At 36.7% G+C, this 72,089-nt stretch overlaps 13 non-coding genes across 13 annotated transcripts; 9 read left to right on the forward strand and 4 right to left on the reverse strand.

The window, feature by feature from the left end:
* The first annotated feature begins 7,139 nt into the window (after positions 1–7,139).
* trnar-ucu (transfer RNA arginine (anticodon UCU)) lies at positions 7,140–7,233 on the forward strand. Its single transcript has 2 exons — positions 7,140–7,176; positions 7,198–7,233. It is a non-coding gene; the product is annotated as a tRNA-Arg (tRNA).
* Positions 7,234–8,009: 776 nt separating this feature from the next.
* Positions 8,010–8,101, forward strand: trnar-ucu (transfer RNA arginine (anticodon UCU)). Its single transcript is given in 2 exon segments — positions 8,010–8,046; positions 8,066–8,101. It is a non-coding gene; the product is annotated as a tRNA-Arg (tRNA).
* Positions 8,102–10,271: 2,170 nt separating this feature from the next.
* On the forward strand, positions 10,272–10,363 carry trnar-ucu (transfer RNA arginine (anticodon UCU)). Its single transcript is given in 2 exon segments — positions 10,272–10,308; positions 10,328–10,363. It is a non-coding gene; the product is annotated as a tRNA-Arg (tRNA).
* Positions 10,364–10,629: 266 nt separating this feature from the next.
* Positions 10,630–10,720, forward strand: trnar-ucu (transfer RNA arginine (anticodon UCU)). Its single transcript is given in 2 exon segments — positions 10,630–10,666; positions 10,685–10,720. It is a non-coding gene; the product is annotated as a tRNA-Arg (tRNA).
* A 2,229-nt stretch (positions 10,721–12,949) lies between these two features.
* trnaw-cca (transfer RNA tryptophan (anticodon CCA)) lies at positions 12,950–13,021 on the reverse strand. Its single transcript has one exon. It is a non-coding gene; the product is annotated as a tRNA-Trp (tRNA).
* Positions 13,022–13,472: 451 nt separating this feature from the next.
* On the forward strand, positions 13,473–13,564 carry trnar-ucu (transfer RNA arginine (anticodon UCU)). The gene is given in 2 exon segments: positions 13,473–13,509; positions 13,529–13,564. It is a non-coding gene; the product is annotated as a tRNA-Arg (tRNA).
* A 263-nt stretch (positions 13,565–13,827) lies between these two features.
* On the forward strand, positions 13,828–13,919 carry trnar-ucu (transfer RNA arginine (anticodon UCU)). The gene is given in 2 exon segments: positions 13,828–13,864; positions 13,884–13,919. It is a non-coding gene; the product is annotated as a tRNA-Arg (tRNA).
* A 609-nt stretch (positions 13,920–14,528) lies between these two features.
* On the reverse strand, positions 14,529–14,600 carry trnaw-cca (transfer RNA tryptophan (anticodon CCA)). Its single transcript has one exon. It is a non-coding gene; the product is annotated as a tRNA-Trp (tRNA).
* A 1,056-nt stretch (positions 14,601–15,656) lies between these two features.
* trnaw-cca (transfer RNA tryptophan (anticodon CCA)) lies at positions 15,657–15,728 on the reverse strand. The gene has a single exon. It is a non-coding gene; the product is annotated as a tRNA-Trp (tRNA).
* A 451-nt stretch (positions 15,729–16,179) lies between these two features.
* Positions 16,180–16,271, forward strand: trnar-ucu (transfer RNA arginine (anticodon UCU)). The gene is given in 2 exon segments: positions 16,180–16,216; positions 16,236–16,271. It is a non-coding gene; the product is annotated as a tRNA-Arg (tRNA).
* Positions 16,272–16,879: 608 nt separating this feature from the next.
* Positions 16,880–16,951, reverse strand: trnaw-cca (transfer RNA tryptophan (anticodon CCA)). The gene has a single exon. It is a non-coding gene; the product is annotated as a tRNA-Trp (tRNA).
* A 38,787-nt stretch (positions 16,952–55,738) lies between these two features.
* On the forward strand, positions 55,739–55,810 carry trnae-uuc (transfer RNA glutamic acid (anticodon UUC)). Its single transcript has one exon. It is a non-coding gene; the product is annotated as a tRNA-Glu (tRNA).
* Positions 55,811–56,095: 285 nt separating this feature from the next.
* On the forward strand, positions 56,096–56,167 carry trnae-uuc (transfer RNA glutamic acid (anticodon UUC)). Its single transcript has one exon. It is a non-coding gene; the product is annotated as a tRNA-Glu (tRNA).
* Positions 56,168–72,089: the final 15,922 nt, after the last annotated feature.

The following is a 72,089-nucleotide window of genomic DNA, read 5'->3' on the forward strand; positions in this document are numbered from 1 at the left end:
TCCTCATTGGCATAAATGAGTGTTGACGGTTCCATTATGCCATTTAATTTGGAAGAAATTTGAGTCAGATTTGGGCTATGTGATAGACTGGTGAACTGTCCAGAGTGTACTCTGCCTCTCGCCCAATGCATGCTGGGAAAAGCTCCAGCTCACCGCCAACCTGAACAGAATAATGAGTACAGGCGCAGGCTGGATGCATGGACACACTCATAGTTTTCTTTCTTTCTTGTGTAACCTGGCCTCATATTATAGAATAGAATGCCTTTATTGTCACTATACACATATACAATGAGATTTGAGAGCTGACTCCAAAAAGCAGTGCGACAATAAATATAAATATATATAAAATTTGGGCCAGGACTCGATTAAAAAAAGTTTATCTAATTAATTAGAGGCTTAATTGAAATTAATCACATTTTAATTTAATATTTGACCTGAGAACAGTGAGACGTATTTTTTTCCACATGGATTTTTGGTATACCATTGAATGATGATGAATACATAAGCTTAAGCAACAAAAATATTGTTTATTTTTGTTCAAGTCCAACAGACCAGTGCAAGTTTTGCCATTAAGTGTAGCAAGAGCATATTTAGAAATATAGCACATTTCATAAATTCAGGTAGCCTATAGGTAGGTAGACCTTCTGTAAACTAGAATACTTTGGTTTTTTTAAGTAAAACACAATCCACGCTAGCTACCACACTAGCCGCTAGCTGCTATATGTTTAGCATTGAGGTGATACTTGAGGCTGGATGTCCTGCGGTGATTTGTGAATTCCTTGTTGCATAGCAACACAACCATGCTCTTATCGACGCTTCCATCCGTTGGTTTTTAGTAACTAAATGTCCCATCATCCACGGGGCCAACCAAAGGTCTCATCAGCTTCTTCCTTCATGTTCACTGTGGTTTGTTGTTGTCTGAACTCATGAACGCTAGTTGGTGCTCCAGTATAATCGGTCCGCCTGAAACTCATCCAGTGAGAAACGTTCCGTGGTGCAAAAATAAGTGTGATTAAAATGCGTCAATTTTTTAACGCGTTAATTTTTGTGTAATTAATTAATCTTAATTAACGTATTAAAGTCCCGGCCCTAATATATTGTTTTTAATAAAATCCACTGCAAGCTTACTAGCTCTCTTAGTTTTATGTCATGCATTGATATGGAGGAAACTGTATAGGGTGGTAAGTGACAGGGCTGGGAAAGAGCACAAGGGTGAAAAAGTAGGGCAAGTTGCCATTCACCATATCTAGAAGGAAGTGTAGGAGCTGGAGGGAGGAAGGTAGACTGGCTAAATGTGGCTGCACCTTGCTGCTTTTGCTCTAAATTGCTTATTTCATTCCGGGCTGTTTCACTGACCCGGCCACTGAGGTCAACCAGCAGGACAGGCCATCAAGAACCCTCCCAGGACCTCTGACGGCCATTTGGAACCTGCCTGTAAACAACCCACAGCTGTGTCTGAAATCACTCCCTCACATTCCCTCATCCACTATTCACTGCATAATAAATATGCTATACTCTCTGTGAACCGTGTGAGATTTCAGACATTTCTGAATTAGCATTCTGCATCATTACTGACAGTGCTCTGCAAATAACATGCACATCTATTGAAGGTTAAGTAAGTAGCTTTTTGTTGTATTTGTCATTACACTGACAGTTGTACCAGGTCTCACTCAGTCATCAGCAGGCTTTCCATTGACTGTAATGTAAAATCAGCCATGACAATTTGAGATGACTAGAGTAGTTGACATAATATAAAGAGCACAAAGGTGCACTCAAGCTAGTTTGTTGCAGAAGTAGTCATTTTAAATTCCAACCTTGTTCTTTTACACTTACCTTAGACAACTTATTTTTATTGCCTAATGGCATTTGCAAGAATTTACCAACCCTGAAAGAAAACAAAGTTATTATTGGTATGTTTGCAGGGTAACATGAATGACTGGACTATGCAAAATTTGCCTAATAATACTTGAAAATTTTCATCTTGTGCAAGAAATCTGCTTGACGCTGAGCTAAATTCCATTCAGAAAACAAACATTTTAAAAGCTGTTTGCTTGTCTCTTGCAAACAGACCTGACAAAGCACAAATTCAGATTTTTTTCCTGCATCATGATGTAGTTATTTCAGCTTTCGTGGCAGTACGGCTATTGCTATTAAATCAGAGCAAAATCTGCATGTTTTGTGTTCATACTATTGTAGTAGCAGCAGTCATCCAGATGCTGTTAGTGGAAAGGGTGAGAAATTCACAGTATGCACATCTGAACGATGGATGATGAACACAGTCATGACTTAGTTTTTTGGGACTTCCACAACAGCTACAAAGCAGCTATAGGGGCTATTTCAGCCATGATGGGAAGAAACGTTTTAGTATCTACACTGGAAGGTGTTGAGCAAATAACACATATACAGACAAATAAACACAAATAACACAGAATAACTCAATTAGAAAATGCTTCAGAGATAGCGAGGCAGAGAAAAGGCAGAAGATAAGTGGAGTAGAGACGAGGTGAGAACCAGCGAGCACAGTGAAGCAGAAAGAGTAAGAGGTGAGAAACAGAGAGAGCCCTTGCTACGAGGCGTTCACCTCTGCTCCAAGAAACCTCATTTTCCTCCTGTGATGTCCGCCTCCATCCATCACTCTCCTCCTCCTCCTCTTCGTCTCTTCCTCTGCTCCTGGTGTCTGTTCTCCCACTGATTAATGAGCAGCGCCCTGGCTGAACCTATTAACAATGTGTAATACCGCTCAGTCTGCAAATAGCCTGCACTGTCCGGACCTACTTTACACTTCTCAAGGTAGCGCTGGCCTATTAGTCCGCTCTCTGACTGGGCCCTGTTGTCTCTTGCTGGGAAGCTGTTTCTGTAACTCCCCGTCTCCTTTTCTTTCCCTGTGTCTATTTCTGCCCTTCTGCGCCCCATCATGTCTTTCACAGCTTCCTCCTCCCCAGTTGTATTCCTCATCTCTCTTTGTGTCACTTATTACTCTCTCTCTTCTCCAGCTATCCTTGGCCCTATTAGGGTGGTCAAGTTGGGAGATTAATCGACCTGAAAACCACATCCATCAAAAAAAACTTCAACGTACACGTGGCCCTCTCAACCTAGTTTTTCCAGCAAAGACCTTTTCTCCACTCGCATGTGCACACACATATATATTTGATCTCTTTATTTCTTTACAACCTGATATTCACTCTCAGTTTTAAAGTATCGGGGAATTCCCGACACCAACATAGGTAGTGCCTGCAAGAAACCTTCAATTAAAGGTTAGTTTTTATTTACAAATATCTTTCATGGAATAAGTTATTAATAATACTAATTTACCACTGTTGAATATGCAGTCTAAAATGCAGTTTTTCATAGACTGAGTTAGAGTGTGGATACCCAACCTGAGGTTGATGGGACCCAACAGGTTATGCCCGAATCGGATAAATATTTATAAATTGGGTTTGGGTCAGATTTAACATATTTGATATAGTGCTTCAAGTTCGTTTTATGAAAATATAGTGTAAAATTAAATAAAAATGATCAGCCTTATGTCTTGTTCTGTGCTGGGGTTTGTGCATAAATGCAACACATTGGACATTCTGAATGAATCCTGAATGAAATGATGTCCTGAATGAAATGATGTCCTGAATGAAATGATGTCAAACAAAATTTCATACATCGGAGTAGTTTAAAACTACTGAAAACCATGTGGGGAAGTCAACAGTATAGAGGCATTTTGATTTAATCATCAGTGAATTGCAACAATATCATCTTTTTTACTTTAATTGGGATTTTATGACTTGAAACTAGTGATTGTGACAATAATCTCATTTGGAAACTGTTTAGTAAGGCAATAAATCATGTAAGAAGTAGGGTCATTCTCTCACAGATTTCTATAAATAAAGACTTCTTTTTGCAACCAGTGGAGTCGCCCCCTGCTGGCCATTAGAAAGAATGCAGGTTTAAGGCACTTCTGCATTGGTTTTACTTTTCAGGCCCACAAGGAGGTAGTGATGTGCCAACAAAGCCTCATGAACCATCTTCTTTATTTTTTGACCCCACTAGATGGCGCTCTTGGCTTAAAAAAGGCTCTAGCAATGGTTATTGACTGTGTTTTCAGCCCTTTGTTGAACAGAGAGCGCCATCTAGTGGGCTCAGAAAATAAAGAAAATGGTTTATGAGGCTTCATTGGCACATCACTAGAAGGAGGGTCATTTGCTCATAGACTTCTATACATTTGGATCTCCATCAAGACTTTTGCAGTGTTGTTGTGAGCATCTGTACAACACAGAGTGAACATCAAACACAAATACAATATATGTTCTTTCATACTGTATGTGTGATGTTATTCACACAAAGAAGTGCAACATGTCCTGCAGGCCTCTCACTGCAGACAGTGTGCGGCTGCTCTTTTGCTCACATAATGCCATGTAGGAACATTATGTTGAAACTGGAGCCAGGCTTTACCCCAGCCTTCTCCATGCAGCCAAGATAAGCTGCAAGAATGTCGGGCTCGGCGCTGTTTAATGTTTCATTCACCATCAGTCGACACTTTTGCCCTCTGGACGTGTGTGGAACGACTGCAGAAAACTGCACAGGAGTGGAGGGAAAGAGAGAAACTGGTGAGATTTAGCAGAAGAAGAAAAAAAGCAGCTATGCAATGCGGAGGGGGAGGAGAAGAAGTCAGCGAAGAAGTGGAGGAAACAAAAGACAAAAAGACAGTAGAAAACAATGCTTATAAAAGAGTGATTCTTGTGAAAGGGAGAGACAGAGATTCAGACAGACAGATAAAAAAGAGTGAGAAAAATGAACAGTGGGATGCCACAGTTATGCTGGTAATCTCACTATGGAGATGGTTTGATTTGTGAAAATGGAGCCTTAGAAAATGTGACAATTTGACAGTAGCCTGGGGTAAGCAGTTGGGGATAGCCACACTTTTTATAAACTGCCTCCTCTTTTCCTCTGCGGATCAAAAAGGGAAGTCCTGCTAACCTGTTATATAAGCTAGGAGCACCAAGTGAAAGGCTGCCACAGATTCACTGGATGTCCATATAAAGGCAAACATGAAGAGCTGAAATTGAGGAAAATGGGCTACAAAAACTGTCAAGTACAATTCTGCTGTTTTTTTCGATTTCTTGCTGTCTAACTTGAAAGTTGCTAGACTGAGTGTATTAAATATAATAGAGGTTCCATTGGAAATGGGTTGCAGCCAACTTTTACACCAGGTCTTTGTACATCCACAACATATAATCATCTAATTGGACTGCACTCTGGTGTATTTCTAACCTCTTACTTTTTCAATCTAACTGCCGACCTAAAAACACACTTTACACTTGACATGAGAAACTTTTAGAATATTCCACACAAAGAAAACTGTCAGGTTAATAGTCATGCTAGCCCTTTGCACCCAAGTGTCATCAAAAATCACACAGCTTCTTTCTCCTCTTCCTCTGAGCTGTAACTCAGTTTATTCACAACACACTGCTGGAGTCACTGGAATGTGACTAAAGGCTCAGACATGCCATACCGGTCATGCAGACGCGGTTCCTTTCATACTACCATTGAGGGTCCGTGTCGGTCTGGCGTTCCACACATAAACGCACCATACTCCCTTCCAGTTGGTGGCAGTAACGCACCATGACTTTGTCTGCCAAACGCCATAAAAAAACTAGTGAATGCAATTTCTAAAGAAGTTAAGATGGGAATGCTGAATAGCTGAAGCTATGCTGCCATGCTGGCGGGAATGTGTTAGAATAACTTGAGGTAGGAATAGTGGTATTGAGTTGAATTGATATGAATGTAATGAAAAGTTGAATAACACCAAAAATGTGGTATATTTTAAAGTTAATTGAAGAGCTCACGCAACACTGCAATGGTGGCTTAAAGGGAAAGTAAAGTTATAGTAGTGCTGAATCATTGTTAGGTAGAACTGATGATAAAACACAATAGTAGTATGTTGAGACAGAGGTCCCAAAAACATCTTAAGAGCAACACACCAACCCAGCCTGATTTGATAAAAAAATAAACGTTTGACATTTCTATTTTTTAAAGCATTCTTATTTTACAGCATTTTTTTCACACCTGCGTAAAAGTTTTGTTCAATTCTGTATGTTCTGGTAGCACTTAATGTACAGTCTGAAATCTGTGGCTCTGTGGCGCAATGGATAGCGCATTGGACTTCTAGACAAGCACAAATGAGAAGTGATTCAAAGTCCGAGTCCCACCAGAGTCGAACTTTATAAGTTACTTGTTCAGATTTGAAAGAAGGTGTCAGACATGTGCATAGAATTGGAACAAAAACACCAACTCAGTCCTAAAGTCTGTAAATTAAAGTAAAACATAAATGCTTATCCCTTGCCAATGTGGCACACAAAACATTAGGGATAATTTCTAAGTCGCCTCAACTCCTGTGGTGATATTATTCCAGTGCAAGTAATAAGCCAGTAAGCACTTGAAACAGCCTAGGTCACTAATTTGTAAGAAGATTGGGACTACTGACCGTCTCTATTCTTCCATATGGCAGGCATCATCCTTTCATCCAGCTTTCATCCTTTCAAGATGGATGAGATCATCCATTCTCACAAAATGATCCCATTAATGCTGTAACCTCACAAATGCTGGCGGGAATGTGTTAGAAGAACTTGAAGTAGGAATAGTTTGAAAAGTGGGATTGAGTTGAATTAATATGAATGCAATCAAAAGTTGAACAATACCAACCAGTAAAGTTATAGTAGTGCTGAATAATTGTTAGGTTGAACTGACGATAAAACACAATAGTAGTATGTTGAGACAGAGGTCCCAAAACATCTTAAGAGCAACACACCAGCCAAGCCTGATCTCACAAAATTACATGAAATGACCACGACGTCTTAAAACCGAATTACAGTACTGTGCAAAAGTGTACGGCATGTGAAGGAATGCCAGGAAGAATTGATGCTGGTTTGAAGGCAAAGGGTGGTCACACCAAATATTGATTTGATTGAGATGTTTCTTCTGTTCCCTCACTTTGCATTTTGTTAGTTGATAAAAGATAAACAATTAACATTTCTATTTTTGAAAGCATTCTTATTTTACAGCGGTTTTTCACACCTGCAAAGAAGTTTTGCTTAATTCTGTACCTTCTGGTGGCACGTAATGTTCAGTGGACTGTCAAAAAAGAAAGTGGCTCTGTGGCGCAATGGATAGCGCATTGGACTTCTAGATAAGCACATAGATGAAGTGATTCAAAGGTTGTGGGTTCGAGTCCCACCAGAGTCAAGCTTTATAAGCTCATTGCTCATATTTGGACATGTTTCTGTACCATTCACTTTGCTGTCCTGGCCCCACAATGGTAGAATGAGCTCAGGACAGGAGAAATGTGACACATCTTCCCTCGCAGATTGTATATTGGCCCATAAATAACAAAAATAAGTTGATGAAATTAATTAACTGGTGGTACTTTTTTGAATGTGGTAATTTCAAAGCATTGGACTTCGAGAGTAGCACAAGAGATCCAAGTAGCTTAGTCGGTATACTGCTAAAGCTGGAGAGTTTTGAATCCATGGCTCTGTGGCGCAATGGATAGCGCATTGGACTTCTAGATAAGCATGTTGAAGACCCTGGTGAGGGTCGACCTTTATAAGCTACTTGTTCAGGTGTCAAGAGGAAGGTGTCAGACGTATGCATAGAACTGGAACGAAAACACAAACTCAGTCTGTAAATTCCCTTGCCAATGTGGCACACAAACCCACAAGCATCCCCAACGTTTTGAGTCCCACCAGAGTTTTACAAAGCTTTATAAGTTCATTGCTAATGTTTCTGCTCTGTTCAGTTTGCTGTTCTGGCTCCAAAATGGTAGAATGAACTCAGGACAGGACAAATGTGATGCATCTTCCCTCGCAGACTGTATATTGTCCCATAAATAACAAAAAGAAGTTGATATAGTTTATTAACTGGTGGTCATTTTTTGAATGTGGTCAGTTTAAAACTGTGGCGCACAAGAGGTCCAAGTAGCTTAGTCGCTATTCTGCTATTGCTAGACACCATGAGGCCGTGGCTCTGTGGCGCAATGGATAGCGCATTGGACTTCTAGATAAGCACAAAGTAAGTGATTCAAAGGTTGTGGGTTCGAGTCCCACCAGAGTCGTCCTTTATGAGTTACTTGTTCAGATTGAAAGCAGGTGTCAGATGTGTGCTTAGAACTGGAAAAGAAACACCAACTCAGGCCTAAAGTCTGTAATAATATACAATAAAATATACACTATGTGTAAAATATACTCCCATGTGAATGCACCAAAGAAAACATTTGGGCTAATTTCTAAATCGCCTGAGCTGCTGTGGTGATACTATTCCACTGCAAATAGGGCTCAAGTAATAAGCCATTTTGTAAGGACTTAAAACAGCCGAGGTGGGTGAAAACACAATATTTCACTATTTTGTAAGCAAATTTGGACTACTGACTGTTTCTCTTCTTCCATATGGTAGGCATCATTCTTTCATCCAGCTTGCAGTTGTTGGATGAGATCATCCATTCACACAAAATGATCCCATTAATGCTGTAACTTCAACACAGCTGAGGGCTGATTGAGTCAAGCTGTTCCATCTGGAGAAGTGCTAAACCAGTCCTATTAATGGATTACCAGCCTGTGTGTGAACTTAGTCATCGATGATTTTTTCACTGTTTCACATACAGTCCATACTGTGTCTCCAACATTGTCAGTGTAGTAAACACTGAACCGAGAGAGATAAACCTTGTCGTTTGAACTCGGCATAAACACTAATGTCACAGTGATAGCATTGCAAAGGGGTTCAATTAACATGCAAATACACGATATGCATCTCTTCATTTGAATTAAGTATCAACAATTATGCCCTTCTAACTAGAGGACATTTTTGACCCTTTAAACTCATATAGTTACAATTAATTAAGGGAGATTTGACATAGCTGAGGCCGCATGTGTCTCAGTTATTAATGTCAAATGGTTTTTGCCTTTCAAGTTTTAATTGAAAACGTGGAATTGCCCGACTTTCTAATTGTGGCTCTTGCGCTCCCATTACAAGCCTGTGTGTGTGCGTGTGAGTGCTGAGGGCTTCTCAATAACGTCATCTGAGCAGCATATTAATGCCGGTGATAAGTCAAACGGTTAATGTTGCCTCTTGAATAAAAAGGAAGAAATTCAGCTGAAATGTGAATTCAGAGTAAAATGCAGTCTATATTTAGGGCATGTTCTAAGACTCTTTTACTCAATCCCACATTCCCGCCTATCAGCAGTGAATGGCTGATTATAGATTACAGCAGAAATACCATACGAGATGATTCAAAAGAGACACTGATGCTTTATACATTTGAAGCACTTTAAATAAAGCAATTAAGGAGACGATATCAAAAAACCCTTCAGCTAATGAGTCGATAAAGTCAAACTCCATGTGGCTGTCAATGCAGCAACTCCAGGTTTCATCTGGTGATTACATCACGCTGAGAAATCAAAGGAGACACTCATTAAGCTTTCTCAACTCAAAAGTTTCTGACTTAAAGTTTCCCCCACTGCCTTAAACTTGGAGTCAAATGAAAGAGTGCTGAATAGTTTGTTCATTAGCCTGATGGAAGCTTCACTCGGTTAAATCAACTTGATGAGTTGGACCAACTTGGAGCAATAATTCAATTAGCGACCACATTAACAATAGTCATAATTAGGCCCATTAAATAATCAAATACTTAAAGGCTTCATTATCCCCTTCTATGTTTTCCTTATGGTTGTTATTTGCATAATTTCAATCAGAGTAGAGACTTGTGACTCGGAAAAATACAGGTTTCTAGACAGCTAACTCAAATGCAATGCATTCTGTAAAACAAAGCATTGGACTTCTAGACAAACACAAAGAAGTGATTCAAAGGTTGTGAGTTCGAGTCCCACCAGAGACGAGCTTTATAAGTTCATCTCTCTTTAAAATCTTTGGTAAGATATGAATATGTTTCTTCCCCAATCATCCTGAGGCCTTTTCCAGAAAGCCTTTTTTCTGAAAACCCTGAGTATGTTATCCCGAAAATGAGGGAAACTCTGGGTTTCTCGTTCCAGAAAGGGAGGTAACTTTAGGTCTGGCTGAGTTGCCGCGGTAACTGACTCTGATAACTTAGAACCTAAACTGCTCACGAGCAGGTTCTCTTCAACAAACTCTTGGCTTCTCTCAGTCCCCTCCCTCTTACAGAGACAGACACACTCACTGATTCAAAGCACGCATTGAAAATATATTAATCAGCAGGTTACTGTATGTCAGAATCAGAAGCTTAGAATAAAAGCTGAACATTTGCTGATGTAGGCTCTGTGGCGCAATGGACAGCGCATTGGACTTCTAGGATTCTACATGAGAAGTCATTCAAAGGTTGTGGGTTCGAGTCCCACCAGAGTCGATATCTTCAAAAGTTAATTGGTGGGATTTGGACATGTTTCTGCACTGTTCTGGCTCCACAATGGTAGAATGAGCTCAGGCGAAATGTGACACACCTTCCCTCGCAGACTTTATACTGGCCCGTAAATAGGAAAAATAAGTTGATGGAATTAATTAACTGCTGGTCATTTTTTGAATGTGGTCATTTCAAAGCATTTGACTTTTAGAGTAGCACAAGTTAGACTTACAAACGCATGTCCAAAAATGAACCCTTAAAAACTAAAAGAAGGCTCTGTGGCGCAACGGATAGCGCATTGGACTTCTAGTTAAACATGTTGAAGTGATTCAAAGGTTGTGGGTTCGAGTCCCACCAGAGTCGAGCATTATAAGTTCTGCTGCAATCATCCTGGGGTACTGCTCTTTCTAAATGTAGCACTTGAAGCATTTAAATATGTTATATGTGGTCAGGCATTCTCTCGAGGAGATCTGTGTCGCAGTGGATAGCACATTAGAGTTCTAGATTAGCATGATTCAAAAGTTATGGGTTTGTGTACTATCAGAGACAAGTATATGAACTTAATTGGTAATATTTGGGGATATTTCTGCTGCATCATGCTCATAACCTGCCCTTGACAACAGGATGGCAGAAACTCAACACATTCTCCCTCGCAAACTGAAAGCTCATCTCTTCAGACTCCATATTGGCCCATAAATGAAAACTAATAATATATTGTATCTAAATATAGTACTCGCAGCAGCATACTTCAGTGTGCACACCACTGCTTCAAATGAATTTGAAGGGGAGGCGATGCAGTCCAACGAGTAGAACTGGAGAAACACTGTGTCTGACTTACAAATGTGCAAAACAGTTGAGTGGTAAAAGCTGCCACAAACCTCCTTGGCCACGTTCTCGTTTGTTTACAGTTTGTACATGGTGGTGGTAATGATCTGTTGGTGTTAAACTGCTCAGCCTGGCACCTATCACACCTTGTAAAGAACAGCTCAGAAACCCATCCGACCACTTTAACAGCGTGTCAACACATTATGCATGGTCTGCTAGTTCACTTTGCAGTCGGCTTTAATTGGTTGCCACTTTGTGGGAACTTCCTCTTTCCTTCCATACTTTCTGTTTGAAGTCTACTAATTTCTCAGAGGGACTGACTCGGACTCAGTATGTTATCTTTGTGGGGAATTAAAGTCTTAGAGCATCCCAAAAAAAGATATCTCCTCTTTAATTCTGCTACTTTTATTTGTTTCTGTCTTCAAGTCTATTTGTCTTTCTTTGTTGTCTTTTCACCTCTTCTTTTCTTCGGTCTCCTCAACGGTCTTTCTTTTCTCACTTCTTCAATTTATGGCCAAATTAGGACTGCTCTGCTAACTTCATATCTTAACTCTGCACAGGCCGCTGGCCTGGCAGCAGTGTTACTTTGAGAGATCGAGGCAGAAAAACAGTGGGAGAGAGTGAGAAAAAGATCTAAAGTGACAGAGCAGCAGAGAGACAAAAACAGATGAGCAGAGAGAAGCAACGAAATGAGAACGCTGAAGAGTTGCATTAGAGGAGATGAAAAGTGATTTACTGGTTCAGAGGGTGTTGTGGCCTCTCTGTTGGCTGGGAAATGGCTTGGTGCTGCTGAGTGTGTGTGCTTTACTTTGAGAAAGTGTTTGTGTGTACCTTCCCATATGCATATGCTTCTTGGTTTCTCCGTGTGTTTGTGTTTATGATGCTGAGTTCATGCTAATCAGTGCTGTTTGGGACTTGCAGTGAGAGATATTCATCTGGACGTGGCTCTAATTATCTCCGTGGTGATTTTCACCAAGTGGTTTGGTTTCGCTGTTTGGTGTGTGGCATATTTGTGTGTGTGTGTGTGTGTGTGTGTGTGAGGCAGCTCTGTTGCTGTTAATCTTCTCTCATCTTTTTTTTTTCCTTTTCTCCATTTTTTTTTGATTAATGAGATTCCAATCAACTGTGTCCGGACAACAGAACCCCCCAAAACAAAGAACTCCCAGTGGGTTGGGGGGGAGTAACAGGAGAACTTGAGTTGAGAAAAGTGTAGGAAAGAAAAAGAAAGACAGACTTTGACAGAATCACAGAGAGAAAAGTAGATCTGACTTTTGAAGCTCTTTAATTATGCTTGAAAGACAATGAATTCAGCAACTCTGAATGAATCCCTGACTGTCTCACCCACATACATGCACAATCATTTGGTGTTATTACTCTGGAGAGTACTGCCTCAATCACACACATGAAATATGTCAAGACCTTTGAATCTGTTCAGTCCAACAAGTTGACTGATGCACCTGGGATCATCTTAAAACAATACATTCTGGGTAGAACAACAATGCATCCAATGACCACTGCAGGAGGACTAACCATTAGCCAATCAGCACTATTACCCCTTTTCAGCCAAGGCAGTTCCATGGCCTGTTCTGAGCCAGTTCCAGTTCGCTTTTCGACTGCCAAAGAAACGGTTCTCAGCCAGGAAAACTGGTTCGTGTTGAGAAATGCAATTATACTCTGTTCATACATGCTGTAGTACAGTTTCTCCAAATAGAAACGTACATGTTATAGGATGTCCAAAAATAACCCCCTGAAAAAACAGTGAATCGTTGACCCTGACGTGATTTGAACACGCAACCTTCTGATCTGGAGTCAGACGCGCTACCATTGCGCCACAGAGTCCTTATCTGGTAGTCTACAGGTCAACTTCTCGATGTGCTTGTTAATATGTCCATCAGAAAATACATTTGCTTCTTACTGAATTTATTTACTCAGTAAATATTTTTCGAATGAGTTTAATGTTTCAATCACTAGTGTTAGCAGAGACATAGCATTATTCAGGTCTGTATTCTTCTTTCATGGGGTAGTTGCAAAAAACGAAGATGGCAATGACCAAAATGTCAAACTCAAGGCTTTAAAACCACAGTTCACAAACCAATGGGTGAAATCACAGTGACTGTATCTGTTACTATAATACAGCCTATAGGAGGCATTAAGAATCCACTTTTATATGACTTCCATGAACAAACGGTTGACCCTGACGTGATTTGAACATGCAACCTACTGATCTGAAATGACAGAAAGACACCATATAATGAGATGTCCAAAAATGATCCCTAAAAACTAAAAAACAGGCTCTGTGGCGCAATGGATAGCGCATTGGACTTCTAGATTCGTATAGTTGAAGGTATTCAAAGGTTGTGGGTTCGAGTCCCACCAGAGTTGTGCTTTATAAGTAAATAGGTAATATTTGGACATGTTTCTGCACCATTCACTTTCCTTTCCTGGCTCCTGTTTACGAATGAATCCGTGCCAGTGTAGGTTGCGAAAATTGGTGAAGTGTGTTCTGATCATTAGAAATTAAAGTCATTGCAGCATCTCGACCAATTATACTCTGTTGATACATATTAGAGCATAATATGCCAGAAATGACAGAAAAAAAACATATTATGGGATGTGCAAAAATGACCCCTTAAAAAAAAAAAACAGGCTCTGTGGCGCAATGGATAGCGCATTGGACTTCTAGATTCGTATAGTTGAAGGTATTCAAAGGTTGTGGGTTCGAGTCCCACCAGAGTCATGCTTTATAAGTTAATAAGTAATATTTGGACATGTTTCTGCACCATTCACTTTGCAGTCCAGGCTCCTGTTTATGAATGAATCCCGTGCCAGTGTAAGTTGCTAAAATTGGTGAAGTTTGGTCTGATCATTAGAAATCGAAGCCATGCAGCATCTCGATGTGTGTCAAAAATAGTCACATTTAAAATGGACCAAATATATTCGGTTGATACCGATTAGAGCATAATATGCCAGAAATGACAGAAAAACACCATATTATGGGATGTCCAAAAATGACCCACCTAAAAAAAAGTAATAATATAGCATGATGATTTTTTTGACAAAAATGGTGAAATTTTAAAATCCCTAAAAATGCTTAAAATGGTCTTATTGCACTCCGTTGATACATGTGGTAGAACAGTTTGTCCAAGAATAGGAAAAAAACATCATATTATGGGATGTCCAACAATGTTTGAGATAAACCAACATGGACACAGCCAAAATGGCCACCTCAAGGCTTGAAAGGACTAGCCCACAAACCTGTGGGTGACATCACAGTCACTGCATCCAGTAATGTTGCACCATTTTTTGACCATTCCATCAATCCTTCTTCTACTAAAGTGGAAGACTTTGACCCTGACGTGATTTGAACACGCAACCTTCTGATCTGGAGTCAGACGCGCTACCGTTGCGCCACAGAGTCCTTATCTGGTACCCTACAGATCAACTTCTCCATGTGATTGTTAATTTGTCCATCAGAAAATACATTTGCTTCTTACTGAATTTATTTACTCAGTAAATATTTTTCGAATGAGTTTAATGTTTCAATCACTAGCGTTAGCAGAGACATAGCGTTATTCAGGTCTGTATTCTTCTTTCATGGGGTAGTTGCAAAAAACGAAGATGGCAATGACCAAAATGTCAAACTCAAGGCTTTAAAACCACAGTTCACAAACCAATGGGTGAAATCACAGTGACTGTATCTGTTACTATAATACAGCCTATAGGAGGCATTAAGCATCCACTTTTATATGACTTCCATGAACAAACGGTTGACCCTGACGTGATTTGAACATGCAACCTTCTGATCTGAAATGACAGAAAGACACCATATAATGAGATGTCCAAAAATGATCCCTAAAAATTGAAAAACAGGCTCTGTGGCGCAATGGATAGCGCATTGGACTTCTAGATTCATATAGTTGAAGTTGTTCAAAGGTTGTGGGTTCAAGTCTCACCAGAGTCGTGCTTTATAAGTTAATAGGTAATGTTAGGACATGTTTCTGCACCATTCACTTTCCTTTCCTGGCTCCTGTTTACGAATGAATCCGTGCCAGTGTAGGTTGCGAAAATTGGTGAAGTGTGTTCTGATCATTAGAAATTAAAGTCATTGCAGCATCTCGACCAATTAAAAAAAAAAAAATGACCCACCTAAAAAAAAGTAATAATATAGCATGATGATTTTTTTGACAAAAATGGTGAAATTTTAAAATCCCTAAAAATGCTTAAAATGGTCTTATTGCACTCCGTTGATACATGTGGTAGAACAGTTTGTCCAAGAATAGGAAAAAACATCATATTATGGGATGTCCAACAATGTTTGAGATAAACCAACATGGACACAGCCAAAATGGCCACCTCAAGGCTTGAAAGGACTAGCCTACAAACCTGTGGGTGACATCACAGTCACTGCATCCAGTAATGTTGCACCATTTTTTGACCATTCCATCAATCCTTCTTCTACTAAACTGGAAGACTTTGACCCTGACGTGATTTGAACACGCAACCTTCTGATCTGGAGTCAGACGCGCTACCGTTGCGCCACAGAGTCCTTATCTTGTACCCTACAGGTCAACTTCTCCATGTGATTGTTAATTTGTCCATCAGAAAATACATTTGCTTCTTACTGAATTTATTTACTCAGTAAATATTTTTCGAATGAGTTTAATGTTTCAATCACTAGCGTTAGCAGAGACATAGCGTTATTCAGGTCTGTATTCTTCTTTCATGGGGTAGTTGCAAAAAACGAAGATGGCAATGACCAAAATGTCAAACTCAAGGCTTTAAAACCACAGTTCACAAACCAATGGGTGAAATCACAGTGACTGTATCTGTTACTATAATACAGCCTATAGGAGGCATTAAGCATCCACTTTTATATGACTTCCATGAACAAACGGTTGACCCTGACGTGATTTGAACATGCAACCTACTGATCTGAAATGACAGAAAGACACCATATAATGAGATGTCCAAAAATGATCCCTAAAAACTAAAAAACAGGCTCTGTGGCGCAATGGATAGCGCATTGGACTTCTAGATTCGTATAGTTGAAGGTATTCAAAGGTTGTGGGTTCGAGTCCCACCAGAGTCATGCTTTATAAGTTAATAAGTAATATTTGGACATGTTTCTGCACCATTCACTTTGCAGTCCTGGCTCCTGTTTATGAATGAATCCCGTGCCAGTGTAAGTTGCTAAAATTAGTGAAGTTTGGTCTGATCATTAGAAATGGAAGCCATGCAGCATCTTGATGTGTGTCAAAAATAGTCACATTTAAAATGGACCAAATATATTCTGTTGATACCGATTAGAGCATAATATGCCAGAAATGACAGAAAAACACCATATTATGGGATGTCCAAAAATGACCCACCTAAAAAAAGTAATAATATAGCATGTTGATTTTTTTGACAAAAATGGTGAAATTTTAAAATCCCTAAAAATGCTTAAAATGGTCTTATTGCACTCCGTTGATACATGTGGTAGAACAGTTTGTCCAAGAATAGGTAAAAAACATCATATTATGGGATGCCCAACAATGTTTGAGATAAACCAACATGGACACAGCCAAAATGGCCACCTCAAGGCTTGAAAGGACTAGCCCACAAACCTGTGGGTGACATCACAGTCCCTGCATCTAGTAATGTTGTACTGTTTTTTGACCATTCCATCAATCCTTCTTCTACTAAACTGGAAGACTTTGACCCTGACGTGATTTGAACACGCAACCTTCTGATCTGGAGTCAGACGCGCTACCATTGCGCCACAGAGTCCTTTTCTGTTGCCAGACAGGTCAGCTTCTAGATGTGATTGTTAATATACATCTGAAAATAGACCTACTTCTTACTGTCCATGTTGATACATATTAGAGCATAATATGCCAGAAATGACAGAAGAACACCATATTATGGGATGGCAACAGGCTCAGTGGCGCAACGGATAGCGTATTGGACTTCTAGGTTAATATAGTTGAAGTGATTCAAAGGTTGTGGGTTCGAGTCCCTCCAGAGTTGTGCTTTATAGATTCACAGGTAAGAAATGGCAGAAAAACAACATATTATGCCATGTCCAAAAACTGAAAAAAAGTCAGACGGTCAGAGCATTTGACCGTGTGTCTGTTGCTATGGCTACTACCAGCCAGTGCTTTCATTTAGAATGAATAACAGACTGTTTTGTCTGGAATTAATGGATACCCTGCAGCCAATCAGAATCTAGTATGTACCCAGACCATGCTATATTACGTGAGTATTTGCCACCTCACCAAATGTGTCACTTCAGGTACAAATGTAATTTGAACAGTGGAGATACGTCCTGAAAAACAAAAAACACAGTGTTCTTTCTTAAATTACATCTCACTGTGTCTTCAAAATCACAAATGACTTTCTCTACTAGTGACTGTAGGTGGGAATTTGTGACTAACTGACATTTGTTCAGCATTTCTCAATGTCCCCACGGGACCTCACAAACACCTCCACTAATAATCACTCCCCAAACATAAAACACCTCAATTAATATGAACACACTACATCCCTTATCTCCTGTTCCGTATTATCTCAGGTGGCCAGATTAACGTTTTGTGCTGAACTTATGCACAGCACCTTACCTAATCCCTCCTATTAAATTCCAGTCTTCTTGTAAAGGAAAGCTATTACATTGTTAATGATGAGTCATATGAGCAAAATCTTTAAAGTGCAAGAATGAGCAATTCTACTTTGACAATGAGGTGCGGTAAAGTTGAACAGACAGGGTGTTGCAGCCGTTCCCGTTATACTAATGCCGTCATAATTAGATGCTGTAAAAAATAAAGTGCTGTCTGTGCTGTAAAAAGTAATGGTACACCATTTCTGGGTGTATTAAGAGATAAGAGTTCACATTTGCAGCTCCGGAGCAGCTGGTTTTGACATTACTGGCAGCTATTCAAATAGGTCTGGTGTTGTGCTTTTTTGGAAAGGATTAACAAAGGCAATGTAACCTTCCTTCGTAGCTACAATCGAGCAACATCCATGGAGAATAGCAACAGAAAAATGGCTACAAAGATGCTGACACAGCTGCACAGGTTGTTGCTAGTGATGTGCCAATGAAGTCTCAAGAACCACTTTCTTTATTTTCTGAGCCCACTAGATTTACATTACATTTACATTTAATCATTTAATCATTTAGCAGACGCTTTTATCCAAAGCGACTTACAGGAAAAAAGGGGAACAATCAGGGTATAGTGCAATAAGAGACATTAGTGCAGCAATAAGTGCTTGTGGCAATTCGTTAAGGGGTAGAATTGTTATGTTGTCCTAGGACAGAAGGTCCTCTCTGAAGATCTGGGTCTTCAGGAGGTTTTTTACAGGTAGAGAGGGACGCCCCTGCTCGCAGAGCCCTCTTTATTTTAAGGGTGTAATAAATCTAATGGGTTAAATATATACATCTATACCTATAAATTTGAAGAAAAAAAAGCCAATCTACAAGCTCACAACACATGGCAAGGCTTCATGCAAGTTTGAATGTCTTGCTTTTTTCAAAAGTAAAACATTTAGCGGTAACACTACCAACACTAACCAACTAAATAATGTTTATAGATGGTTTATAAACCAATTATTAACATTTACAAAGTGCTATACATATTTAATCTTTAAATGTTTTCAACCAATTTCTTAAAGGTATATGAATCATTTCAAAAATCATGAACAAACTTATGGTGTTAAAAATGTTTCAATGAGTGCAACTAAAACTATTAATAAACTATTAATTCTATTTAATTGTTTGTTAAAGGTAAAGTAACAATAAACGTACATTAATATACCATCTATTTGCCATTTATAAGTGATTTAGTTTGTTAAACATTATTAAATTATGTATTTACCGTTCTAAATTGCCTTTATACGGTTTATAAATGATGATTAAACATGAATAAACTATCTGTTTGCCATTTATAAATGATGGTTATTTAAAGTGTTACCCATTTAGCATATAAGTGTAAATTTAACCTCTTAAAACCGAAAGTCCACACAAACTTGGTGTCCCGTGAAAGCAGAAACTACCCTGATTAGAAAGATATGTGTCACATCATTGGGCGGAAAGTCAGAAAAGTCAGTGAGCTAGACCACAATGGGGGTGTCGCCAAAGTTTAACAAAGAAAAACGTTGGGAACCACTGTATTAGAGGACCGCCTACTCAACTATGTCAGGCTGAATTGATTAAGGTAAACTAAATGGCAGTTCAAGCTGAATATTAGGTAAGTTTCACTTTATTCACCTGCAGAAATGGTGAGTGATGGAATTCCCCTGATTGACTGAGTGTTTGAGGTTTGCTGAGGGTGCTTTTGTTCGTTTAAAGGCCACTTAATCTCTAAAACACTCTTCCTTTTCCTTCCATTCACCTATTTTTCTGCCAGCTTGTGTTGCATGAGTGACTACTGCCTGTGGTGATGACTCAGTTCACAAAAAAAGAAAGAAAGGACACGGTAGATTGAAAATTGAGACTAATGCGGTTGACCTTATGAGTTCCAGCAACAAGGACTTAAACTTCCTGTCTGAACTTTTTTTTCTTTTTCTTTTTTGAATTTTCTCAAATATCTGACCAATTTTCCAAGAAAGGCCTTGTTCCCACCTGACATTCACATGCGTTCTGGGTGATTCGATCACAAGTGGACAGTTTTAACTACATCTGCATTTGAATGGTTCTTGCTATAGGCTATTCAGTTTATATATTTTTTTCCATTGAAAATGCGGTTATCTATAGTCAGACTGCAAGAGAAATACAGTAAGAATTTCAAGTATTTACAAGCACTTAATCCAAAATCCAAGCACTTGTCAAACCTTGAAAATACAACATTAAAATTCAAACATTTTCAAGGATTTCAAGCAACCTTACAAATCCTATATGTAATACTACAAACTTCCATACTGTAGGCATTTCACATAATTTCAAGAACAAGGACATGTTTTCACTAAGAATACACTGAAAAGTAAAATACTGGCAGCAGGGTTGCCAGCATTCTACGGTTACTTTTACAGTTCCCTTACTGTTATCTACTGTGATAAAACCACATAAAATCCTGCATTTCATTGATTTTTTACAGTAGACTTAAACACAGTGTAGTGCTGAAGCTAGCTGCAATATTGTTGCAGTATACAATGCAGTCATTTTTTGTAAATGGAGCATATTAAAAGCCAATTACTACCAATTAAGCGCTGTCTTCACTGTAACCTCAGTAATTTTAATATACCATATAGTGACTGAGTTAGTTAAGTAAAATACAGCCATTAAAATGTGGACAAGAAGAATATATATATATATATATATAACTGCATAAACTGCAAGCTACCTACAAATATTGCCCAGAATGCATTGTACATTATACTGAATGAGTTAGTTAAGTAAAATACAGCCATTTAAATGTGGACAAGAAGAATATATATTTATGTGTGTGTGTGTGTGTGTGTGTGTGTGTGTGTGTGTGTGTGTGTGTGTGTGTGTGTGTGTGTGTGTGTGTGTAGAAGAATATATTGAATATATATATATAGATAGATAGATAGATAGATAGATAGATAGATAGATAGATAGATAAATATATGTCATATATGTGTCATATATTTTATGGGAAACTGCAAACTACCCACAAATATTCCCCAGAATGCATTGTTTTCTACAGTATAATACCTTTTTAATTGGAAAACAGTATGTTACTGTGAAAATTTGTCTGTTTTCTCACAGCAATCTGTTACAGTGTAGACCTAATTTCTTTAAGACTGAAACTGACCTTCTGCGGTGCCTCTCTTGTGTCCAGACACACAACAGATCTGTAACCTGGCTCAGTTTGTGCAGTACAGCATGTTGAATCTTATCCTGAGGTTGTGCTAATGAATAATGTCTCTAATTTAATTAACTGTTGATTACATTTTTCTTTTATAGTGCAACTATTAAAATGAATATAAAAAGAGATCTCAGTGCTGGTCTAGTGTGTGGGTGGTCACGTCTGGTTAATGATAGCAGGTATCAGGGTGCTGCTCTTTGCTAGTCTCTTTTTCTCTACTGCAACGCTGCGTTTTTTCTTTTCTTCTGCCATCACTTTCAGGTCAAACCATTTTATCTTTACCGCTGCCAGAGTTCTTATTAGAGGTGGCACAGTGTTCACAGCACTTGTCACCCGCCCTCCCCTGCTGTCTTTTTGTCTCTTTCTTGGCCAGGCCTCCTGTGAAAGTGCCAAATAAAACATTTTCCATCAGCTGTACTTCATTCAGCACTAACTCAGCTGTCATAGATTGCGGTTTCCTTTGAAAAAAAAATCCCACATATATATTATATATTATATAGGAAGCACAAAGCTGTACAGCAGATGGAGTATTTGTTGTAGTCCATTACATAAAGGTGTGCAGATGCATATTTTATTGTGCATTATATCTTCTTTCACAGGTTCAAAATATGTGTACTCATAAATGTATAAATCTTACTATCTTATTATAATCCCTGAAATTCAGTCTCTATGTCACCATTATATGGAATTGTCCAATCCGATCAAATCCACTTTATTTATATAGCACAATTTTAGCAAACACAAGGTTTCCAAAGTGCTGCACAAGCAATAAATAGATAACACAATACAAAGAGGTGTAGTAAACAATAAAACAGTAAAATGGAATAAGATAAAATAAATCAAAAATAGGATAAAAATAAATAAAATAAAATGTTAAATGTACTGCCCGCAAAAAATAAAATATGCATGTATACAAATACAAACAAAAAATCATAAAATCAACATAAAATTATGATATAACATTTCATTATAACACGTTGACAAATGGTTAAATTATTTTAAATGTAATGCTTTTAATGAAATGATGCATGTATTATTGTATGTATGTATAAATTTGTATTCATATTTTTTGTATCTTAATTTTATTATTATTATTATTATTTATTCATATACAGTCATGGAAAAAATATTAGAACATATTTTCCTCATTTCTTCATGGTTTTCTTGATAATAACCAAAATCATTATCAAGAAAACCTCGGAGTATGTCTAGATATCAGCTCTTAAATTAATCTCATATGAGCATTTTTTGTTGTTATCATTATATTTGTCCAAACAAATGTACCTTTTGTTGTACCAGGCATTAAAATGAACAAGAAATGGGTGGTCTAATATTTTTTGCAAGACTTATGGTGACCATTATAATGATTTTTTTTTTAGCTTAACCTTTATTATATATATTCATTATATAGAATACAATGCATCATATTGTCAACTAATTCTAGAAATCCACAGTGAGTAAATATAAATATGAAAATAAACAGATGAATACACATCAGTATTGTATGTTCAAATAATTGTCTTCTTGCCTTATACAGTATTTGTGCTGTTTGAATTAAAGATAATAGACACTAGTGATGTGCCAATGAAGCTTCATGAACCATTTTCTTTATTTTCTGAGCCCACTAGAAAAAACACACTCAATTACCAGCCAAGAGCGCCATCTAGTGAGGGTAAAAAAATAAAGCGAATGGTTCATGAGGCTTCACTGGCGCATCACTAATAGCCACCATCATGTCTATTACAGCCCTATATATTTACGATATATTCCATCTGGCTCTACTCTGTACAGTACAAACCGTACTAACCGTACAAACTGCCTGTTTTCAACAGTCATGTCAGATTCCACCAAGCACACTCTGAAATTTTAATCAGCCGTGGAAATAATGACAGGGCAGGCAGAAAAGAGAGAGAGAGCCCATTAAGTAAGATCAAGACAATGAAGGAGGCAGAGAGGATGATTAAAAAGGAGGAGAGGAGCGAGGATGGTTTACAGAGAAGAAAGGGAAGATGGAGAAAGGAGGAGAGGGATGCATCTTTATCTCTCTCAGACAGTGAGACACTCTTTTCTCCCCTCTACTCCTATATGTCACCTTTCTATTCTCTCTCTCTCTCTCTCTCGTCTCTTCCTCCACCTCTCTGCACACCTTCCCCACCTCATTTTCCTCCCTTTCCACCTTCTTCTTCCTCTTTCAACCCGTCTTTTCTTTGCCGTGTCTGTCACCCGGCACTATCTTTCCCATCTCTCCTCTTTTTTCTCAACCTCTCATCTCTATTCTTTAACCCCTCTTTCTGCTGTGTCACCCTCTCCCCTCTTATCTCTCTGTTTCCCCTGTCTTTCAACTTCTGTGCTCTCATTTTTATCACTCTGTTCTATCTTTTTCCACCTCTCTCTCTCTCTCTCTCTCTCTCTCTCTCTCTCTCTCTCTCTCTCTCTCTCTCTCTCTCTCTCTCTCTCTCTCTGTGTGTGTCATTGCTCCACCACTGCAGCCTGGCAATAGAAATGACTAATGGGAGATTATTGCTGATATCAAGACAAAGCAGAACACTGCTGAGCTTCTTCACCGTTACCTCTACACACACACACACACACACACACACACACACTTACCACCAGAGCAGCACAATTAAAGTCCTACACGCCCACGTAGTTCTGAAACAAACAGAATTTTCACTGGATGTCTGATTTTTCTAATAAAAATAAATCAACACTGTGGAACAAAAACAAATATTGTTTGTTCATGATTGTTTATAACTTTACTTTTTGTTCCCGACATTTACGTTTGCTTTGTAGACCAAAAATTAATAAAAATCCAATTAAACTAAAATTGGGGTTCCCATTGTGTGAAACACGATTATTCCCACATCTCTGAGTTCTTTTAGTCGTCCTTAGCAACAGGATAAATGTCTCTGTGAGGCGATTATTTTTTAGTTTGCTTCTATTTCTGTTTGATCCAAAAGTTGAAAGGAAACTATAGAGATGTCTGTAAACTTTATGTTCTATTCAGGCTCACTGCTGTATATATACAGAATTATAACTGCAACAATAGTGGAATGTGATATTTTATGCCACTGAACATTTTACTTTATTTTCAGAATCAGCATTTTAGTGACTTGTTGGTTTTGTTAATAGAAAAGGTAACGCAGTCGACATTACATTCCCTTAAAACCTAGATTCTAGGGACCAAATCAAGCTTCATGAACCATTTGTTGTATTTGTTGCCCACTAGATGGCTCTTGGTTCGAAGAAAAAGGCTCAATAAATGACAATTTAGCCCTTTGTGAAACAGAGAGCGCCACCTAGTGGGCTTAAAAAATAAAGAAAATGGTTCATGAAGCTTCATTTGTGCATCACTATGATTTTCAGTGCAAATATGAAGCACCTGTTTAAAACTTCACAATTAAATAAACATTATTTAATGGGATTTTCTTATTCATGGTTATCACTCTCAAATAACATGGTTTGACCAGCCTTCCCCAAGAGTTCCATCTTCGCTTTCACATAACGTAATGTTGCTCATTATCATATTACCGATGGCTCCTCAACCATCAATCTGCGTAAAAGAAATAACACGACTTTACACTTTCTAATTTCATGCAATGCATTATGCCAAAATCAATTTAGGCTACAAAACCACTAGATTGGAGAACCATATGGGGCTCAGTTGGTAGAGCGGGCTACCCACCGATCGGACGGTTGGTGGTTGGATCCCTGACCATGGCAGCCTACATGTGGAAGTATCCTTGAGCAAGATACTGAACCCCAAACTGTTCCCGATGCTGCGTTCATCGGTGTGTGAATGAATTCCCAATGGTGGCCGGTGGCAGCGCTTATGGTAGCCTCTGCCACCAGTATGAATGTGTGTGAATGGGTCAATGAGTGCAATCTGTAGTGTTAATCGCTTTGAGTGGTCGCAAAGTGACTAGAAAAGCGCTATATAAGTGCAGGTCCATTCACCATATGTATGCAAATTTAAATTTTGCTAATACTTATGGGATGGCCTTGGTGGTAAAGTCATTTTTATTCATGTTTCAGGATTGTTGAACTATATGAAAACAGGATTTTAATTATATGACCAATGTTTTGTTTGGGCTCCATTGTTCCTTCACTGTTTCCTGTAAATACAGAAATGTTCACACTAACAGCACCAAGAAAATAATGAAGCTTCAGATTGTTAATTAGCGATGCTCTTGGTGGTTTCGGCTGGAAACGTGTCCGCTGCAGCCTTTGAGTAGAAACTCACATGTACAGCAACAACAACCAATAATCCTCCTCCTCACCCTTCTCCCTCAGCACATAAAGACTCCTTACATTATAAAGGTGTTTTATTCTTATAATGGTATGCTGTGGCTGTACCATTCCTGGCAGACTTCATTTGCCGTCCTTGCAAATAAAACATCCTATCTGCATTTCAGATTCAGTTTGCATAAAGGATCCTAGATTACCTTTGCATCTGTATAGGATCTCCTCATTCTCCCTGACCCAACCACCACTGGGATGACAGCTCTTTTCCCACTGCAGATCATCTACAAATCAATCATTTATACAGCTCCGGAAATCTTTATAGCATGCTTTAGGTTTTCACGGCTATCATTAACATTTAAGTGCTACACAGATATTATTCAGTATATCTCGACCTGACAAGTGGCTTCAGATCAGCCTGTTTGCCGGAGAAGGAGGTTCAATATTTAGTCCAGGGATGGGCAACAACCTCACCTATATGACCTAATAATAATTTATTTTTTATTCTGACTTACTGGATCAACATTTTGAATCAAAAAGAAACCAACATAAATGTGATCTTGCGATTGTGTGTGATCCTGTCATCATCTCTGGTTTTTAGTCTAGTGGGACTCTATTTTATTTGTGTCTTGTGTGTTTAGCGCAAGACTTTTTGTCATTTTGTGTGTTTTTTTGTCATTTTGTTTCTTTTTTTTAGTAATTTTGTGTCTTTTTTTAGTCGTTTTGTGTCTTTTTTGGTCATTTTGTGTCTTTTATTTGTCATTTTGTGTCTTTTTTTGTGTCTTTTTTTGGCCATTTGGTGTCTTTTTTTTAGTAATTGTGTGTCTTTTTTTCAGTCATTTTGTGTCTTATTTTAGTCATTTTGTGTTTTTTTTCAGTCATTTTGTGTCTTGTTTTAGTCATTTTGTGTCTTTATTTGTCATTTTGTGTCTTTTTTTAGTCATTTTGTGTCTTTTTTAGTCCTTTAATCCAACATAAAATGTGATTTGGAATCTTTTTTCACTTTCAAAACACTATCATGCTCAATAAAGAATTTGAAATGTTGCAAATGTGAACAAAGGTTGCAAATATAACATATAAGAGGGTTACATCCAGTTATATAATATTCATGTTTGTCCTATACGCTTTCAATGTTTGGACACAAGGACAGAAACATGCTCACTGCTTGTCAGAGAAAATCTTTTCTGAACAACTCGAAAAGCCTGACAGCAAAGAAAGTGAGTATGTAACATAAATGTGCCTGACATCTTAGCAGAGAAAAGGTTTCAAGGACGAAGACATTCCTTTGACATAAAGTGTCTCAGAAACACAACTTATACACAAAGAATTAGACGATTTAGATGATTCAAAGGACAAGTATACTGCCCTAAAAAGTCTAACTGCAGTAACTACACTTTGGTGAAAATTGAGTTATAACTAAAAATGAACCCCATGATGTCTGTTTAGATTTCAATTTTGCTATATTTCAGAGGAATAATTATATAAAAACCACAAAATCAACTCAAATCCAAGCAGTAATTGCACTTACCACAGTCTGCTTTGGATATATATACTAATTTAAACATAAAAATAAGATAAAGTATACGTTTATTTTGAAAGGCAAATTATTATCTAGATAGTGATGAAGTAAAAAAGTGAGATAAAATTATATTAAGACTAAAGTATAACATTACTTCATAATATTTAGTCTAAAATACACAAATCTTTAAATAGAGTTGTTAAACACTTTTAAATACACTTCTAACAAAATTAATTTGAAAATGTTTATTCACTGAAAACAAAATATAAAAGCTGAAAGAAGACAACAACATTGCTGTTACTCCACTCTGTTTTTGCATTACTATTAGACCCTTTTACAGCAGGGGTCTCAAACTCAAATTACCTGGGGCCCGCTGGATGCAGTATCAAAATGACCAAAAAAAGACACAAAATGACCAAAAAAAGTAATTAAAGGGACCTTCCACACACAACACGGTAAAGTGCCATTCATATAAAACTCACATTAATCTTTCATATCAAGGTGAGGGCCACAAAATATCGTCAGGAGGGCCACAAGTTTGAGACCCATGGTTTACAGCAATGCAGTAACTACGTTTTTGGGGTCAAAGGTCATAAAATCATCATGATTTTTGAGAATAAAAATTACATCATCAATACATGTAGTATCATAAGTGTCATATCACTTATCTACATATAACCCATTTGGGTTAAAACTTTAAAGCAGTTTTTCTCAGTTTCACCCTTTGCGTAGTTACTGCAGTTAGACTTTCTTTACAAATATCATCAAAGTAAAATGTGCCAATATCTGGACTACTCTTGAGGACAGAGAATCCTTCCTGGCCAGCTGTAGTTCTCTTACTTTTGTGATAAAAAATATTGATCCGAACCTAATTTCTGATTCCGTTCTGTAAATAGTTTCCCAATAAATTAATAAATATAATAAATATAGCATTGGTGACCAACCTATATCAATTTCAGGCTTAAATAAGTAACCTTAGGCTAAGTCCTACTAATAGATACAGTGGGCTTCTTATCACAGTTGGGGGGGCGTGGTCAGCAGGGGGGAACATTTTCCACCAGCTTAGAAATGCTGGGAAAGACGATTATCCCCCATTATTAGCATGCATGCTAAGGGCATTGATGACTAAAAAGTAGTGATGTACCAATGAAGCCTCATGAACCATTTTCTGTATTTTTTGACCCCAAAAGATGGCGCTCTTGGCTTAAAAAAAAAGCTTAGCTATGGAAATTAAGTGTGTTTTCAGCCCTTTGTTGAACAGAAAGCGCTCTGAAAATAAAGTCAATGGTTCATGAGGCTTCATTGGCACATCACTACAAAAACGTCATGACAGTAGCAACTGGCATGACGGTTTAGAAGGAGACTATTTGTTGCAGATTGTCACAGGGCTAACATTAGCTAGCTGTCTCCTTCAGGGCCAGGGCCAGATGTTGTAGACATTTGGGGCCTAATAATAATAATGGATCTGGGGGCCCGCTCACCCAGGAGATGGGACCTGTCCCAACTCTAACCACAACGGTGCAATTTGACTCTAAATATTTTAGGAAGCCATTTTTCTTGGGGCCCTCTGCAGTCTGCAGGTTCAAACTGTGATTTGTCAACTATCCTTCTATTTCAGGGGTGGGCAATTAAATCACCCAAGGGGGCAACATGAGATAGTGTGAAGGTTGCAGAGGGCCGGACCAATACTCTCAGTTCTTCTCAATATTAATTCATTTGTTTCACTTTATAAAATGCAGTGAATTATCTGGGTTTGAGCTGCTAATGATATATGTGCAGTAGTGGAAAGTAAGTACTGTACTTGATTTGAATTTTGAGGTACTCGTACTTTATTTGAGTATTTCCGTTTTAAGTAACTTTATACTTCTACTTCACAACATTTAGAGGCAAATATTGTACTTTTCAGGTCGAGATTTAACATAAAAAACATGATAATTTCAGTAAGAAACGTTATTATACATTTTGAACTTAACAGTATATTAAATAGTTTAAATGAGCATTATCTTTACAAAATTAAAACACTGCTTACATAAATGAATCAATACAAATGATCTAATAATATATAAAACAATCTGAAGTGTTGTAGGGGAGAAATCTCACATTGTAGTATTAATGCTTTTACCTTCGTGAAGGATCTGAATACTTTAAAAAGGTATGCATGTAATACATGTTATGATAAGACTATAATAATGTGGAATACGTCAAATATAACAGTAAAACAATAGTAAAAACTCTAATCATTATCTCACTTTTTCCAATCAAGCTTTGTTAAAGTCTGTGAGTGAATATCGAGGCCATTACGGTAAGGGTCACGGCTTACAAATATTTAGGGATCACTATTGATCAGAAGCTGTCTTTTAAACCTCATATTGAAAGCCTTGTGACAAATCTGAAACTAAAATTAGGATTCTTTTTTAGAAACAAATCTTGTTTCTCCTATTGGTCAAGGACATATTTGATTTCTGCACCTTTATCATGGAACAATCTGCAAAATGAATGGAAATTGTCTGAGTTGATCACAATCGATTAATTTTAATCAATTCAAATCAAATCAAAGGATAAATAAATAATTTCTCTTTGTCAGTGTGACTGCTCCTTATAAGTCTCTACTTGAGGCTCATTCATTGATGTTGTGATGCTGTATTTGTATTTAATTGTTTATGTTAACTGTGTTTAAATGTTGTAACTTGTCACTTTTTATGTTGCTTTCTTGGCCAGGTCTCTCTTGGAAAAGCGATTTTTTAATCTCAAAGAGACTTTTACCTGGTTAAATAAAGGATTTGCACTTCACACTACATTTTAGATTTTTATTCTTTTATACAGACTAAAAAAATCATATTTTCTATATCTTTTTATGTCTTTCGTCATATCGTCAAGAATATCGTTATCGCAAAAATAGCCTGAAATATTGTGATAATCTTTTAGTCTACATATTTAATCTTTATAGATGTTTTACAACCATTCTCTCATTCATCTTAAGGCTATATAAGCCATTTGTTAATCATTAACAAATGCTTAAAATAGTGTTTAATGTTATGAGAGCAACTATAAACCAACTATAATAAATAGTTCATTAATAAACATTATTAATTATAATTGAAATGTTTGTTAATGGTTAAGTAGCTATTAACCTACATTAATAAACTATCTATTTACCATTTATAAATGATGATTTAACATTAATAAACTATCTTTTTACCAAGTGTTACCGAGAAAACAAACAACAAACATACATACATGGACTGGTGTACATACTGTAAATGAAGATTAAATATGGGGTCATTCTCAGCATCAATGTCATCCTCTTCCTATTTGCGGCTGGAGATAAAGTGAGAAAGAGGAGAAGAAGAAGAAGACACAGCGATTGGGAGTCCCATGGTGACTGGGCCTAATTGAAATGAATTCTGACTAAAGCAATGACTTTAATGACATTTTGAATCCAGGACTGGAGTAATGACACGGAAAGGCCCCGGAGGAGAACGGCGCTTTAAAAAGCCAGAGTGAGAGGGAGGGACGGAGGGAGAGGAGACATAAGGAGAGAAGAAGAAGAAGAAGAAGAAGAAGAAGAATGGAGAGAGAGACAGACAGAAAGGGAGAGGTTGTTGAGGTTAAGTTTGAAGAGAGGGTATTTATTAAGAGAGCCGGGGGAGACAGAAAGCCACAGAGAGAGACAGACAGATAGAGACAGAAGAGTTTTAAACTGAAGAGACTTTAAAAAGACGTCCGTGGAGAGAAGAGGTTCTATTTTTCCATTTCATCAGCCTGTCAAGCAGTTTCTTCTTTCCGCTCATTTCCCAGACTGCCAGACACTGTCGATAGGTCAACCTTCTGAAGTCAAACCAACTGAGGCCTCGCCACCATATAATATGGTAAAACTCCATTCTCTGATTAAATATTCATCACCTAATGACATATTTATGAGTCAAAAATCTAATATTGCTTGTCTTTGAAGGGCTAACATCACCATATTGTTGCTGGAAGAGCTGCATTTCAATGTACTTTGTGTTTACAAATTACATCTTTAATGTGAAAATGGAAAAGTTTCCATGGAGAAAAGGACTTTGTTCAAACTTTAAGTTGCTCTGTGGTATAAAACCAGATGATTTTGCCAAATGTGGAAGAATAAATATACAAGTACATCAAAAAATAATTGAATATCATGGAAAAAGTTCAATATTTTTTGTCAATTATTTCAGAAAGTGAAACTCGTATAATATATATAGATTCATTACACATAGAGTAAAACATTTCAAGCCTATATTTCTTGTAATTTTTTATGATTATGGCTTACAGATAATGAAAGCACAAAACTCAGTGTCTCAGAAAATGAGAATATTACATAAGATCAATAAAAAAAAGGATATTTAAAACTCAAATGTCAGGCTTCTGAAAAGTATCTTCATTTCTATACATCAATACTTGGTTGGGCTCCTTTTGAATCATGAATTACTGCATTAATATTTGGTGGCATGGAGGAGATCAGAGGCAACCTGGTCTCACAGGAATCCGTGGAATAGCCACAGAATCACTCAAATTTCCATGAAACTGACACGGATTTCGCTACAATGCAAGTTAATGACAGTCATATCCCGTGGCTATTCCAACATACAAAGTGATTATGTACATTAACTGAGTGAATATTTAGAAAATAAAACATATATTTCTCGCTAGAAATGTGATCAAAATCCATTTTTATGCAGAAACTAAGTCAAAATATTGATTTTTTTCACAAAAAATGAGAGAACTGTCCGCCATGTTTTTTGTTCTGATCGCCGGGACCTTGAAAGTCACGTGACTTGGAACAAACCAATAGGAAAAAAAAAAATCCATGGAATTCCGTGGCTATTCCACGGATTCCTGTGGTTCCAGGTTCCAACAGGACATGGTCCCAAACCACCACTGACTAAGGACTCACATATTGAACTTTTTCACAATCTAATTTGACTCGGATTTCATGATTTTTGTGTATTTTGGGGCTCAATATGTTGATAAAGTAGGTGAAATCGAAAAAAATAATTGTCAGATCATACAGGTCAAGAAAAAATGGATTGACATTTTTTTTATCTGGTACATGAAGGGTAAAATCAAAAGTATTCAGAAAAGGCCAAAATAGGCTCAGACCCCAGAGGGTTAACTCATAATACTGTAGTTTAAAATTGTACCATTCCACAGAGAAACATATTAATATTGCACAGTGGGATGAAATATACCTGATTGATTGGTGGTATTGATATTACACATTTTGAGTACATTATAGTGCAGTTACAGTCAGTGTTGGTGTGTGTGGTGTACTGGGAGCTGTGCAGTCTGAAGGAGCTGTGATATTTCGCTCCTTGACACACTTTGGGTGAAGCAGCCGCTTGCTGAAGGAGCTCTGCAGTGGTGTTAGAGTGTCCTGTGAGGGGTGGGGGTCATTATTCAACATGGACGACAGCTTCAACACTTACACTGCTGCATCTTGTGTTGGTAACATGAATAAACATAAATGTGATCCTGTAGTCAAGGTGGTGGGGCGCCAAAATGCAAAGAAAGAAAGAAAGCTTCTACGATGAATGTGCACTGCATTGACCAAAATGTGAGCAGGCATCAGAAGAAGTTGGAATAAAATATTTTTTACCTCATGAAATGATTGTGACACAGTGATTCATTGTTGACAGATAAAGTGAATATCTTCTCAAAACTTTATTAATCAATCTCTTCCAAACATCACAATGAAAATGAAGCCACAATTCACAGGATTGTGTCTAAAAAACACAAAATTATTCCGTATTACATTATTGGGAAATACACTTTATTACATTATCAGGTTTTATTACATTTTCAATGGACTCAAGTGCAGATTTTTATTACATTATTGGGAAATTATTACATCATCAGCTTCTACACGCCCCTAGAGTTTTACTGTAATTTCTACAAACTTTTTTTTTTTTTTTTTTTTTTACAGTGCACAGTGGTTTTATTTTTGATACAAAAACAGGACAAAATCAGAAATTGTTTAATAAAAAAATATTTTTTGTCATCCCTGTGGCATGTAGACATTGAAAGGCATGCTGCTGCAGGTACAGTGTCAGTTTGACTGTCAAAACATCATTTGAATGTGTATTTTTGCACCTGAAGCCCAGGTGATAAAAATAGGTGAGATCTCAAATCTCTAGATGAGTCACAGTTGACATGAGATGTCATATAAATGTAGGCAGGATAATAAAAGAAAAAAAAAAAAATCTACTGACTTTAGAACTTGATTCATTTGAAAGAAGGAAATCAATTAAAATATGTCTTTATTCTGTAGATCTGAGCCTCAGTTTCTGCTTGAAGTAAGCTAAATAAAAATAAAATATGGAGATGAAAAGAAAACAGAATTTCCCTTTGAATGAATGCTTTAAATGAGAATCTGTATTTACTGTCACCATTTTAACAACTGTATTAAATCTTAATGCCTATCAGCGAACATCACTATTTGTAGCCTGAATGATTTAAAACATGGGTCTCAAACTTGCGGCCTGCGGGCCAATTGTGGCCCTCGTGACGATATTTTGTGGTATGAAAGTTCAATGTGAGTTTTATATGAATGGCACTGTGTTGTGTGTGGAAGGTCCCTTTAATTACTTTTAAAAACCTTTGTGTCTTTTTTGGTAATTCTGTGTCTTTTTTGATAATTTTGTGTGTTTTTTAGTCATTTTGTGTATTTTTGGGTAATTTTGTGTGATTTTTAGTCATTTTGTGTGTATTTTTTTGTAATTTTGTGTCTTTTTTGGTAATTTTATGTCTTTTTGTAATAATTTTGTGTATTTTTAAGTAATTTCGTTTTTTCTGTCACTTTCTGTGGTGATTTTGTGTCTTTTTCAGGTCATTTTGTGTCTTTTTTTTTTTTTTTTTGCAATTTTGTGTCTTTTTTGGTCATTTTGATAGTGCCTCCAGCGGCCCCCAGGTAATTTGAGTTTGAGACCCCTGATTTAAAACAATTCAGCAGCACACAAAGACATCAGTTCACTCAGAACATAAATGAAACATTCATGAGACAGTGACTCTTTAAAAAAAAAACAGTAAAAGGTTGATAGAAGAATGTAAATGTGTCTCCCAGTGTGGAGCCCCCTCACAAATTAAAGCTGACAGTGTGCACTTTATCCTCATAATGATCATGTCATATCAAATTAAAGGTAATATGAGTTTGCAGCCAAAACATGAGACGCTGTTGCTGTTGAAATTTTATGCAAATTTACCACAGACATGCTGCGTGTTTACAATATAAGATACTACAATGTGAATCATAATGCAGTTACAGATTTTTTTTCATTTTTTTATTTGCTCCAAGAAAAGACAATTACAAATAACAGAAATGAAACAAGAATAATAAGTGCGGGAAAGGTTAAAAAAAAAAAACCTATATGGGCTTATAAGAAGCACCTCCCCAAGAAATAGTAAATCAACAACAACAAAAAAGAAAGGAATACAAGTGCCATTTTATAGCACACACACAAAAAAAGTCAGAAATAAAAACATCGAAGTGTGATAATTGTATTTCAGTGTATGAGCACGTATAATAATAATAATGATCCAATGACAACTAGAATGGAAAAGAAACTATTAGGAATCTTGATTTAACAGGTAAGCTTTTAGTCTGAACTTAAAATTATTGAGGGATGAAGATAATTTGTGTTATTAATAATTTCTGTAAATTAGAAGGATAACTGCTGGAAGTGCCAGTTCTACACAGGGGCCTACAGGGGTCAAATTAATAATAAAATGATCAATTATTTATAACGATGAACAATGGAACAATTCTAAACTTTTTTTGTTCAAACAATATCTCATTGTACACAAAAGGAACCCAGAATGTGTACATTGTATCATAGTTTAATTGTACAATAAAATATTGTGTGTGTGTGTGTGTGTATGTGTGTGTGTATATATATATATATATATATATATATATATATAGATCATTCTGACTGTACTGCACTTTCAAAATAAAAAAAGTGATTGTGCACAAAAATGAGAAATGTCATTGTCATACAAAAAAAAACTGTTATTGTTGGTCTCATTATTTAAATCAATGTATTTGTATCTTCCAAATATACTTAAATAAGATGTTTAAATAAGCTAAAATAAAGATTTTGAATGCTTGAATATCATCTTTGCCATTTTTTACTCTATACAATACAATAATTGAGATGTGGATAAATTATATTATATATTATATAATAGAGTATATTTAAAGCATTCTGAGATATGAAGCCACACATCTTTCTGATGATACCAATAGATTTCAATACTTTGTTATTATATTATATATAAGTTTAATATGCTCTGACCATGACAACCTCTCATCTATTAATAGAATAGATGAAAATCCTTTGCTGGACAACCCAACAGAAAGTCCTTCATGCAGTGTTGTGTGATATTTTGTGTGTTTGTGGTGTAAATGCAGATGAAGTCCTTGGCTAGTTGCCCACATTTGTTGCCAGTAGCTGTTTAATTCCTGGTTAATTGAAAACAGGATCTTCAGCTTAAATTAGTGGTTTGGATTTTGGGGTTTTGACATGAATTAAAGCATTTTTTAATGAATCTGGCTCCTAGGGCAAGTCTCATGAATTCATCATTAGTGTGTCGGCCTAGAAAACATTCACAAGCTCTGAACTTCCTTCATCTGAGGAGAAACTTGACTTTTATGTTGTGTTTTATGATTCTGAACAGTGTTTGATGGATTAGTTTGACAGGAATCAGTCCTCTATGTCATTGGTGTTGTATTTATACACTGTAAAAAGGTGTTTAGTCTAAAAACAAGATAAAAACACTAAATCTGAGGGAAATGATCTTGCTGCACGGACAGATAATTTACCTTGACAAGATTTCTTAAATTAAGATTATTAAATCTAGAAATAAGCATGTTGAACACTTAAAATAAGAAATTAACTCTTAAAACAAGGTAAATTATCTAACACTACTACATCTAAAGTTTTTTTTTATCTTGGTAAGTTTGGTAAGTTTGTTTTAAGAGTTAATTTCTTTTTTTAAGTGTACAATAGGGCTGGGCGATATGGACTAAAAGTCATATCCCGATATATTTAGGCTGAATATTAATATACGATATATATCCTGATATTTTTATTGCAAGTGAGAGTCAAATATGACATGTCACAAGTAGTTTTATTGAAACCGTTTATTTAAGTGAACATAAATACTGTATAATCAAAGCAATTTAAATAAATAAAAAATCTTAAATAAAAATAGCCTATGAGATTGAATTGGCCAATATTTTTTTCTGAAATAAATATTTATATGAGAAAAGAATAACAAATATTACAAAAAAACTAAATATGACAAACCCTGGTAAAATTAGAAAATTAGAAATAAACATGTTGAACACTTAAAATAAGAAAATAACTCTTAAAACAAGATAAATTATCCAACACTTCTAAATCGAAAGTTTTTTTGTTTTTTTTATCTTGGTATGAAACAAATAATTTGCAGGTCACTCTGCTCGGGCCAGTTCATCATTTTAAAGATTTAATAATCTTAATTTAAGAAACCTTGTCAAGTGAAATTATCTGTCCATGCAGCAACATCATTTCCTTCAGATTTAGTGTTTTTATCTTTTTACACCTTTTTTTGCAGTGTAATATAGGGTTTGAATGTACAAATACAGTCATGGAAGAAAAATATTAGACCCTTGTTTTCTTCAGGTTCTTGTTCATTTTAATGCCTCGTACAACTAAAGGTACATTTGTTTGGACAAATATAATCATAACAACAAATATAGTTCATAAGAGTTTAATTTAAGAGCTGATATCTAGACATTTAACATGGTTTTCTGAAAATGGTTTTGGTTATTATCAAGAAAACCATGGGAAATGTCTAATTTCCAAACAAATGTACCTTTAGTTGTACCAGGCGTTAAAATGAACAAGAAATTGAATAAAACAAGGGTCTAATAATGTTTTCCATGACTGTATAGACATGGCTCACAACTCTGCCTTTTTATTATTAAACTTTTTATTTGAAGAAAAACAAAACAGCATACACATGTTGCTCTACATCTTGTAAACATGTCAAGTCTTTTCATCAAAACATAAAAAGAAAGAAATGGTTTTAAAAAATAAAAATGAACATCATAATATGAATAAAATCAAAATCACATCCTTGCAAAAGCATTTAAACTCTATCACAATACTCTTACAAAGACATACTTATACCTAAATTGATAGGCAACTTGAAAATCAGAAAAAAATAAAATAAAGATAATAATGACAATTCGGAAATCATAATAACAGCCTTAATAATAGTGAGTTTATCTGCCCCATGTAAACCTTCCTTCATCCATGTTTTCTTCTGCAAACAGAACATTATCATGGGGTGATAACATTGATGACAAGGCAACATCAACTCAAATGATAATACTAGTAAATTAAATAACTCTGCCTTTTTATTTTCAGTCAGCAGTATTATGAAAAACACCACAATTAAAAAAAAGAGAAAAAAGAATAGAACATTTTAAAAATAACCACAAAACACAATGTCTATTTTACACTCAGTACACAGTTACAGTTTTGATTTATTAAATTCTGCCGTCATGGTGATGTACTGTTTCTATCCATGCATGGTGCTCGTGAAACAGATCATCAGGAAAATAAAAGTTTATGGGGAAAAAAACAGGCTGAACCAACAACAAAGAAAAAAAGCCATAAAGAAAAACAATAATATTTCATTTCATTTCATAGCAGCTTTCTGCTGACACCAGTCCGTCTCTAAACATTAATAAACTATGTATTTAACATTCTAAATGGCTGATATACAGTTTATGAATGATGATTAAACATTAATAAACTATCTGTTTACCATTTATAAATGATGGCTATTGTTAAGTGTTACCTTAAACTCTTATGAGCTATTTATGTTGCTATCTTTATATTTGTCCAAACAAATGTACCTTAAAATGCACAAGAAATTGAATAAAACAAGGGTGGTTGAATCATTTTTTTCCATAGATATGGCTCATAACTCTGACTTTTTATTTTCAATCAGCAGTATTATGAAAAACACCACAATTGAAAAGAGAAGAAAAGAAGAAAAGAACATTTTCAAAATAACCCAACAACAAAAGTTTATGGGGAAAAAAACAGACTGAACCAACAACAGAGAAAAAAAACCATAAAGAAAAACAATAAAATTTCATTTGATTTCATAGTATCTTCCTGCTGACACCAGTCCGTCTCTAAACATCCACCTGTGATTATCCTCCAGGTCAGAACACGTCATTTTATACAGAGAGGTCAATTTTCAAGAAATTCTCTCTAATCAAACATTAATAAGATCGGGTTCACTGAGTCTCAGCTCCCAGCTCTGATCCAATTTATCTAATATTAGATTCATTTATCTAATCTAATATCTAATTTATTTCTAAGACTGTTAAGGGACCACAGCGTGCTGAAATACTCACAACAGGTGAAAATAACACATTTATTCTGCAGGAGAAAACGGATCAAGTGTTCTTATTATGGCGTGTTAGGGCCAATTATGAAAAATAATAATAATAATACAGACAGGGAAGGGGGGTAACATTTTGAGAAAATAGTCGCAAATTTATGAGATTAAAGTTGCAAATCTGTGAGAAAAAAAAGTCACAGATTTACAAGATTAAAAGTGGCAAATCTGTGAGAAAAAAGTTGCAGATTTATGAGAAAAAAGTCTTAAAAATAGGCTAGTGTTTTGTTTTTCAAGGCGCTACATCACCACATTTCATTTCATTCGTTTCTACCCACAGGGTGTCTCCCTCTTTTCTATACAAAACGCTATTTTTCAGACTTTTTTTCTCATAAATCTTAAAAAATGACAGTAGCACTGCCCCCACTTTAGGACCGCCATTGAGCACTTAAAACATAATTGGTCAATAATACTTAAATCAAGTTCTATTGGCTATGGATTCTTACGAAGACATATTAGGGCCAATTATGAAAATATTAATAATAATACAGACAGGGAAGGGGGGTAAAATTTTGAGAAAAAAGTCGCAAATTTATGAGATTAAAGTTGCAAATCTACGAGAAAAAAAGTCAAAGATTTACAAGATTAAAAATGGTAAATCTGTGAGAAAAAATTGCAGATTTATGAGATTAAAAGTGGCAAATGTACGAAAAAAAAATAGCTGATTTAGGAGACTAAAGTTGCAAATCTACGAGAAAAAAAGTCAAAGATTTACAAGATTAAAAATGGCAAATCTGTGAGAAAAAGTTGCAGATTTATGACAGTAAAAGTGGCAAATCTACGAGAAAAAAGTAGTATATTTTAGAGGAAAAAAGTCTTAAAAATAGGCTCGTGTTTTGTTTTTGTGTTTGTTACTACATCACCACATTTCATTTCATTCCTTTCTACCCACAGGGTGTCTCCCTCTTTTCCATAGAAAACACTATTTTTCTGACTATTTATCTTATAAATCTCCTACTTTTTTCTTACAGATTTGCCACTTTAATCTCAAAATATTACTCTCCTCTCCCGGTCTGTATTTTTATTTTATTTTCTCATACTTGGGCCTAATATGCTGTCGTAGATTCTGCATTCATATGCAGAATCTGTTTTTAGATATCAGTCTTAATATAATTCAGCAACAAGACAAAAAACTTTTACCTTTTGATGATCCAAATAAGAATTGTCTTCTCTTCTTGTTCCTTTTGTCAAACTAACTTTGTTTTGTTTAAAATCTAATTTTGTTCAGCACCAGATTTGAATCCCATTTCCAGTGTGTGTGTGTGTGTGTGTGTGTGTGACTAACATCTTCTCCTCAATGCTTGAAATTGTAAAATGATAATGATGGTGTTGATTATGACAGCGATGAGGGACGTAATTGTACTTCAAATCATCCCCTCTGCCTTTCAAAAAGATATGACCCACGAAAAAAAATCACACGAGATGATGACAAATGCCAGAGCTGAAGTGAGAAGCTGTTACATTTATCAGTCAGAGCTGCCACCGCTCACTGTTCTTGTTTGATGAGCTGTGTTTTGCTAGACAATCAATCCTTTTTTCCTTTTCTCTTCAATTGTCACGGAAAAGAACAGTCTCTACTTTTATGTGTGTGTGCATTTTACTATGTTTCTGTTCACGTGCGTGTTAATGCAGACTGTTAAAATAAGCGGTGTGAGACTGTTTCCAGAATAGAGAAATCCAGTAAAAGTGACAGGTCGCACAAAGACGACGTCGTGCTTGGGTATTAATATCGAGTCTGTCTTTAACCCTCTGGAGTCTCCAAAAGCTCCAAATAATCCAGACTTGTTGACTCCATCCAGACTAGAAAACAAAGCAGCGTGGAGCCCTACTGTAAATTTACCTCTAAAGTTCTGGCTGTAAACTCCATGAGGCCAGTTTCAGTTTGATGATGATATACCAAGTAAAACTGGAGACAAGCTCAAATATACTTAGTATAAAATGATAGAACTGGATGTAACCCTCTTATATGTTATATTTGCAACATTTGTTCACATTTGCAACATTTAAAATTCTTTATTGAGCATGATAGAGTTTTGAAAGTAAAAAAAGATTCAAAATCACATTTTATGTTGGACTAAAGGGCTAAAAAAGACAGAAAATGACCAAAGAAAGACACAAAATGTGAGAAGACAAAATGACTAAAAAAACACAGAAGAAGATACAAAATGACTAAAAAAGAAATAAAATGACCAAAAAGATATAAAATGACAAAAAGAAGACACAAAATGACCAAAAAAGACACAAAATGATTTAAAAAAGATGCAAAATGACCAAAAAAGACAAAATGACCCAAAAAAAGACACAAAATGACCAAAAAAGACACAAAATGACTAAAAAAGACACAAAATGACCAAAAAAAGACACAAAATGACCAAAAAAGACACAATGACCCAAAAAAAAAGACACAAAATGACCAAAAAAGACACAAAATGACTAAAAAAGACACAAAATGACCAAAAAAAGACACAAAATGACCAAAAAAAGAAACAAAATGACTAAAAAAAGACACAAAATGACCAAGAAAAGACACAAAATGACCAAAAAAAGACACACAATGACCAAAAAAGACACAAAATGACCAAAAAAAGACAAAAAATGACCAAAATAAGACACAAAATGACTAAAAAAGACACAATGACCCAAAAAAAAGACACAAAATGACCAAAAAAAGACACAAAATGACTAAAAAAAGACACATAATGACCAAAAAAAGACACAAAATTACTAAAAAAGACACAAAATAACCAAAATTGTTAACTTAAACACACTAGGGTGGGACTGTTTCCAGGATAGAGAAATCCAGTAAAAGTGACAGGTCGCACAAAGACGACGTGGTGCCTGGGTATTAATAGAGAGTCTGTCTTTAAAGGGGCTGAGGAGAGGAGACAAGGAAGGCCCCCTATTCAAATAGTAATTGCTCACAGTTAATCATTGGTGCCTGCGTGTCATGAGACTGGGCAAATTTTGCTTTGGGGGGAAATTAGAGTGTGATTGTACAACAGCGGTCGCCACAAAAGTCAGGCATCAAATTAAAGATAAAAGAAAGTAGTATGGGGACGTTTATTGCACTGGATTCATTAGATTTCAGAGTTTGACACAGAAACCAATTCACCTGGGAAGACCATTTCAAGAGCGTTGGTTAAAGGGGAATACCGCTTAATTTTTCTGAATTCCCACATCGTCGGCGGCCGCCATTTGTTCCCGCTCATTCTTTAATTGATATCAGAACACTATCTCCCATGCGGACGTGTTTCATAGCTGCAGATGTTGCGTTTCCCTTTGGGAGGGGAAATTGGAAAGCGATTGTTAAAGCGGAGGTTGCCCAGAAGCCAGGTGTCAAAGAGGAAATGGAGGAAAGTAGCTGGAGTGCTCTGTGAGGACTGTAATGTATTCAATTACACAGTTTAACAGGGGAAACGAGAGAACAGCAGAGGAATGAGATTGTGGGAGTCATGGATAATTTGGACTATTTTCAAGCGTGGTTCCATTTTCCCATCTTTGTCCATCATGTCTAACGAGCCGGTAAAGCAGGCGGAGCGCTCCCACAGCACATCGCTGGTTATATACTGACATTGTAAGAGTGTATATCGTATACTCTAATATACAGAATATAGAAGAAGGATTTGGCTTCTATCTTGCCTTAAAACATTAATAAAAACCTACTTATTTCTCCTTGGCGTAGGCAAGAATCCTGGCTTTTTTTTTAGTGATGTCCAAATAAAGCCTCATGAACCATTTTCTTTATTTTCTGAAGCCACTAGATGGTTCAACAAAGGGCTTTTTTGGTAATTTTGTGTATTTTTTGTAATTCTGTGTCTTTTTTTAGTAAATTTGTGTCTTTTTCTAATAATTTTGTGTATTTTTTGTGTCATTTTGGGCATTTTGTGTATTTTTTTGGTAATTTTGTGTCTGTTTCTAATAATTTTGTGTATTTTTTGTGTCATTTTGGGCATCTTATACTCTCTCTATATATAATATATATAGAATATAGAAGAAGGATTCAGCTTCTATCTTGCCTTAAAACATTAATAAAAACCTATTTATTGTCCTTGGCGTAGGCAAGAATCCTTGGCTTCTTTTTAGTGATGTCCCAATGAAGCCTCATGAACCATTTTCTTTATTTTCTGAGCCCACTAGATGGCGCTCTCTGTTCAACAAAGGGCTGAAAACACACTCAATTACCATTGTGGGGTCTAGTGAGGTCAAAAAATAAATTAAATGGTTCATGAGGCTTCACTGGGACATCACTACTTTTGTTTTTACTTTTATTCTTTTATCTCCTTTTTAAGTCTAACTCTGTTTTTAGATTGAGTTTTCATTACTATTTTATTGTTTTCAATTGTTTTTATTACTATATTTGTGTATGATTGTGATTGTATTTTAATAACTGTACAGCACGTTGGTCAACTGAGGTTAGGGTTAGTCTTTTTTTTAAATAATTTTGTGTCTTTTTCTAATAATTTTGTCTTTTTTAGTAATTTTGTCTATTTTTGTGTCATTGTGTGTCATTTTGGGGATTTTGTGTCTTTTTTAAGTAATTTAGTTTTTTTTCTGTCATTTTCTCTCTCTTTTTTTCAGTCATTTTGTGTATTTTTTTGGTCATTTTGATACTGCCTCCAGCGGCCCCCAGGTAATTTGAGTTTGAGACCCTTGCCTTAGAGTCCAGTAACAGCAACAACAAACAGCAATTTAAATCACACAGTTTAAAATCAAAACAAAACAAAACAAGCCAAATAAAGATGAAAAAATCAGAGAAATTGCTGTGGATATGAAAAGACAACAGATGTTTGCAAATACAGGAACAAATTGTCACAAATAAATTGCAAAGCACCAATAAATAAAAGCAATGAAAAAAGTTCCATCTGTATACCAATTTCAGTTTTAGTGACTTGTTCAAAAGAAATTCCATGTTTGATGTGTGTGATATTGGAGGAGAGAGTATTCCAGCCAGCATTACTCAATAAATAATACATCATTACTATTGTTTATGGACATATAGGGCTCAATACGTCTGACAAAAACAGTACAAAACATTAATATTTCACAAACTAGTGTGGTGTATTTCTAATGACATTCTGCATGAATAATAAATTATTAATGCATCTCCACAAACCAATAAGTGATCTTATGCTTTTCCATACTGCCACTGTGAAAGCACTTCATGAATTCAAACAAGCAATGATAGCACTAACATGCACAAATTTAGACTGACAGATTTTACATTTTTATGCCATTTTTCCTCATGCAGGATTTTAGAAATTTCTTTGTATGAGCAAAAACAAAGAGAACAATTTTAATGATTGTTTGTAACTTAAGGAAATATCTGCAGTATGTAGTAGTAAGGACAATAGGATCTCCAACCTAAAGGACAGAATAAACCGTTTGTTAATATCACCCATAATGAAACATATGAGCGTTTGTTAAAATGAGAGGTTTTTTTTTAAATAGCACACACGCCATTATACATAAACGTATGGTTTGTGGTTTTAAAAAGGCTGCAGTTTCTGTGAATTTAGGCTACAAAACCACTGACCTAGGTTTAGGGCCAAAAAATGTCCTGGTTAGGCGTTATAAAGGACAGTTTGAACAGTAAATGCACGTAAATGCAGTAGTTACGAGGATGATGTGAGCCACGGAAGTTACAATCATTACATTTTACTTTGTCAAAATGGCGCTGGAGAAATGGAAATTAGATTATTTTTAAAATTGTTTTTTTCTTTGTTTGTTTTTTACTACTCTTCACTTCTTTCTAGGTGTGTATTTGCTACATCACTGTTGATTTTAATGGGACAGAGCATTTTCATTGTTGTGTCTGTATTACATAATAAGCAGCTGGATATTTGCTTTTTGTGGCCACAGTGTGTTGTTGTTTGTTGTTTTTGTCTATGTTGGAAAATGCAATAAAAATATTACCAAAAAAAAATTGCGGTGGAGGACAGTCTGAAACAGACAGACGGGCATTAGGCGACTCACGGGTCACATCCAGCCCGTTGAGGTTACCTGGAAATTAGGAATCAATACAACCGCAGTGCTTTTATTTTGAAGGGGACTTACGTATGGGCGTGCATGCATACACACCTGCAGAGAAATGTTTTCTACAAAACAGAGTTACCTTGTGAAAAACACTTACTGCTTTTTGCATGAAGTTAATACATTTGTGAGATAATGATTGAGTTTTTACTATTTTTTACTGCTATATTTGAGTTACTCCACATTCATAAGATGTATTCTTACCAGCTCAAACCCAGATAATTTACTGTATTTTATTATTATTAGTATTATTATTATTATTAATAATAATAATAATAATAATAATAATAATAATAACACATTTTATTTGTATTGCACTTTACATTACAGGAAATCTCAAAGTGCTACAGGTTAAAAGCATAACAATCTAATTATAAAAAGGATAAAAACAGAAAAAACTGCTACAAACAGAGGAAAAAGTATACGTACATACATACATACAGTACATGCATGCATGCATACATACACACACACACACACACACACACACACACACACACACATACATACATACATACATACATACACACACACATACATACGTATGTATGTATGTGTATGTGTGTATGTATGTATGTATGTGTGTATGTATGTACACACATACACACATACACACATACATACATACACACACACATACATACATACATACCTACATACACATCTAAAAACCTTCTAGACAGGAGGAACCAAAAGTTTTGCTAGAAAGGAAAGTTATCAAGAGATGAAAATAATATTGAGCAGAATTAAGTTCAGAGTTTTGGTCCGGCCCTCAGCAACCTTCACAGTATCTCATGTGGCCCCTTGGGGAAATTAATTGCCCATTCCTGGTCTCAAACATGAGTCATGTGTTGCTGCCTGTACTAATGATAGCAGAGTGTCTGAGGGGTTCTGGCTCCTGTGAGTGTCAGTAACTGTTAAAAACTTCATCCAGGGGTCCATGTTGATGGTCCATGACTCTCAGACAGGACTTTGACTATAAGTATATTTACTACATTACTGCGCCTCTTGAATAATGCTCATCCTTCCAGCGCCTACAAAGTACTAGTGTCCTTGTTCCAAACAATGGCTGCTGCTGATGGCAACACTCAGCAGCTCTCGGCTCTCTGCGGCTCAGGAGGATGTAAATTGCCGCCTGCTGAATGGAAGCTGCTAGAAGACTCTTCACAGGAGAGCAGCTCCATATGCACCGTACATACAGGTCACACTGCCTTTCATACACCTGACACTCGCTCTTTCATATATGCCTACAGCAGGGATGGGCAACTGGAGGCCTGGGGGCCGCATATGGCCTGCACTCTCACTTGAAGTGGCCCTCAGTACAACTACATGCATTTGAGCATGAAATCTTAAAAGTGCAGTGTAAAAATGCACAAAATTACTTCTTGCAATTAATGTTGGTCTGCTGTTTTTTTATTTTATTTTTTTCTCGCTCTCTCTTTTCTTCTCTTTCTTTTCCTCAATGAAGTAATTCATATTATATATTTAATATATAATATGAATATGAATATGAATATTTATTGATTCTTTTGGCACTGCCTCTTGTAAAAAAATGCATAAATGTGTCAGGATGAATTGAATATGTGATGAAGCTGCTAATTTGTAATCTCATAATCTGCAATAAAGTAATAAAAAAAAATGTTGGTCTGCTGTTCTTGCACTGAAAAAAAGAAATCACAGTAAGTGGTTATTTTTTATTTATTTGCTTCAAACCTTTTGTATTCCTATTTATACTGTTATACACTGCAAATTATTTGGTTCTTAAGATAAAACAAACATAGATTTAATAATAATAATGATACATTCAATTTTTGTAGCGCTTTTAAAGGTACTCAAAGTCGCTTAACATAACAGGAATTAGACAGACACAAACACAAAATGAGAAGTGTTAGATAATTTGTCTTGTTTTAAGAGTTAATTTCTTATTTTAAGTGTTCAACATGCTTATTTCTAGATTTAATAATCTTAATTTAAGAAATCTTGTCAAGTGAAATTATCTGTCCATGCAGCAAGATCATTTCCCTCAGATTTAGTGTTTTTATCTTGTTTTTAGACACACCTTTTTTGCAGTGGACATGCATTTGTGCATGAAATATGTCAAGTTACTGCACTGTAAACATATTTAAAATTGCAGTTTGATGAAATGAACAAAAAAAAGACACAAAATGGCCAAAAAAAACCCACACAAAATGACCAAAAAACACACAAAATGACCAAAAACAGGAAATTGTATTCCTATTTATACTGTTCTACATGCATTTGAGCATGAAACATGTTAAGTTACTGCACTGTAAACATATTTAAAATTGCAGTTTCATCATATCTGGTTAAGTGCACGGTCCTATATGTGGCCCTGTGGTAGTGTAGATGAGAAATTGTGGCCCCCTGCAGCATTTAAGTTGCCCATCCCTGGTCTACACAGATCAGACTCTCTCACACACATATAGCCTCTTTATCACTTCCATACAGTATGTACATGTACATTCACACTCCCAGGCAGGCAGCAGGACACGGGTGTTTTTGGTATGTTTCAGCACGTTGCATCATTTGTCTTCCTGTCAGTTTGTACAAAGGGCTTGATCCCGATTCATGCATATTCATAACCAGTAAGTTATATAGACGGTGTGTGTTTGTGTGTGTGAGCAGTGATGCTTTCAAGAGACTTAAACACAAAAAAATAATGAGAGGGGCATATAAGGGTCAGAAAAAGTTGTGTTATTGTACTAGAAATACACTAAATGTAATATTAAAAAAGCTTTTTAATTTTTTTGTTTAGTTCTGCTTGCAAGATAACTGTCAATTAATTGGTGATTAAAATTAATTTTTTTCTGGTTATATGCAAACATAACATTAATCAATGAGGCTTCACTGGCACATCACTACTTTTTTTTACTTTTATTTCTTTTATTTCCTTTTTAACTCTAACTCTGTTTTTAGATTGAGTTTTTATTACTATTTTATTGTTTTAATTGTTGTCACTTGCCTTGAATAATGAACTTTAAAAAGGAAGTCAAGTTAAAGTTATACTGTAATATATATGTACTGATGTAGTCACAAGGGCAAAACTGTAAAGAATGAGCAAAAGCATCAGATACTATCCTTTTTCTACATTTTAAAACCATTAACATAAATTAATATTAAAAGCTTCTCAATTTTTTAAGACATGTTTAGTTCCGCTTGCAAGATAACTGTCAATAAATTGGTGATTAAAACAAATTTTTATCTGTTTTTACTAATATGTACCCACTGGACACATAACATTAATCAACACATGGAGTAACTAATTTAGCATTTTATTTGGTGAGTGCAGAGAAAAGCAGGTTGGGGCTAAATGTCTTTACAAGTACATAAACAAGTAATTTCTGGTAAATGATCAGTTTATTTACTATAGCTGGCTTTCTGCCTCCTTAGCTTCATTTATTGCACCGTGCCCCCTAATGAGGTTGATGATAAATCTCAGGTTAATGAGCCATAATGATTGTAAATTAGCATAAATTGATACATTAGCGTACTCCATCAGCAACCTCTTCAGCTCTTGGATGTGGTGACGCTACATCAGATAGAAACTCCATCACGTCTGGAGACAAAATGTCCCGGTGACGTCATTCTGTCTGTCGTTGGACATTCAGTACAAGAAAGAATGAAATGTTGAACAATCGACACTCAGATTAACCCTCTGGAGTCCATCTATTTATTGAAAATACACGTTTTATTTACAGTAATAACTTTATTTATATGATGTGTAGACAAGCTGAGAAAGCCAGTTGAAAGTTCAATCATAGGAGCTTTCATAGTGTGACATTTATGTTTCTAGACCATTTTTAAATTGTGAATTTTCTTTCTACAATGAAAAATATGACTATTTTTAATTGACATGCAAATAGACTGTTTTGTAGTTTTATTATGTATTATTTTTTCTGCTGTTTTTGTGTGTATAAATGGTTAAAAAATAAAAATGTAATTAAAAAATGATACATTTCCATAGAAACCTGTGTCTTTTGTTTATATTTTGGGTTCCTGGCAGCTTTATACTTTGTTAATGAAAATAAAATGAAAGTTTGTGTGGAGAAAAAGGAGCCATGCATGTGATGTAAGGACAGACTGAAAGATGCTAAACAGAGACAGAAAGTAGATATAGAAAATATAATAAGGAATAAAAAAAAATAAGACATACACACATAGATACAATTTATATACATTATGTACATACAATTCTGCTATTTGGCCTTTATTATTATCCATCCGTCCGTCCGTCCATCCATCCATCATTTTCCTCCACTTATCCGGGGCCGGGTCGTGGGGGCAGCAGGTTAAGCAGGGCATTCCTGCTTATTTTTGGTGTTTGTTTGTTTTCCTGAAAGTACTTTGCATTTTACAGATATTGCGCATTGGAGAAAATATATTTTAGCAATTTTAAATAGGTTAAATAACTTGTTGCATGTAGTACTACAAACACCAATGAATAAATATATTTAAATATATGCAGATGTACACAGTATAGTGTATTTAAGTGGTATATGACATATATAATATGGAAAAAATACAGAAGGCCTAATCTGGGCCCAATTTGGTCGGAAGTAAACAGAGATAGTGCAAATAAAGAAGTATTTGGCATATAATATTATGTGGTGCTGCTGTTAAACGTTTATTGGCCCATTCACATTTCCTCTGATTTTATGACAAATTATGACATATTTCTTTACTTTTTCACTATCACAACCTGTTTCTGGTTCTGTCTATGTTGGGAGCGAAGACAGAATTGGAGAGAAAGAAATACTCTCTTAGGAATCGGGGCAAATTAATGAATAAAAACTAATGAATATTATTATTAACCTTCATATAATGAACAGCAGAGCACACTGCTTCACTTTTTCTCTTTTTGCTCTTCACAATTAAAGTCTAACTTATATTCACTAAGAGCATTCCGCTAAGAGGCACTCAATGAAATGGCTTACAGTAATGTAATGTAAAATAATTTAGCTTCATACTCCTTGTTATGCTACTACTCCCATGGCTATACTTACTTTAATGAAGTAGCTTACATTACTGGTTGTGCCAGAGATTCACCCATGTTCAGGCATCCTGTATTTAAAATCCTCCCTATTTTTGATTCGTCAAGTTTGGAAAGTATGTGTTCGTCTAATTAGCTTTTAGCACATAAGCTGCTTTCACGGTTGCGATACAGCATGTAACACCGTGGTTAAAAACATATTTTAGCAACGGATTAAACACGAGAGACGCAACTGTGGCCGCCGTCGCTAACTGTGCACAACGTCAGCAGCTGATCATAAACAAAGCAGCATGGCTAATTATGCACAGTGTCTCCGCTGATCATAAACATAGAGATCGTGTATTAACCGCCATCGCTAACTGTGCACAGAGTGTCCGGTGCTTGTCGTAAACAAACAGAGATCGCTAAGTGAAAACCTCCTGCAGCAGCAGCACATACACACTGTACTGCTACAGAGCTAACTGTTTGAAATAGCAAATAATTGCAGATTGCAGAAATAGGGCATAAAATTAAACATTGTACATCACGTAGTAGACACTTTTAATTACTGTAAATCAAACAATAGCATAAAACTTTAAATTCTACTGTCATAAACTGTAGAAAACACACAGTTTTTGCTGTAACAATATACAATTTTTCTGTAAAATTAATTGAGAAATACCATGATGACACAATTAATGAATTAACTAAAAGTAATGGAATCATTCAGTATAAATTACAGTTTTTGCTGATATTTACAGTTCTGGCAACCACAGCTGCCGGTATTTACCGTAAATTAAACAGATATTTTTTTACAGTGTAAGGCCCCGTTTACACGAAGGGAAAAACGCAGATATTTCCATGGGTTTGGCCTCTCATTTACACGAAAACCCTGCTTGTATCACAGAAAACGATTATTTCTAAAAACTCCGGGCAAACTCCGGTTATGTGTTGTCGTGTCAACTGGGAGAAACAGGGTTTTAGGTTCTCACGCTTATTCTATCTAGTTGTTTTGAAAGGAACAGGAAGTCACTCATGTTATTCGTTGTTGTTGATTCTGAGGATTCTGATTGGCTTGCATGGCTTTATCCTTCTCCCTACACTGCCGCCCATATAATAGGTTTGGCATAGTTATAATGGCGCTCGACGGCGTATTTATGCGGGTTGATGTACATGACAACTTTTTTGAAAATGATGTTGTGTGCATGATGTTATTTTTGAAAACGGAGGGGGGTAAATATCCATTTCTCTAAATACCCTGCTATGTATAAACGTGGCCTAAGGTAATGAGGAACAAATGCAGAACATTTAAAACTGCAACACCCTTTTACATCAATGAAATGTAATCAATGTGACCAAACCAGGACAGTTTATTCTCACTAATTCGGTTTCATTGACCTGCCCAACTGATATTCCATCCATTATTCCCATTCTTCTATATTACAGTGTGGGAGTAAGCCACACATATAACATCTCTCCCTCTCTGTCTGTCGCACACACACACATTTCATCTATGCACTCAGTCTACTTTGCATAAAATTAGCACTGAACTCTATAGGGTATTCCCTATACGACCGAGACCCAGATGGATCCAGGGTTTGCTGGCCTCTCCGCTGAGAGCTTCATTATATATGAGCACTGATCTCCTGCTCGTCCCTCGTGTGATGATCACATTTCTGTTAAGGAGTAAAAGAGTTTTGGGTGATTAGCCAACTGTAAGCTGTCTGCCTGAGACATTGACCTCATGGCACTCGCCTTCATACTTCAGTGGACTAATTGGCCTGTAACTCTTTTAGGATTCAAACTGTGACAGTCTGTGTCCACCCGGCCCAGCGGGGGGCTGTGCTGCTGCCTGGTTGAAGACAGCGCCATGGAAATAAATGGCAACAAACATGACTTGCAACTGCTTGCTTTCAGGTGTGTGTGTGTGTGTGTGTGTGTGTGTGTGTGTGTGCAGCGTTTGGGTGCATCAGTCAACGCAATGATAATAAAAGAAAGAAATGTCCTCATTAACACCCAAAGTTGTCGACCACATCAAAGCGGCTTCTCATTTATGTGCATTATTTGTGGTCTAATTAAGATGAAGTGCCACAAGATCAGATGAATGAAACAGAAAGAGAATATACAATGGAGATGACCATTTGCAAGTCTAAATATACAGAAAAAAGCTGTTTTTAATCTCCTAATGCCACGCCATCTTTGTCTTTTTATCCTTAACCCATAAGAACCAAGACCTATTTATCCTTGAAGGAAAGTTATGTAGGATATACCACAGACCAAGTGGACCTCATAGAAAACATTAGAATGTTTAAAAAAAAAAAAAATTCTACCCCTAAATGTCAAAGATCTGTGATGTGACATATACGATACATTGGGCGTTTATGGTATTTATGTTTATCCATCCATCCATCCATTTTCCGGGGGCCGGGTCGCGGGGGCAGCAGGATAAGCAGGGCATTCCAGACGTCCCTCTCCCCAGCCATGACGTCCAGCTCCTCCTGGGGACCCCGAGGCGTTCCCAGGCCAGGAGAGAGATATCATGATATTTCTTATTTTAAAATATAAACACTATAAGACACATATTCTGCTTAGAGACACAAATGTGCCTTTTTCTTTGCATCTCCACAACATTTATCAAAATTGTGACATTAATAGTGCTGTTTAACAACAATTTATTTTTCAGATTTATTTTTAAGTAGCATAATAAAAATAATAAATCAATAAACAAATAAACATGTGTCTTTTTCTTTCCATCTCCATAGCATATATAAAAAATTGTGACTTTAATTTGTTCAGGAAATATTGTCAGTAACAACAATAAGCTTTTTGAAATAAGCTACTTTTTCACATTTCTGTTCTGAATATGGGAGATTCTGGAAGATTTAAGGTGTTTGTTACAGGGTGTCACCATGGGTTCTTATGGGTTAATATCTTTTATCTTCTCTTACCAAGGCTTCAGGTTTAACACCAGACCTCCATCACAGAATTTGCAAAGCATGTTACGACACTATTTGACCAATCTCTGTTGGGCTCTTAACCCTGTGACCATAAAACTGTATACATACGTTCTCCAGAGTTTATGATGTTATTACACTGAAGTCAGTGTGCACTGAAGGATCGGCCAGGGATAATTAGAATTGTATTTACGGTGGCCGTTACATACCATTAATTCCCTGTGGCAGTATGGTGTCCAAACGTCGACCGGGGATGATTGGAACTGTGAGATGGTGGTTGTAAATTAGGAAGAAAGTTAAGATCCAGCTATTAAAATATCATGATTAATACTTGGCTTTAAATATTTTTATGGTATTTAGTTTGTTTAATTTATATCTCTGACGGATTACAACTTACAGCCACAATGTGTATATTTTGCATGCCATTTTAGTGTCTTCTAAATTATACTGGTGGTGTCAACTTGTGTTTGCAGAGTAAGGAGGATCACAGTTGTGAAAGTGGACTGTTACGAACTTAGTAGAAATATTAAAAGCTCCCAGAGACCAAATGACTTTGTTCATCTCCTGACATTTTGTATAGTTTCCTCATAACCAGTAAAATATCTCAACATCTACGAGATGATTTGGCATAAAATGTGGTGCAATCGTCAGGTTAAAATCTCAGTGTATATAGTACTTATGCTGATGAATACCTAATGACATTTTTATTAGCCTTCAACATTTGTGTTTACAGACTATGTGTTATTTGTACTGAAAATGTGAAAAGTTGTTGTGACTGCCTCTAACCTCAATACTGTCTGGAAAAAGAACCTTTTCTAACTTGATTTCAATGTAAAAGACAAAACATTCAGTAATTTAATGGAAAAAAAATTCAGCCAACGCTCATATAAAGTATTAGAAGACTGAGTTGGTCATTGTGGAAATCTATTAAAGCTACCGTGTTTTATCAGTAATTCATCAGCTCTGCAATGAAACACTATCCATTGAAACACAAAGATAATAATAATAATGATAATACATTAAATTTTTATAGCGCTTCTAAAGGATGGAAAGATGGAAATGTGTTGGTTCTGTGTGTGTCTGGGTGTCAGGTAACATGCTAGCATGCTAACACTCCAAACTAAAATGTAGTGAAGAGACAACGAAGCCTCATGAAGCCTTTTTTTTAATTTTCTGAGCCCACTAGATGGCTGTAAACACACCCAATTACCATTACTAGAGCCTTTTTTTAAGCCAAGAGCGCCATCTAGTGGGGTCAAAATAAAAATAATAAAGCAAATGGTTCATGAGGCTTCATTGTCACGTCACTAGTAAAATGGCCATTGTACCTGTTTATTTTTGATGATAACATCAGCCTGTTATTATCATATGTCAAGATGTTGTCATCATGAGATTTTTCAAGCGCATTCGACACCATCCAACCCAACATATTCAAAAACAAGCACACATCTCCTGGATCACAGATTACCTGACAGGAAGATCACAGTATGTCAGGTTGGGGAACTGTGTTTCTGGGGCATTAATGAGCAGCACAGGGGCTCCACAAGGCACTGTTCTGGCTCCATTCCTGTTCACACTGTACACAGCAGACTTCAAATACAACTCTGAGTCCTGCCACATCCAGAAGTACTCCGACGACACTGCTATTGTGGCATGTATCAGGAATCGACAGGAATCTGAATATAGGGATCTGATGAAAGTCTTCAGTGACTGGAGTCACAAGAACTATCTCCTACTGAACACCTCAAAAACTAAGGAAATGATCATAGATTTACGCAGGTTCAACACAAAAGATCCTTCGCTCCTACAGCCATCAGGCTGTCTTATTCTAACAGAGATTCTATCAGACAAACTGAATTTCCCCTTGGAGATAAATAAAGTAATTTTGATTAGATTCTTTTGATTTGTGTATGTTAGCATGCTGATGTTCACATTTTGCTCAAAAAAACTTCCCTGACTCCAGCCTTACAGAGCTGCTAGCATGGCTGAAGGCTTAAAGTCTATATTTTGTATCTGGTGGAAAGTTTCTCCTTTAATAACATTGTGTCCATTGAAAAAAACCTAAAGCTACAAAGTGATTCAAGTTCTTTCTTTAACCAAACAGTAGCTTTTCACACCTCACCACAGGTATTTAACTGTTTCTGACAGCTCAGAAAGGACACAAAGCGTTATTTGTCTGACTGAATATTAGTTGCCTCTATAGTACATTCAGCACAGGAGGAAACCCAGCTCTTCCACAATAATCATCCTCTTTCAAAATTCCTTTTATTAACTGGAGTAACTCTTGACAACAAAGGCCAGTGTTTCCCCACCATGCTTTTCCTGGTACTTTCCCCCAAAAAGGAACCCCCTTTACAAACCTCCTGTAATGAAAAAGAACAAGTTCTCGAGGGAGTCTGTCAGTGCTGTTTTGTGATGCATGAGTAATTTCTTCAAAATCCCTCTCACAGGAGTTTTTCCTCAAGGAAGAGTTGGAAAATGTTGGTAACAAGAAGCCAAATTAAAATTGTAGTCACACACTAGAACTCATGAAAACACATTGATAACATTGTCATATAATTGTCTACAGCAGGATGGCCTGTGTTTCAGTATAAGCCCCAACAGCCATTATAGGAATTCAGGTCTTCAAGTGGGACTAATATAATTGTTATATGTGTTGTATATATGTTTATATTAAAACAAAGTCTGTGTGATTTTATAAGGTGAACGACCCACAGATAACTATCATCTGACTGCAGTTCCCTTTGTTCTATAGAGCTTATGCCTGCTGTAGCACATTGTTTTGGCTATTGGCCCACGAATGCATTGATTGGTAGTGATTTGCCAATGAAGCCTCATGAACCATTGTCTTTATTTTCTGAGCCCACTAGATGGAGCTGTATGTTCAACAAAGGGCTGAAAACACACTCAAAACCACTGCTTGAGCCTTTTTTTAAAAACCAAGAGCGCAATGGGTGGGGTCAAGAAAAAAGCAAATGGTTCATGAGGCTTTGTTGGCACATCACTACTGATTGGTTCAGTCCCACCACAGATCTAAAAAAAAAAAACCTAAACAATGGAATTATATTTGCAGGATTGCTAGCAGCACAACTCCAAATCAATGCTAACATAGGTGTCTTTTCCAAAACCTTTCCAAGTAGTTGTGGTGGCTAAATATAAACAATTGGAACTGTCTTGGTCGTTCGGGGAAAAAGGACCTTTGTTATGCAGGACACTCCCATATGGTCTAGCGGTTAGGATTCCTGGTTTTCGCCCGGGTTCAACTCCCGGTATGGGAACTGCCCTTTACCTGAATTTCCTTCGGGAGAAATAAAGTATCTATCTATCAAGGACACAAACATTTGTCTACTGGGTGAAAGTCCAGGGTTTGTTTGTCCCCAGCCCCTTACATAAGTGGTTTTATGGTTCAAGACGAACAAAGAGTTCTTTGGCTGTCGAAAATGCAAGGAACTGGTTCAAGATTAGGCACGGCCTACGAACCAGCCCTGGAACTGTCTTGGTTGTGGCGGGAAAAGGCACCACTGTCGTTCAGGACACTCCCATATGGTCTAGCGGTTAGGATTCCTGGTTTTCACCCAGGCGGCCCGGGTTCAACTCCTGGTATGGGAACTGCCCTTTTCCTCAATTTCCCTCTCGATAAATCAAGTATCTATCTATCTAGGACCCAAACATCTGTCCACTGGGTGAAAGTCCAGGGTTTGTTTGCCCCCAGCCCCTTATGTAAGTGGTTTTATGGTTCAAGACGAGCAAAGATTTGTTGCCGGTCTGGAATCGGTTCTTTGGTTGTCGAAAATGCAAGGAACTGATTCAAGATTAGGCATGGGGTACGAACCAGCCCTGGAACAGCACTGTCTTGGTTGTTGGAGGAAAAGGCACCACTGTTGTTCAGGACACTCCCATATGGTCTAGCGGTTAGGATTCCTGGTTTTCACCCAGGCGGCCCGGGTTCAACTCCCGGTATGGGAACTGCCCTTTTCCTTAATTTCCCTCGGGATAAATAAAGTAGCAACGAGCTGCTTTGGAACCAGTTTTCCTGCAGAAAGCCGGTTCTTTGGATGTTGAAAATGCAAGGAACTGGTTCATGGGGACTGCCCTTTTCCTCAATTTTCCTTGGGATAAATAAGGTATCTATCTAGGACACAACCATCTATCTACTGGGTGAAAGTCCAGGGTTTGTTTGATCAATCCACTACCTTTACCACTCACCCACCTATGAACTCTATATATCATGTCCATTGCTCCAAGCATCTTATATTGCTGCAGATATGTTTACATTGCAGAGACACTGAATGGCTCCTTGTGCTTCAGTCAGACAAATATAGTCCCCAACAAATTCATCATTTCCCAGTGTTTGAGTGATCACTCCACCCCTATCTCATTACATGGCAGTCAAAACCAAGAGACCACCTCCTTGTCACCATGTGCTTGCTGGTCAAGTTTCAGCAAGTCGATATATTGATATCAGCCCACAGAAACCTGCATTGATTTAACCTTTGAGTTTTAGTATATACAGTGAGTGAACCAACTGACTGTCAGCCATTTTGCTGTTGCCTGTGTTGTAACAGTGCAGTCGTCATGGGAACTGGCTACACGAATACCCTCAGTATAATTAGTCCCCACTATACTCTGGTTTTAAAGAAAGAAAGGCTAAAAGAGATGAGTGAAAGAGCAACAGGAAGGGGAAAGGGAGAGGATGGAGGAGAGACAGGGGCCTGGGGGTCCCTCTGCACCTCTCACTCATTATTACACTGGATAAGATAGAGAAAGTGAGCCAAGGACAAATGGAGAGAGGGATAGATCCGAGGAGGAAAGTGAAGAAATGAAAGAAAGTGCTAAGGAATGAGACCAAGAGGGGTAAGAGAAGAGAAGGAGCAGACAGATGGGTGGGATCAGAGGGAGAAATGCTTCAAAATGTAGCAGCGAGCATGCATGACAAAATGAATGAGTGTGTGCATGTGAGAGACAGGATGACAGAGAGAGTAAAAAAGTGCAAACACATCAGAGAATGACAAATGAGAGCTGGGATATGACAAAGAAGAGGAGGGAGAAATGGAAAAGGGTAATGGAGGAAATCCAAAATCCTGTTCGTGTTACATTTGAGTTATCTCTGGACATTGTTTGTATGCCAGAATGATGTTTCACAGAATTCTGAAATTTACTTTAATGTTTTATTACTTTGTTCAATTACACAGGTGCTGTGTCGAGCAGAAAGGCACGTAAACTGATGCTAACATAATGACATGAAATTACTATGTTCCAGAAGCTATGCATATATGAATATTTTTTGATTGAACAACAAAAAATGTGTTATTTGGGAAAAGAAGTGGTTTGAACAACAGATCAGACAACTCATTCGACAAACATACCTATGGGCAAAACATGGCTTAAAGTGCACATGCAGTTTAGGAATGTAAAGTAAAGGAAGTAAAGGAAGTAAATACAACTAAAGACCTTTTTTAAAAAAAACAGAAAATTAACAGGCGGTGTAGTGTGTAGTGATGTGCCAATGAAACCTCATGAACCATTGTCTTTATTTCCTGAGCCCACTAGATGATGCTCTCTGTTCAACAAAGTATTTGTTCATTTTGTGGGTTTTTTTTTTGGTCATTTCGAGTTTTTTTTGTCATTTTGTGTCTTTTTTTGTTCATTTTGTGTCTTTTCTGCATTTGTGTCTATTTGTTTATTTTGTGTCTATTTGTTTACAGTGCAATAACTTAACACATTTCATGCTCAAATGCATGTATACCAGAATAAATAGGAATACAAAAGGTTTGAAGCAAATAAAAAATAACCACTTATTGTGATTTTCTTTCAGTGCAAGAACAGCAGACCAACATTAATTACAAGAAGTAATTTTGTGCATTTTTACACTGCACTTTTAAGATTTCATGCTCAAATGAATGTAGTTGGCCACTTCAAGTGAGGGAGCGGGCCGTTTGTGGCCCCCGGGCCTCCAGTTGCCCATCCCTGATCTAATATATATAATTAAGACATATCATTAAAGACCAAAAATGTCAACCTCATTGTGACAGTAGAGGAAAGGTTAGAGGATCCCAAAAGCTTTGCATGGTTGTTCCAAAGCTTAGGTCCCTTTCTCATTATTATTACTGAAGGGAATGTGGACTGAATTTAGGGTACACACACTGAGAATGATTAGGGAGGACATCAATCATTCAAAGGCAAAATAAGAGAGCAGAAATTAAAAGGAAAAGTACCAGAAGACGAGAGCGGCTCATGAAAAAGTAGAACATGAGCAAACAGGAGAGGCTGTCAGGATGACAGAAGACGTTGAAGTGAGGAGGAGAGAGAACTGGAAGGTTTTCCTTCTGTTCCTGGTAGAAGAAGCTCACCTAGCTTGTGACATTTCCACGTGGCTTGGGTGTGCAATTACTCTATTGCTGACATATCTGGCACAGAGCTGGAGGGAAGTGTCACACTGCAGCGTGAGCTGGTGAGCGTATGCATTGGTTGTATGAATCCAAATAGAATGAAGTGCCAATTGAGAAACTCATCACAGGCAATAATGTACAGAGGGTGGGCCAGGCTAATGTTAAACCAAAACACCATACATTTCTGACACTATAATGTCATTAACCCTCTGGGCCCACTTTAATTTACTACCCTTTCAGGTCCTTAGACTAAAAAAATGTCAACTTACAAAAAAACGCTATAAAAACTTATATCGTTAACTTAAACAATATTGTAATCAGGATTATTAATCAGGATTATTCATCATGTTAGGGAAAACATCTGTATTTTCATTGCACTACTTTTAAACAAACAATAGAAACCTGTAGTTTTTTTTGGATAACACTGTATTTAGGTTAGTCATTTTGTAGCTATTTTTTAGGGTGTTTTGCTATTATTTGTAGTTGTGTTGTTACTTTTCTTTTGTCTCTTTGTAGTTGTTTTACCCCTTTTCACTGCCATTGTAAGTCTCTTTGTGTCTCAGTTTTTAGTGTGTGCACAGAGTGTCCGGTGCTTGTTGTAAACAAACAGAGATCGCTAAGTGAACACCTCCTGCAGCAGCAGCACATACACACTGTACTGCTACAAAGCTAACTGTTAGCCTATTAGCAATTTGCAAACTGGACGCTAAGGGGTTAACATCCCCTCTGGCTCTGCAGCTGGGAGAGACTGCTGCAGGAGGACTGTGCCGCTTCGACTCGTTCTTACTCTTTTTAAGTCTCCAATAACACCAGAAAAAGTCTCTGGATTCATCGCCAGTCTCTTTTTTGAAAAATAGTCGCTAAAAGGGGTCTGAAAAGTCGCTAAATGTAGCAACAAAGTTTCTAAGTTGGCAACACTGCTTCGCCGGCTTTAACAAATGACGCGTGTTGTTGTGGCATCGAGTGCTACGTCACATCCTGCTTAGCTTTCAGGCTTTTTTCAGAGGATAAAAACGGCCCCGCCCCCTGGTGGTTGGTGGACTACTGGTGTGGAAAGTGCTTTTTTTTTTTAGTTGTGTTGCATCTCTCTGCAGTAGTTTTGTGTCTCTTTGTTGTCTGATTAGAGACTCTGTACTTTTCTTGTCTCTTTGTAGTTGTTTTACCTCTTTTCACTGCAATTGTCTCTTTGTGTCTCTTTAAAGTCATTTTGCATCTCTTTAAGGTTGTCTTGGTCTCTTTATAGTCTTTTTTTCTTTTTGTGTATCTGTGAACCCTTTGAGTGACAGTTTGTAGGTGAAGGCAGGAGAGTCCCTGAAACTTGTGGCTCTGAAGCCTGAGCCCTGTAGCCCCATTCAATAATCCATCCATAACTCTGTCCTTCCTCTCTCTCTAGCATGAACTTGTTTCGTGCTGCAGGTGACTGCAGTCTGAGTCTGTCCTATCTGCAGAAAGACACCCATCTCTGTCACCCAGCTGCTCCTCTACACCTGTTCCCCTCTCACAGGTCTCTATCAGGCCCCTTTAGGATGAGCGAGAGCTCTGTTCACTCTCCTACACTGGTTCCTTCAGACAGGTAAGAGCAATGACATTTGCATATACTTTAGCTTGTCATTCTCCAGTGTAGACCTAAAGTAACACTTTTTTCTGAAGCAAAGGTTAGACAAGGACTGAGAAAGGTAAGACGAGGACATAACTAGCATAATAAGCTATCTTTTCATGTCAGCAGTACAAACAGTATGAGTAATGTGTACATTAGAACTTAACTCTTGGCCTCCAGCTCAATATATTATGGCTGTTGAACTTGAAACTAGTTTTATGACACACAGTGGAGATGATAGAAAAGCATATTTGATTTCACAAACCAAAATAGAATATACATTGTGTTGGTGTCATATGGGGCCATGATACACTACATACAGTATATAACACCTATACCCCTAAGTGTGGTCTAAAGGACCACTGCAAGGCTTTGGGCCCCAGACTCCCCATAGCAGTTGGTTTCACTGTGAAGAGAAAAAACACCAGCATGCACAAACACATGCACAAGTGCATCATTTGCTGTTTGTTACTTTGAATAGAAAAAATAACCAAATAAAATTTTTTTTTCGCAGACCGCCGAGGTCAGCCCTACACACGGGTGTGTATGTGACTGAGTGAGTGACACACTTTATTCAGGGGGCGGGGCTGCTAGAGGCTGCTGTTCTCAGCGCACACCTGTTTCAAATATGTCATTGACCTCATATGGACAGTGCTGTTATTTAACTTATTTCATTTTAACGGTAATTATTAGAGCCCAAGCACTGGGGGCCACTGGAGGCAATATCAAAATGACCAAAAAAAGACACAAAATGACAGAAGAAAAAAATTACTTTAAAAAAGACACAAAATGACACAAAAAAAGACACAGAATTACCAAAAAAGACACACAATTATTTTAAAAAAGACACAAAAATACCAAAAAAGTAATTAAAGGGACCTTCCACACACAACACGGTAAAATGCCATTCATGTAAAACTCACATTAAACTTTCATATCACAAAAATATTGTCACGAGGGCCGCAAGTTTGAGACCCATGCTCTAAGGGTTATTGATAATAACCAAAATCATTATCAAGAAAACCATGGAAAATGGCTTGATATCAGCTCTAAAATCAAACTCTTATGAGCTATTTTTGTTGTTATCATTATATTTATCCAAACAAATGTACCTTTAGTTGTACCAGACATTAAAATGAACAATAACTTGAAGAAAACAAGGGTGGTCTAATAATTTTTTCCATGAGTGTATTTCACTTGTTTGTTAGCATACTAACTACTTATATTCACATCATAGGCACTAGCATTAACTAATCTTGTAACATATTGCCCACAAAGTTGCATTGACCAAACGTGGTCAGCCGCATCAGTTTTGACTTAGTCTTGTTTGCTGCATTGATGGTTGTGAGGAGGATGCAGAAAATTAAGTGGTGCCTCTGAAAATGCACCTGTGCTACTATTTGAAGCACTTTTACCAATAATAAAAGGACCCGATATGCCATTATTTGTTAACCTAGTGAGACAGTTTTCATACTTCATGAATAAAGGTAGATATTCATGTAATGACATATAATGTCTGATATAATAGCCGCCATAATGTGTGTTTCCGTTCTAATACCATCAGTGCGCTGATCTCACACAGACACTTTTAAAGCACCTGTAAACATGATCAAAAATGAAAACAGAAACAATTATGAATGAAAGCTCTCTTATGTTTCCTTTCTTCTCTTTTTGAAAGCCATTTCTCAGTCTTTATGACAGGGGTCTCAAACTCAAATTACCTGGGGGCTGCTGGAGGCAGTATCAAAATGACTAAAAAAAGACACAAAATTACTTAAAAAGACATAAAATGACAGAAAAAAACTAAATTACTTAAAAAAAGAAACAAAAAATTACAAAAAAATGACACAGAATTACCAAAAAAAGACACAAAAATATTTAAAAAAGACATAAAATGACCCAAAAAAGACACAAAATGACCCAAAAAAGACAAAATTACCAAAAAAGACACAAAATTATTTAAAAAAAGACACAAAATTACTAAAAAAGACACACAATTACCAAAAAAAGTAATTAAAGGGACCTTCCACACACAACACGGTAAAGTGCCATCCATATAAATCTCACATTAAACTTTCATATCAAGGTGGGGGCCACAAAATATCGTCACGAGGGCCGCAATTGGCCCGTGGGCCGCAAGTTTGAGACTCATGGTTTATGACTTTAACCCCTCTGCTACAGTGGTGCCCTGGTCTCTCAGCCTGTCTCAAGTAGAGATCTGGTTCTTTCTTCAGTTGAGCTGAATAAAGGCTCCTACCATGTTTAAATAATTGTTGAATTGATAAAATTTCCAGGCAATATTATTCCAATCTTGTTTTCATATTTCTTATCAAAGGTTGTTCAATTTTAACTTGACAGCTTTCTGCCTAATTGGATATCTAAGAAAAACTGGTTCCGACCCTTAAGGTCTTACTCAACCAATTAGATAATTTTCTTCATCCAGATGGGCTCTGCCTCTCAGAAATATTTGCTGTAGTAAACTCCAATCTGCACCCTGCTGCTTATGCGTAACATTTCTTCTTCCCTCTCCCTCTCTCTCTCTCTTTCTCTCTCTGTATATATATATATATATATATATTCTGCTGCATGCTCTATATCAGGGGTCTCAAACTCAAATTACCTGGGGACCGCTGGAGGCAGTATCAAAATGACAAAAAAAAAGACACAAAATGACAAAAAAAACAAAATTACTTAAAAAAGACACAAAATGACCAAAAAAAGGCAAAAAAATTACCAAAAAAAGACACAAATTACATTACATAACATTTCCATGACCAAATAAATACACAAAATTACTAAAGAACACAAAAACGTATTAGACAAAGACACAAAATTGCAAAAAAAGACACAAAATTACAAAAAGACACAAAATTACAAAAAATAAACAAAATTACCAAAAAAAGAAACAAAATTATTTAATAAAAGACACAAAATTACAAAAAATAAACAAAATTACCAAAGAAAGAAACAAAATTATTTAATAAAAGACACAAAATTAGCAAAAAAGACACAAAATTACCAAAAAAAAAGACACAAAATTACATGACATAACATTTCCACTTCTTCCAGTAACAACAACACGGCAGATAATAAACGGTCCGGTAGCAGCTACCTTTCTTTTTGTTAATGTCGTCATAGAAACAAGTGAATTAAGGGTCAATAAAGGGACCTTCCACACACAACACGGTAAAGTGCCATTCATATAAAACTCACATTAAACTTTCATATCAAGGTGGGGGCCACAAAATATCGTCATGAGGGCCATAATTGGCCCGCAGGCCACGAGTTTGAGACCCATGCTCTATATTCTCCATGCACGCTGTATATTTCATACAGACGAATGGGCAGCTCGCTGGAGGACACACACAGAGGTGGATACGTCTCTCAACAGAGTGCAAGAGAGGAGAAGTAAAGCAGATGAAAGAGAAAAGAGAGGCATAAGAAAGGGGGAAAGAGGTGTAAGGGAGAGGAGGATGGAGTGGATGGAGGAGAAAAGAAGAGAGAGAGACGGAGAGCCACCAAAGTGGCTCTTTAACTGCTTCAAATTGGTCATTAGTGTAATCAGGGGGAAAAGCATTGCAGAAGCCTGTTCCATTAGGGGGAATGGTGACTCCCTGTCTCTCTCTCCTTTTCTCCCTCTTTCTGTCACTTCCCCTCTCATCATTACTCCTCTGCTCCCTCTCATGTGCTCCTCCAAGACCCGTCCATCTTTTTAGGGTTGTCCGAGCGGAAAAAAAAAGACCTCCGCTGCTCCTCTCGTTGTAAACCTTCCCACCTCCTTCCAACCGTGCTTGTAATAGCTTTATTAGCATATGAATATAGTTGTGTCGCCACAGATACCTTACAAACATTTTGACATTAATGTGACAGCAAGTGGCAAATCTCTGTAGGAAGGAAAGTTGCTATGTTCTCTGACAGTAGTAATTACTCTACTGAAAAATGTATTCTAGTCAAAGTGAGTTCATACATGCATGCAATATTTATAAGAGTTTACTAGAGCAGAATAAATCTCAGTGACTTTAGCAGGACTTTGTAACGCCCTGATGACACTAAACAGTTCATCCGTACGAAACCAATTCAAAATACCAAATCCGGTGTTGTGAGAAGTTTGACTACTTAGTCATCTGTTTCTGTATTTGTAATCTTGCCTCTATTGTCCAAATTGTAATGCTGATTGTTACAATAAAGAGTGAAAAAACAACTTGGTCATTGGCCAGAGTGTGTAAAAGTAGTGGAAGCACTTATGAACCCGTTTTTTGAAGCCTGGTCGCTAGTGATGTCCCAATGAAGCCTCATGAACCATTTTCTTTATTTTCTGACTCCACTAGATGGCGCTCTCTGTTCAACAAATGGCTGAAAACACACTCAAAACCATTGCTGGAACCTTTTTTTAACCCAAGAGCGGCATCTAGTGGGGTTGAAAAATAAAGAAAATGGTTAATGAGGCTTCATTGGCACATCACTACTGGTTGCCATTTAGATTTTTAAAAACCAGAAGTGGCAATATTTGGATGAAGGAGTGGAGCTGTTATGGAGGACACTAAGTTGTCAGCTAACCCTAGCACTAGCTAGCTAGCTTGGTTAGCGAGATGTAGTGATGTGCCAATGAAGCCTTATGAACCATTTACTTTGTTTTCCACTAGATGGTGCTCTTGGTTCATTGAAAAAGGCTTTAGCAATGCTAATCAAGTGTGTTTCCAGCCCTTTGTTGATCAGAGAGCTCCATCTAGTGGAGTCAGAAAATGAAGAAAATGGTTCATGAGGCTTCATTGGCACATCACTAGCGAGATGCATATTCAATTTAAAATCAACAGCAGACTCTTTACAATGTCTTTTAATCCAACCCAGTGATAATCAAGAAATGTTTAGGCAACCACAATGATACAATTCACTTTTATTTATTGAAATAACGAAGTATGAATGAAGTATGTCCTGATTTATTTGACATTTTACTCTAAATGGGATCATCATTTACTAAATCATGTTGTATTGAAGAAGACTTGACACTGGTGACTGAGATCATAAATTCATTAGGAAAATATTTACTGAGGTTAAACATGAAGTAAAAAGTAGGCTTGTCTTTTCATAGACTTCTATACAATCAGACTTCTTTTTGCAACCAGTTTAGTTCGCCCCTGCTGGACATTACAAAGACTGCATCTTTAAGGCACTTGAATTTTAATGTTGAATTTTAAGGTTTGAAGAGTGCTTGGATTTTGGATTAAGTGCTTGTAAATGCTTGAAATTCTTACTGTATTTCTCTTGCAATCTGACTATAGAAAACCGCATTTTCAATGGAAAAAAATATATAAAGTGAATAGCCTATAGCCTATAAGTGTAATACCATTGCTGGTGGTATGGTTAAGTGAAATTACCCAAAATTAGTATCAAAGTACTCATCTAAAACATGTCATTTACAACCGTTGAAAAGTACTGCAAAAGCTTTAAAATGGACCTTGAAAGTGCTTGAATTTGACCACTGAAAAAGTGCACGAACCCTATATAGTGTATATGAGACATATACAGTTTACTGGAGAGACTTTTTTTTTTCAGAGTATTCGTGCCATTGTCTCATTGCTGTCTTCAGTCCATGCCTCATTCATGGAGAAGTTCACACTCCGGCAGAGGAGAACGTTACACAAAAAAGAATAATAAAGAATAGATGATAACTTTCTCTATTTTGTACTGTTGATCCCTCAAAGGTCAGCACTCTTAAGAGCTTTTTATATTAGTCAATGGCTTCAACTTGAATGTAACAAAAAGTTAACAAAAGTTTAACACAGGGAAGGTTCACCCAAATTTTCGGCAATCGAAGACTCACAAGCTCAAATCACATTCGAGTTTAATAGGGAGAGAAAAGAAAGGCATTGTGCTATAAAAATATGACAGATAAGTTGATACTTGACTTGAGAACAGGAGCCTGTACGCAGCAATGTAGTCTCAAGGTCTTTATTCATACAACCAGATTTCAAAGGGGCCATTCACATTCAATAAAAGCTAAAAACCTTTCTCATCTCTACCTATTGTTGTTAGTTAAAAGTTGACTGAGAAGGTCTGAAAACTAACTTTCCGTATGAGTTGCTCTTTGCCCATATATTCTGACAATTTGAGGAATTTCATTCTGCTCTCGGAGGCTAATGGATGTTCCATAAAAAGTAAAGACTTTAAAATGTGTTAGTTAGTGGAGATACAGCAGGCTCAGGTAAGGGCATCTCGCCAGAATCTGTTAAAAAAAAGAGAAAAATGTGGAAAATACATCATTTTAATGGCGAGGTGTTTAAGGTAGTGTAAAAGGAATTGGTTTTCATCTTAAAACTTTTTTTTTTTTTTTTGCAGACAATTACGTCTTTCTTGTCCTGACTTTTTAATGCCTGTCTTGCCAACTGCCAAGATCTCCTCTCATTTCTATTGAGGCCTGGCCAGTCTTCTCTCCTCTCTTCTGTTTTCCTCCTTTCCTCTGTCACTTCTCCCATAATTCCCTTTTCCTTCTTTATCCCTTCATCTTTTAAGAGCCTGCCATCTTTTTCAATGCAACTCAAGTAGTTAAAGGGGGTCCCTGCTCATCTTTCCCAAACTCTTTGCAAATCTGCTCTTCCTCTTTCTTTCCGTCTTCTAAAGCTTGACCATCCCTCTCCTCCCCTTTCTCCTTGCTACCTCCCTGTTCTTCCCCGTAGAGTCAAGCCAAACGGAGCAAATCCTTCCAAAGAGGGTTTTTGATGATGAAACAAATAAGGCAGCCACCAGAGAAATGCCTTGCAGCTTCAGCGAGGCGTGCTGAGTTAGATTAGCAGCCAAAAGGGCTCTTTTTGCCTACTTCTCACTAAGGCTGTAAAGTGCATCTAATATGGCAACTTTCCAAAGAAAGGGAATTTAATCTGGATCTTCTTGTTCTGAAAACTGAAAGAAAACAGAAGACGGGCATTGGATCGAAGCCTAGTGCTTTCAATAGTAAACAGTTCATAAAGTGAACAACAAAGAAAGCTGATCTTGCCTTCTTGACGGGGCAATTTTAGGTCAGTCAATAGGGTTATGGTTGGGGCCAGATATGGGATTTCTGAGGCAAGTATAATTTGAAGACACAAATACACTGATTGAAACAATGAGACTAACCAACAATTACAATAATTTTTGTACGACAATGAAATTTCTCATCTTTGTGCACAATCACTTTTTTTTATTTTGCAGTACAGTGAGAGTGATCTTTTTTTTTATATTTACACAAGCTTTTATTGCACAATTAAACTAATATACAATGTACACATTCTGGGTTCCTTTTGTTAACAATGAGATATTGTTTGAACAAAAAATAGGTAAGAATTGTTCTGTTGTTCATTATTATAAATTGATCATTTTATCATTAATTTGACACAGGGGCCACACCAGGGGCCAACCACTGTTTTGTAGCATACAGTCATTTACTTTTCCCAATTTTATTTCTGTCCAGTATTTTATACCTGCCTTCACAGCCTATGGTGGGCACACATGGACTTCATGGTGCATTCAGCTGCACCTTGGAAATACAGGAAAATGCATATTTAAAAGCAATAAAGAATGTCTGAGAGGTTCACTGCATTTTATTCCAATATAGTTTTAAACCCTGAATGTCCTTTTTGCTCTGTTTTGGTATCCACCAAACATTAACATACTACCATTCATCATTTGAATATGTGGCACCCAAACTTTGGAACTCTCTGCCTCTCTCCCTACGGTCCGCTATTTCTGTGGGCTCTTTTAAAAATCACCTTAAGACCAGATATCTTTTTAGACAGGCATTTGGATGGATGACCACCTGAAGAATGAAAGTAGTCTTGAATAATTGATATTTAACCAAAAAAATTGCCACGTATCCAGTTTAAATACACACCTTTGGTATTATATTTACACAATTTTTGCTTCTGTTTTAGGGAAGAACTCTGGCCCATACATGCACAGTGAGAGTATAAACTCTGCACTGTTGCATGTACCATTGGCAGTGATGCCAGTAATGCCCATGGTACCTATACAGTGGGTATTGAATGGGTTTAGCAGGCCCTGGGGTCATGATATTAACTCAGCCAATAAACTCCCTTGTAAACATGATGAATTTTACAGCTACAGTGAGCTGCGGCTGTGTGGGCGTCATCAGCATTCAACAGGAAACAGTCACACAACTTGAGGTGAAGACTCTGGGATGAAATGGTATTTCCAATTAAGCCACTATTCTCTCAACTAAATAGTAAAGACTTTAATCCTCTGGGGTCTATGATCATGCTGGCATGATCAGATAACGTGGCTTTTTTTAAAGCACCGTAACAAAAAAACAAGGTCACGTGGAGCGCTGCTGTTGACTTCACTCCAAATTACAGACTTGAAACTTTCTCCAGTTTTTTGTTTGATGTTCCGAGGTCATGTAGAACACAAGATATGATCGTTTTAATTTGATAGTACAAAAATATTTATACGAGTGTAAAAGTAGGATGGGACAAGACAGGCGTGGCATTCTGTAAAAATGGAAAAAAGGGGTCTAATCATCTAACACTGTTCCTATAAATAAACATGTTTTCATGGTAATTTTTGTGTATAGTTTTATTATATTTGAATTTTACCTTTATGTTTCCATATATACAGTTCATTGAGCATATTTGTGTTTTTTATTGTCATAAATAGTAAAATTTTATTTCAGATTTCATGATTTTTGGGCTCAATATGTTAATAAAGTGAGTTAAAGTGAAAAAAATAATTGTCAGATCATGTTGAAGTTGTGCTGAGAAAATACCAAATACCAAACATGAGTATAGTAAATATTATGTGGTATATAAAAGGCAAATAGGCTCAGACCCCAAAGGGTTAATGTAAAGGTGAAGAATCCCCCATAGCATCATATCAGCTGCCCCACGTCAGCTCAAAAAGACAGAGATATAAAATAAACAAGAGGTATTCAATCCAGTGAAAGTTGAAGCAAGCACACAGGGACACAGTAAGGACAAGAGGGAATTAAATCCTTTTTGACATTCCTGTCCAAACCCTCATATAATATTTAAGTCAACAGGTTTTGAACTCTGCTGTGATTTTAAATAACATACAGTCGATGTTTAATTAATACCACATAAGGGAGTTACAGTGTATAATTTATTGATAATGTTCTAATAATGGATAGGTCCACTGACCGGTGATGACATTTTTATGATATGCAAAGTTAAATGTTACCTCTGGTCAGAGCTGCAGTATAATTTAATGCACTTTCGAAGGGTATAAACAATATTTTTCTATTTTTGGAAGACAGTAGCATTATTGCTACATTTAAAATAATTTATTAAATTTTTATTTGTAGGAGGAATATGGTGTGTGTTATGATGAATGTTTGGAAGAAACAAAAAAGTTAATGTCATGTTGTCTTGTTTTAGTGCCATTTCAAAATTGTAGTTTTTGGAGTTTTAGTGTTTGGAGTCTTCAGTGAGTGGGAACGATTTTTTAACAAAATCTTGATTACAACAGCGTTAATTTACCTTTGTCTTTTGCACAGGATAAAGAACGGTGGGTTGATTAGCATTACATGGAAACATTAAAAAGTATTGCTATTGTAATGTACATATGGTGTTTATTTGCCATGTAATGTTTCTATGTCATGTGTTGTGTGATGTTAATGTTGAGCGTATTTGTTATCTGTTGAATGTACAGTGATGTGAAAATGAATTTCCCCTTCGGGACAATAGATCTAATCTAATTTAATCTATGTTAAATTATATATTTTGTAGTGTCCTAAATTACCAACATTTTTCAGCATTTTTCGCTGACTCCAGCTGCTGTCTGCCATGGAAGAGCAAGAAACAAACCTGTCAGGGCAGCCTGTTCTCCTGTCAAAAACATCAATATAGGTTGTGTGTACAGGCAGTGAAAAACAAGCTATGTCTACGTATTTCACCATCCGCTGTAATGTGCCTGCCGCCATCTTGCTGATGTAGTAGTGATTGACAGCCAAGCAAAGTATAAAAGGGCGGATTCCCGCGGTTGGTTGGAGGTTGGGGTGGTGGACGGGTCGAAACAAGCAGCGGACTTTCATTACGTTTTTTACATAAATCTTGCAGTAGTCACGTGACCCTTGTAACTACCTCACTTCCGGCATTTACGTACATTTATTTACTGTTTAAACTGTCTCTTATAACGCCTTACCAGAAGTTTTTTTGCCCTTACCCTAAGGTCAGTAGTTTTACAACATAAATCCACAGAAACTGCAGTCTTTTTTTTACAACGTAAAAAAAACGTACGTGTATGCTATTTTTAGAAGTATTGCTTTAAGTCTAAAAATGTACTTTATGAAGTGATTCTTTTGTAGGATTAGTACGTAAAAAATGCTTAACATTATTTATTGTAATGTTTTTTTAAGTAAAGAAAGACGTCCAACAACAGCTGAAACTGTAAAAACCCAGAAGAGCGGCTGGATGCAAAATCTTCAACTGCTTGGGAGTCAGTTTCACACACAGTGTCAATGCCCCCTAACATCACATTTATCAGTCTGTAGATTATAAAAAGTGTGTCACTGTATATTAAATCGTGAGAGTTTGTGTTTCCTCACAGAGAAAACGTAGAGTATCTCCAGCATCAAGTGAGGAGGAAGAGAAAACGGCCTCTCCTGAAGCCCAAAGGAGGAAACATTTCACACCACTGTCAGTGTCAAAAAGCAAAGACAAAGTCAGCGATAGAATGACCTGTGTCTACTTTTATACTGCAGCCCTGTCAAAGTTACAGACGAGGCTCCGTATGCTCCGTATACGGTTGATGAGGTGGTAGAGTTCAAAGCTCCTGTTGAGGAAGTGGACAAAGAAGAGAAGAAAAAAAGCAGAGAAGAAGAAGAAGGACGAGCAGGCGTCTTCCTCCAACAGGTAAGTCCACCACTTCAATCATGTTTTCTTATTCTAAACCTGGCAGGGGATTGAACCACAGTACTGTTTTTGGTACCAAGGTATGCACTGTAAAAAAAGAAAAGTTGGGTGAACTCAAAATTTCAAGGCAACAAACTTCGATAAAATTTGAAGTTGGACAATTAAACTAAATATTATATATATATATATAAGTTTTGTTTTTGAGTTTGCTCAACTCGACTCAACTCAAAGATTTTTGTCAACTCAACTATAAGTTGTACTAATTAAGTTTACATTGTAATAACTTTTAATCCTTACTTCTGCTAACTTCTGCAGTGTGCTAAATTGGCACGATTGTAACACCGCTATGAAATGTCAGCTAATGTTGCGACCACAATTTTGAGTTAGCATTGATACGCTAATGGCTACTCTTGTAACAAGCAGCGCCGCTAGCATCAGCTAGCCGCTAGCATCAGCTAGCCGCTAGCATCAGTTAGCCGCTAGCTTTCGCTAATGACCGAATTTCACCGCTTTCCCGCATTTCACAACAAAGAAATGAGAATTAGCAGAACTATTGTCCCTTGGTGTGAACTCCAACTTAAAGATTTAAGTAACAACAACTCACCAACTTGTTTTTGAGCAGACAACTGGCTTCCTTTGTTGTGCTAACTTACATTATTGCCCTAAATGTCAATAATTTATATTTCCAAGTTTTACCAACTTAAATCACTGTTTTAGGCCAAAAAATACAAGTCGGCTTTTTTGCCGTGTGAGCAGAATCCAAAGCTGGACCTGATCACATTTATTTTGTTTTTTTACTTATTTTATTGGCCGTCCATATTTAAATCATATTTTTGGTTTTCAAATGACATTTAGCCTGAAGAGTTCCACAATTAAATCACATACAAAGCCAACTGTGCTTCCATAGTCAGGTTTCCATACAAGTTTAAATTCAAAATTAATTAAATGTTAAAAGAAAATTCATATTTCTATTCACTACTGTTATTCATATATGAGGACTAGGGCTGTAACTAGTGATTGTTTTCATTATCAGCTTTTTTCAT

Source organism: Centropristis striata, chromosome 12 (genome assembly GCF_030273125.1).
Source record: "Centropristis striata isolate RG_2023a ecotype Rhode Island chromosome 12, C.striata_1.0, whole genome shotgun sequence".
NCBI classification, from domain to species: domain Eukaryota; kingdom Metazoa; phylum Chordata; class Actinopteri; order Perciformes; family Serranidae; genus Centropristis; species Centropristis striata.